General features: G+C 37.2%; 2 protein-coding genes and 1 long non-coding RNA gene across 4 annotated transcripts in view; 1 reads left to right on the forward strand and 2 right to left on the reverse strand.

The window, feature by feature from the left end:
* Window positions 1-1,846: 1,846 nt before the first annotated feature.
* Window positions 1,847-2,972, forward strand: LOC311087273. Its single transcript, XR_014607204.1, has 3 exons — window positions 1,847-2,061; window positions 2,167-2,278; window positions 2,857-2,972. It is a non-coding gene; the product is annotated as an uncharacterized lncRNA (long non-coding RNA).
* Window positions 2,973-12,949: 9,977 nt separating this feature from the next.
* On the reverse strand, window positions 12,950-38,350 carry LOC311086488 (uncharacterized protein). The gene is made up of 4 exons (XM_084119397.1): window positions 38,200-38,350; window positions 36,801-37,203; window positions 20,600-20,900; window positions 12,950-15,575 (listed from the first exon to the last, which is right to left on the reverse strand). The coding sequence occupies exons 3-4, from the start codon at window positions 20,871-20,873 to the stop codon at window positions 15,121-15,123; spliced, it is 729 nt and encodes a 242-aa protein (XP_083975523.1). The 5' UTR covers window positions 20,874-20,900; window positions 36,801-37,203; window positions 38,200-38,350; the 3' UTR covers window positions 12,950-15,120.
* A 25,159-nt stretch (window positions 38,351-63,509) lies between these two features.
* abhd8a (abhydrolase domain containing 8a) overlaps window positions 63,510-72,089 on the reverse strand; it is an 18,758-nt gene continuing 10,178 nt past the window's right edge. For both annotated transcript variants that reach the window (XM_084121039.1, XM_084121040.1), the window contains exons 4-5: window positions 70,902-71,118; window positions 63,510-66,106 (exon numbers count right to left, since the gene is read on the reverse strand). In XM_084121039.1, coding sequence (XP_083977165.1) covers window positions 65,855-66,106; window positions 70,902-71,118 — 469 coding nt within the window. In that variant the 3' untranslated portion in view covers window positions 63,510-65,854. The remainder of the gene's footprint in view (window positions 66,107-70,901; window positions 71,119-72,089) is intronic.

The following is a 72,089-nucleotide window of genomic DNA, read 5'->3' on the forward strand; positions in this document are numbered from 1 at the left end:
GCATCGGCTGAGTAGTTGGGTAGTCTAAAATTAACACTGAGTCTAAAATTAATTTTACTGGCTATTTCAAATGTTTACCAGCAGTGACGGTTAAACTCTGGGCGCTCGGCTCAGATGCGTTTACCAGTATGAAGCCGATTTCAACAGTTGCTGCAGCGAGCGTCAGCAGTCAGCACGCAAGACGTGTGCACAACTTTCTGTGAGATAAAACTCAACGCCTGACTTAAAATCATCCCTTTTCGATCATGCGTCATTACAGTGAACTTGAGGTAAGTCTTGTGTTCAATTTCCTTAAAAAGCATCAACATTTCACGCCGAGCATAGTTTCAATCGAGTTACGTCGACCTACATATTTTGAACTGTTGCTGATTAAATGTTGATTATTATCGAACCGTTTAAACCTTGTTCGTGTTCATTTGACAGTGATCCCTGGATGAAACGAAAAGAAAGAATTCAGAACTCGAATTCTATTAATTCTATTAATATGAAAGCTACTGGCGCGAACGAAGCTAACATAACGTTAGCTGCGCTGTTTTTGCGCTAGCAGCTCATATTTTCGTTCTGCTAGTTGGCAAAGAATTAGTTGCTAGGCTAGACACCATTTTTATTGAATGCAATTTACGTGAATAATATTTACGAGCACAGTCTTTGATCTGTGGAAGAAAATAAAGTGGAACAAATGTTAGCCAGCTTAAGGCCAATTCATACCGGACAAACGCCAACAAACACGTTTTGTCCTAAAGTATGTGCACATTTTGATCCTGTAAGAAAATATTTATTTGACTTGTAAATAGAGGAATGATGTGGGACTTTGGTCTGCTGAAAGCTGGGTCATGTCTGTTGCTGAGTGAGATCGGGACTCTTATTATGAAAATGAACTGAGGACTCTTATAACGGTAATTTAGAGGAGCAGCTGCGCCGGCGACCTCACAGTTGCTAGGGATTATGATGACGCTGACACGTTTGCTCCTGGTTTTACAGTATGATACAACATATGTTCATGCTGCAAATATTTTGTGTATTAATGTTCTCGGTTGTTAAGATCTATGTGCAGACCGTCCGCCATTTTGTGAACGCTGTGTATGACGTCGTGAAGTGCATTTAATGGCCTTTTGCACAGGGGCCTGTAACAGCACTCTCGTCTCGACATTTAACAAAATATAAAACGAGAAGAAAGTTGTGTCTGAAAGCTGCAATCTTTTACTTGTATTGGTTAAAATGAATGAATATCTCGTGTTTTTCCTTGGGTGCTTGAGTTTGTCGGTGTCTGTTGGGGCAGTGTGAACATGACACTTATTTTTCATAACATTCTGAATACAACGACCAACTTTTGTTGGTGACTTTTTTTTTGTTGGTGTTTGCTGGCGTTTGTCTGTGGTGTGAATTGGCCTCTAGTTGTACTTTTATGGCGCAAACTGAAATCGCACTTTATAGCTAACATCAACATTACCTTTGGCTAAATGCGGTCTGTACAGACAGGTTTGAAAAGTTTATTAGCTACCCTAGGGCTGGGCGATATGACTGAAAACTGTATCATGATGTAAGCGTTTCATATCGGTCGATAATATTGATATTTTTTATGACCTATTTAAAATAAGGACCAGGAGAAAAATATATTACATTCAACATTTTTATTTTAAACTTAACCTTCCTCTGATTATAACCCCCTCAGTTATAAAGGCAGAAATGTCAACACAACCATGGAAAGCAACACCATGGAAGACACAAAAAACAGGTCTTCTCGGGAGGCTGTGTCCACAGGTAGGAATTCTACAAAGTGATCTCTCTCGGTTTACTCTGACATATCTACGTACAATGTTTTGCTACTAATCTGTTATGCCTGCTTTTTCTTGTGTCTTACAGCAATTGCTAAGGAGATCCTCATCCAGCTTGATTCTATCAGAGAGCAGCAGTTGCTCATCCTGATGCAGCTCCTACAAATCTCCAGCAGTTCCAGACTTCACGCCAGACCCAACACATTTTGGGCTCCCACTTTCAACTATTGAGGAGCTACAATGTTTGGAGGAGACGTTAAAGAATCCAGAGGAGAAGAAGAATTTGGTGAGTTAAATTATGCATTAATCAGATCATTCCTAAAAGTCAGTCCCCACTCTCACTCATGCTATATTCCTTAAATAACTAATGAGGTACATGTCTTTGTTTCAGACTGTTCTCCTTGGAATGGTCGGAGGCATGACTCTTAAAGACACTGTGGGGCGGGTCCTGAAAAGAGCAATGAACACTTCGCTGGCGAGACTCATTAAAAGTGTGGTTCTGGGTGAGTGTCAGTGCTGGATAACTGCACTGTGGTGACATCCCAGGGCTCTACAGTGCAACCTATTTATTTATTTATTTATTTATTTATTTATTTAACTGGCTGTGACAGTGACAAAGTATTTAAGAGCACCAGTGCGACTGACCTGAGCAGGTTCTATGGGTGCACCCTCCATTGAAACTAGAGCTAAATACCAGAAGTGGCGCATTCCACAGACGAGAATCCATGAATAACATTATTACACCGTTTTCTAAGGCTACGCGATCTATTTAAAACCATTTACAATCATAATATAGCATAGTGCTATCATGAAATCACAAAGGCTGTGATTTAGTTAAGAATATGCGCTTTTAAAAAAAAAAAAAAAGCCCCGGCAAGTAATTTTATCAAATATCGCCTTTTAATGGGTAGGTTAATTTGTCATTGATCAGAAGGTGCTCCTAAATTTTTCACTGTGCTCCTAAACTTTTTAAATTAAAAAGAAATGTAAGTGTAGAGCCCTGCATCCGAATTAAGTTTTGGTGGTTGCTGAGTAACATCACGTGGTCATGCTGCCCTCTTCTATCTTGTGTTTTTCTCAGATGCAGTCCGCCGCAATGCCCTGACCAAACATTCTACAGAAGAGGAAACCGAGCTGCTCATCACCAGGTGTCTGCAGTTAGCCTCTGATAGGGATGGTGGCCGAAGCCAGAGGGCGAACAGGCAGACAACGTAGACAACTCAAACGCGGTGGGCCAGAATTAAATGTTTCAAAGTTAAAAATGTTGATATTGGAAAATGGTATTTGAACTCCTTGATTCTACATTAATCAGGGTTCGTACGGGTGCTTGAAATCCTTAAAAGTGCTTGAATTTTGATGTTGTGTTTTCAAGGTTTGAAAAGTGCTTGAATTTTGGATACAATGCTTGAAAATGCTTGAATTTGTAACTGTATTTCTTTCACAAGAAATATCTTTCTGACGAAATAGTTCTTTATTAAATGGAGAAAAAAAATGTAGACCTTCAGAATCAGATACAGATTGATTTGTGTTACGCTGGCCAGAGCAAAAGTAGGCGGAGTTTTCATTTTGATTTCCGCGGTTGTTTGGACGCACTGTTTTTATTGGCCACGCAGCAGCAACAGTTGAACTATTTTAAACTTTGACCGCGGCGTGCGCGCGAGCTCGCTGAGGTGCGCTTTGAGTTGCGCGGCGCAAGCCATTGAAATATATCGGTTTCATTTCATAGCGCAGCGCGGTCCGCGTCCTATCTGAATGGGCCATTAGTGACTGAGAGAACTTGGTGTGATAATGTAATGTAAGTATTGCATGTCCGTTATGTCACGTTCATTTGTGGAATATGCAGTGAACATTGCCAAAATTACAGAACTGTAACGTGCAAATTAACCTGCAAACGTTAGTCCAGTGCATAACAACAGTCGTTAATTGCTGAACTGAAATCAGTCAGTGTCATAAGTAGTATACTGTTACTGTAAGGTTTAGGATGGCCCTATGCAATATTTACACTGCTCTATTCCAGTAAATGTATTAGCTAATGTTATGTCTTGGCCCAAGACATCTTGGCAATGAAATACATTTATCAGGCAGGTGCCTGTGCACTCAGATATTGTTCAAACCTTGTCTATATCAAGAATGTGTCCCAAAACGGGAAGGCCTGTCAAATATTTCTAAGTCTTCATATTTGAAATTAATTCAGTTTTACAACCTATAAATCACATTATCTGGTAAGCAATATTTGGACATTAATATAATGAAAAGTACATTATTCATATGCTTTAGGCTATATACTTAGTGATACATTTTGAAGAATAAAACTTGTGATTGACTTAAATATTAGGGCTGCACAATATATCGAAATATTGCAAATGTATATATTACAATATGCATAATTGCATATCGCAACGGCTTGCAATAACTGGGGTCATGAACAAAAGACAAAGAAAATCACTCACTGCTTTTGGCTGAATAGGCTAACTTTTGTAGCTTTAATAAGAATCAGTATATTTAATTCATGCAGTGAAAACTAAGCAGTGTTTATTTTTACATTTGAATAATCAGTTTCTGTTGTTATATAAACCTAATGTAGGATAACCTGAACCCCTAAACCCCAGTGATGTTAAAATAACACTTCTTATGCTACAGAACACTGATGTTCACTGTCTTGAAGTTGTAGGGATATTTTCTTAACACAAAAAGAATGTGAAACACTTATGTGTAGGTTATATCATTTCATATTTTAAAGATAATTTAAGTTAATTTGACACACTTTAAGCATTATCGTATTGCATATTGAATATCGCATTATTTAATGAGTTATCGCATACCATGTTTCTTCAATATCGTGCAGCCCTCTGCTATTATGAAACATTTGGCTGTTTATCTCTTTTGATGTGATAAAAACACTAAATAATAATTTTAACTATGTATTGGTAATTTACGGTAGTGTAAGGTGCTGGAAAAAGCTTTAAAATGGACCTGGAAAGTGCTTGAAAAGTGCTTGAATTTGACCTTGGAAAAAGTGTACGAACCCTGATTAATGCTGTGATATTATTTTTATTCTATTCTGTTCTATTCTATTCTTTTCAATTCAAATCTGTTATTAAAAAGTGTGTGTGCGTAGACAACTCAAACGCAGTGGGCCAGAATTAAATGTTTCAAAGTTCAAAATGTTGATATTGGAAAATGGTATTTGAACTCCTTGATTCTACATTAATGCTGTGATATTATTTCTATTATATTCTTTTCTATTCAAATCTGTTATTAAAAAGTGTGTGTGCGTAGACGACTCAAAAACGCAGTGGGCCAGAATTAAATGTTTCAAAGTTAAAAATGTTGATATTGGCAAGTTGTATTTGAACTCCTTGATTCTACATTAATGCTGTGATATTATTTCTATTCTATTCAAATCTGTTATTAAAAAGTGTGTTTATCCTATTTTTGTAGTGTGGTCCAATAAAAAATGCATTAAACATGAAACCTGTCTTCCTTGTGCTGTTTTACTTTGTTTATCTTGCATAAATAACGGCTGCTAAGCAATTTTAGTATTAACCTGATATGAATGGAAATCATAGTTCAAAGTTCAAATAAGGAACGGGATTGGAGGCGAGCTAACGTCCTCTCACTCGGGGTTCCGCAATCGGGCCGCGTTAAAACTGAGCGCTCGGCCGAGTGTCTTTAGCCTTAATCGGGCCGCGTTAAAACCGAGCGCTCGCAGAGCAATCGGACCTAGATTCATGCCGAGGATTGGCCGAGTGTTTTAGCCTTAAGCGGGCCGCTTTCGGCCCGCACATTTTTTGCTAGCTGGGTGGGGAATCTCATTCAAACAAGTCCAGATTACCTTTCACCAACAAATCATTACTGTCACAAATTCTCACTGATAATTTTCATTTGGTTCACATTAGTAGTTTTTGATTGTGTTATTTTGAAATATGATCCATTAATGTTTTTGACAGGTTTCATTGGACACCCAAAGTGTTCATATGGTAAACAGCTGGAAGTGTTGGTGTTTTCTATTTAGATGCCCATATTTACAGTTTTATTTACTTGAGAAGCAGTTGAAATGCTATTAAGTGTTTTCATCTGTTGTGGAAGTGGAAAGAAACAGACTTGTTTTCTGTTTTTTTAACATAGACCAGGATTAGAGGTTCATTGGATTCATGGCCAGAAGGACAGCCACAGAATGAAGTGACCCAATCTGACAAATCACCCTTCAATGGGGTAAGTGTTTACAGCCAATAGCAACAGTGTTTGTATTTGTGGTCATGTTCAAACAGTGATTATCAAGCTGCTCTGTTGATGTTTTCTCTGCACCAGTGGCAGTATTATTAACATTAAGTGACATGACATCTGATGCACAGAAGCCAATGGCACATGCCGCTAATCTTAGTAACACATCCGTTGGCATGTGCCATTGACATAGTTGAGAAACACTGATGCTTCGTCTCAATTCACCAACTTATACTATACCCTAAATGTATGTACATACTTTTGAGTGTGTAGCAGACGAGTAGACAAGCTTTGGGACACACTATCACGTCATACAATTGCGTCTTTAACAGTTGCTCTCTGTCGCAGTAAACTGGCCTGTCAATCATCTTGTCACAGTTAAAATCCTCCACGTTTCATTTAATTTAATTTCCTACCGTATCAGAGAGAAATGCAGAAGCACGTCAGTCACGGGTCTTTAATACGGAGACTCTCCTCATATTAATGCATAATGATGCATTTAAAAGTTAATGGCCGAACAGATCTTTATAAAAGTCCACATTGTTATTGCAGATGAAATATAACACGGATAACATTAAATAAAATGTTTTTTATCAGATTAAACTTAGATTCGTCACTCAAACCTTTATGTAGGTCGCGCATTTCCGCCATGTTTTGTAATTTTTTAACACTTTTTACTCTTTATAGTGAGCGTGGATCCACACCTCAAAAATCCACCGAAAATAGTAGACCATCCGAGGACTTCTGGCATTCTCTTTTCAACGTATTATGATTGGGACACACTTATTCTAATCTCACATACTGTTAAGGTTGGATAGTATGGACACTGAGACATGTTGTGACACCTCCAGTAGTGACTGACAGATGAGTTGAGCAGCTGGCGTAATTGTGACACAAAATCCTAAATAAATAGCCTAATTTAGCGATATTTTAAATGTCAATTAAACGCATCGGTTATATTTTTTCCCAATGTGTTAGCAGTTCGTGTCACGTCTGTATTTGTGTGGCATGTGCCACTGAATGTTTTGTAATACCAGTGTATGTAGTTTATTACGCAAAGTCGCAAAAATTCACCCATTCTAGGAAAGACACCAAATAAATCTATCATGGGTCACTATGAATAACGCATTAACAGTCGCATCCGTTACTGAAAACCTTTATTTTTGCATGATGCCGCACAGAATCACACCGGTAGGTATCAGTAAGTGTAACACTGACCAGCTCAAGATTATCATCTGTGACTTTAATACTTTAATATAAGTCCTTCCAACATTTAAATTCTTGTACATCTGTTCCCACCATTGTTCTGTTTCACTCAGGCTGCATGGAGATTGTGTGTGAACAGCCTTTTTCAAGTTCGCCCATATTCTTTCTGGTGCTGTCTTACAAAAACATCTTATTGTTTAGTATGGGAATTTCTGTTAGGATCTTATTTAGAACATTTAACTTTTCAGATCTTAACTTAAAGGGATGCTTCACTGATTAGCATTAAGCTTTGTATCAGTAGAAACCCGGTAGTGTTTTTGAGAGACCGTGCTTCCCTCCCTCATGTCCCCCTGAGACGAGAGATTTCTGTATTGTGTGTCTGGAAAAAACCTCAGATGACGCAAAAATCGTCATTTATCATCATCAGAGGCTCTTTTGTCCAGAGGCGAGAGACTCCAGCCAGTAGGAGGAGCTCGTCCCGCATGTCTTCAACCCACCCATAGGGGGATCTCACGATAAAACGCCGTCTTTTCAGTTTCCAGTCGACTAGTAGCCTAGTTGTATCATTTCTCCCGATACTGCCCTCTGTAACCGGTAGGCGTGGCTTGGGAGTGTCCTCGTAGGGCAGCGAAGCAAGTGCATTCTGGGAGTTGTAGTCTTTCATCTACATGAGCCAAAAATACATTTTCTGGCTTTTCTCAGTCGAGAAGGCACCAACTTCTAAAATAATTTCACATCTACTACATAAATGACCCAATTTAAATACACATACATCTTTCCAGCGGTGAAATATCCCTTTAAGACCTAATGCCCGGTACACATTTTGGACTGTCCCAGACGAAAGATAACCAATCGTGGCGATTTCTCTGGTCGTGTCTCCTAAACGGCGTTCCTATGTCGTACAGTGAGAGAGGCTCAAGGTGATATACACAGCCTGGGCAACTTTTTGAGCAATGTTGCTGGGCAATCTTGCAGAGCGGATTTTGCTTGGGCACTTTCCCATTGAAAATGGGCAATAAATTTATATCTGGATAATTTAGATCGGTCGTGGGCCCTGTGTCTCATCTGGTTGCCCATTGATGGCAACATTGCCCAGCAACATTGCCCAAAAAGTTGCCCTGTGTATCATCACCTTCAAAGACAGCTATTGTCACGGTCTTGTGACCAAACCCAGCCTGTGATCATTTACTGACAGTGTCAGAATTCATCATGACCATCTCACAGTGTGTGTTTGCTGCCACGACCTACAGATACTGACGAGCCAATAAAAATGCGTATTGATCAATGTTACATGGCGTTAAAACTTAAAACTACTTACCCTAAGCTCCATTTACAAAATTGGTGTGCTAATTTGGCTTCTTTTTCCCAGCAATAACCACGTCATTCTCCTATTTCACTCTCTCTCCTTTTTTTCAGCACACGTAACTGATCTCAGTTTAACTATTTATGTCACCTCAAAACCCAATTGGCTACACCAGTGATGATATAGGTGTTTCATATTAAAGGGTTAGTTCACCCAAAAATGAAAATTCTGTCAGTAATTACTCACCCTCATGTTGTTCCAACCGCGTAAGACCTTCGTTCATCTTCGGAACATAAATTAAGATATTTTTGATGAAATCTGAGTGCTGGATCACTTCTCCATAGGCTGCTAGGTGACCGAAACTTGCTGGCCCAGAAAAGTTATTAAAGAGATCGTTAATATAGTCCAAGTGACTACAGTGGCTTAATCTTAAGTATATCAAGCAACGAGAATACTTTTTGTGCGCAAAAACAAACAAAAATAACGACTTTATTCCACTATTCATTTCCTTCTCTCTGGGCCTCGTAGTGTTTTTGCGCTGCGCGTCTGTGTTGCGCGTCAACACGCATCACACACATGACCAGCGTCGGCCAATTGTGAGCCTATGTGGTGACGTGTAACACAGACGCGCAGCGCAAAAACACTACGTGAACCAACTAGAGGCCCAGAGAGAAGGAAATGAATAGTGGAATAAAGTCGTTATTTTTGTTTGTTTTTGCGCACAAAAAGTATTTTCGTCGCTTGATATACTTAAGATTGAGCCACTGTAGTCACTTGGACTATATTAACGATCTCTTTAATAACTTTTCTGGGCCAGCAAGTTTCGGTCACCTAGCAGCCTATGGAGAAGTGATCCAGCACTCAGATTTCATCAAAAATATCTTAATTTGTGTTCCGAAGATGAACAAAGGTCTTACGCGGTTGGAACAACATGAGGGTGAGTAATTACTGACAGAATTTTAATTTTTGGGTGAACTAACCCTTTAAGTTTATAAAGCAACGAGAATACTTTTTGTGCGCAAAAACAAACAAAAATAACGACTTTATTCCACTATTAATTTCCTTCTCTCTGGGCCTTGAGTTAGTTCACGTAGTGTAACTGCGTAGCGCGTCTGTGTTGTACGTCACACGCATCACACACATGACCAGCGTCGGCCAATAGTGAGCCTACGTGTGACGTACAACACAGATGCGCTACGCAGTTATACTACTCAGTTATACTATTCATTTTTGGGTGAACTAACCCTTTAAAGGTGGTGAATGCTTATGAAATGAGTTTTACATTCTGTTTATTTTAGGGCACTTTGTAGAATCTGTTTTCGCTTTGATGTTAATGAGTCATCTACTTATTTCTGTTATTGGTTTAATTCTTATTGTTTTTTTTTTATCGTCCTTACGTCACCCCAATAGCTTAAACATCAAAGCTTCGTAAACAAGATCTCTCATTAATGCATAATGATGCATTTAAAAGTTATGGCCGAATGGCCGAACAGATCTTTATAAAAGTCCACATTAGTATTGCAGATGAAATATATAGCCTATATATATATATATATATATATATATATATATATATATATAAACACGGATAACATTAAATAAAATGTTTTTATTATCAGGTTAAACTTTGATTAGTCATTCAAACCTTTATGTAGGTTGTGCATATCCGCCATGTTTTGTAGTTTTTTAACACTTTTTACTCCGTGTTTGTAGTTCACCTTTAAAGCGCAATGGGTTGTGAGCAATATTAGTCTTTATAGTGAGCGCGGATCCACACCTCAAAAATCCAAAAAACTCTTCTATGCTAACTTGCGTCATAGCCTATGATTCAATAGGTGTCATCCTCGTAGAAGTCTACATAGCCTACGTGTCGTACCCAAGTTTATTAGATCCATGTCGTACAGTGAGATTTGTAATGATCTTATAATGATTGAAGGTTTCATCAACCTTCTGATTCCAGGACACTGGTTTCTTGGTGGCCTCCCTTGAATTTACAGCTTCTTGCATTTCTTAATTATTGATATAACTAACTGCACTTCAGTGGCTATTCAGAACCTTGAAAATCTTCTGGTGTCCGTTTTCCTTCTTTATGCTTTTTAATTAGTTGCTTGGACTGACTCACCAGAAAGCAGGAACTTCCAGATTGAGGTGTTATTAGACTAGACTACACAAGTGATCTCAATTTAACTATTTATGTCACCTCAAAACCCAATTGGCTACACCAGTGATGATATAGGTGTTTCATATTAAAGGTGGTGAATGCTTATGAATTGGATTTTACATTGTTTATTTTAGGGCACTTTGTAGAATCTGTTTCCGCTTTGATGTTAATGAGTCATCTACTTATTTCTGTTATTGGTTTAATTCTTATAGTTTTTTTTAATCGTCCTTACGTCACCCCAATAGCTTAAACATCAAAGCTTCGTAAACAAGATCTCTCCCACCAGAATTGAATTCTTCTGTTTGTGCCCTGAAGTTGCGGCATTGTAAATATTCTGTCTACACATGTTTGCATGAGCATAAACAGGAAAGTGAATTTAGAAATTCGAGACAAATAAGCAACTTTGTTGTTGTAAGCTGGGTATGTTTATTCAGCCGACTTTAGAAATTCCATTTGGCACAAGTGTACAATAATAAATAAGTTTCTGTCTCCCTCCTGAAATATCTAAATATAAATGTAAAGCATTTTGCAATAAATACGGTTTATCCACAATACAGATGCACTGCATCGACATTTCTGCTGTTGGTGTGAAAAATCCAACACTCCCAAATGCTGATCATGATTAGTTGACATGGGAAATCTAACCACACACACACACACACACACACACACACACACACACACACACACACACACACACACACACTCATTTGCATTCCTGTAATACTGCCGCAGTACTTTCGACTCATTTTTACACACAAATACAGACACTGAAGTACTCCACTCCAATATAAATGGACAGAAGTAGAGTCACTGAACTCCTTGTCCAATTTGCATTATCTTTTTTTTCTCAGAGGAGGACAAAAACTTTGGATCTATTTCCGTACATGCTGGGTGACATTACATAGTTACATTTGTTTTGTGTGTGCATATTTTCGAAATAAGAATTTTATTTGCATAGACAACACTGACACTGCCTGGTCGAAGCATCCAATTAGCAAGCTTAGACACAGTTTAATCGCTTACTAGGGTTCCATTGGCAAGATGCCATAAATTTCGATAAAACAAATTAATGACATATTTTTCTCGTCTACCGTTGATATTTCCACAGGGCAGGGTGTACTTATTGTTTAAAATTGATTCATTCCTTGCGCAATGATTGACAGTGTGTTTCAAGATTCTAGAAATGCTAGAAAAGATTTGTTTTAATTTGCAATTAAAATACATTTAATGACCAAAAAATGTTCCACCTGAATTGAAATAGAATTGATCCATGTAAAATGACTGCATGCTCTATTTGCTGTTACCTTGTTTTTACAGTAATTGCATTAGCTTTGAAGGAAAGACGTGTTTAGGACTTGACGGATCCCGGCGTGACTCCAAATCTCATTTGTAGTTTTGTCCTTAATTACTTCAGAGTTATTCAATTAGACCAGTCTTTTTCGGTGAGAAAGAACAACAAGGATAAAAAGTCATCTGAAGAAATATCAAGAAATGTTTTTGAGGGATTGTGCCTCATTTGACTCAGACCAAATTCAACTATATCAGATTGTTCAGCGCACTTTTGTATATATAAACCTTTCTGACTGAGGTCGAAGCTTGGAATACGGTGTAATATATACAGGGATTTAATTGGAATGTAGCTTTAAGAAGACTGGCTGCACTTTTACAATATGTTTCTGAAAGGACAAGGCTAAACTTAAAGCTTAATCCTGTATGTCTGAACAGCTTAGACCTGTCAACTCCACCATCAGTCTTTTCAGCAGTTCATCTTCACACATGCAATTATCAGTTAACCGTGTTTATGACAGATTTCGTACTCCGTGATTAGTCCAGTACCTAGAATAACATAAAGAACGTTTTCCTAATGAAAGGGTGAAACATGTATACTCTTAAAAATATTAAGGTTCAAAGGGGTTTTCAGCCTGATGTCATAAAATAACCCTTTTGGGTAACTTGGGTAGCTCTTTAGAAAAACATATATGGGTGAATCTCATTAAAAAATGTGTCCAGGTCACATCTCACCCAAAAATCAAAGGTAAATATGAATTTTTATTAAGATAATTATGCTTATATTTAGAAGAAAAAAAAATGCAGAACAATTTGCCAGCAAATTCTCATTACCGTAATTACCGTAAAATTACTGATTATTACTGACTGATTTTCATTATTCTTGTTACTGCAATATAATATTTTTTTATTTAAATCTGCATAAATTAAAGGTGGTACAAATCATGCACAATGTATAAATAGTTGAAAATATTTTTTTTTTTTGCCTTACTGTAATGCAAATGAGTGCAATGAAAAAAAAAAAACCCTCTTATTTGTTTTAAAAAAAACATCACTTCATGTAAAATATATATATTTTTTATGTCTTTCATTTGATTGAGTCTCAATGACCCAGACATGTTCTTGACTGGTTTTGTGAAATTTAACATTACGTACTGGTGCTTTATAAGCCAGAAACCAATACGTTGATCTGAAGAATTTTATTGAAGAACCATTTAGCTACTGAAGAAGTACAGCAGAAAATGGTTCTTAAAGGGACAGTTCACCTAAAAAATGTAAATTCTGTCATTAATTACTCACCCTCATGTCGTTCCAAACCTGTAAGATTTTCGTTCATCTTCGAAACACAAATGAAGATCTTTTTGATGAAATCTGAGGATTTCTGTCCCTCCATTGACAGCTACGCAACTACCACTTTGACGCTTTAAAAAGTTCATAAAGAGATCGTAAAACTAATCCATATGAATTGAGCGGTCTGAAGAGACTTGATCGCTTTATATGATGAACAGACTGAATTTAGGCTGTTATTCACATATAAACATTGATCAGCGAACATAAACTGAAGCCCAAACGTGATGCGTAACATGAGAATGAACCTCATTGGTTCTCACACGTCAAGCGAACATGCTTGAGCTTGTTGATGCTTCCGTTGATGAATGTTTATATGTGAATAAAAGCCTAAATTAAATCTTTTCATCATATAAAGCGATTGTGTCTCATCAGAAAATTTGGACTAAACCGCTCAATTCATTAGTTTTACGATCTCTTTATGAACTTTTTGAAGTGTTAAAGTGGTAGTTGCGTATCTGTCAATGGAGGGACAGAAAGCTCTCAGATTTCATCAAAAAGATCTTAATTTGTGTTCTGAAGATGAACGAAAACGGGTTTGGAACGACATGAAGGGTGAGTAATTAATTTTAATTTCATTTTTGGGTGAACTGTCCCTTTAAGAGGACAGATCCTTGTTTAATGTAAAGTGCTACAAAGAATCATTGAAGAACCTTTTTTTTTAAGAGTTAAATGTTCCATCTGTATAAATAAAGCTTACAATTACTTCAAGGATAATACATGTATACGTTTGCTGTTGAAAAGGTCTAAATCTGGAATTACTTTCCAAAAGACAATGTATCCCGAGTTGATCATTGTCTAGAAGAATGTAAACATGAACATGTTCATGAGAAATTTTTTACTTTTACGGTCTTTGAAGGGCAACACCTTTGGGAAAGCAATTGAAGCTGTACTTTTCCCTACTGGTTTTTGTAAATGGGTGGCCTATTCCTACTTTAAATCTAAATATTTGGGTATAAATTGTCTCAAAGACGAGGGAAAGTGGGATATGATCAGACATGCTTTGGCAAGGCGTTAAGCTCAAATTTGAGGGCTTGACGTATAGTGTGCATATACGTTTCAAGTGACAATGTTGTTTTAGGTAATAACTTTTGGTAGAGATTGGTATTTTTCCACATGTATGCCTCTGATTCATATTTCTGACTAATGTAATCCCAGGAAGTGGGTGCGGTAGAACAAGGTTCATTGCATGTACATTTCTTCTAAGAAAAAACAGAAAAAAAAAAAAGAAACGAAGAAAGAAATGAGGTAGTTTTCACAGCTGTGTTGCACTTCATACTTCAGTATTCAGATTCGTAACAAAAGCGAGCAGCGTACAGTTGTCGCTGTAGCCCTCTACCATTTATATATATATATCTTCGGATAAATACTATTATATCTGTACTTGTTCTTCTGCAGAAGTTTCCAGTGGAAGGCAAAATGAGTCTCCCGCCAGCTTTCGGTCCCATTGATTAAACCAACGATCCGCCTTTGGTTGAAGTCCAGTGCCCTGCACTAATCATAAGTGCCAGTATCCACTGAAAAAAGGCAGAAACAAAACTTATTCCCGTGACAAACTTTCCACAGTTGGCTTTAGACAATTCAGGCCTTGTCTTTTGTGTTTTGTGCATCACTTTTCTGTAGCTTTCATTCTTTCCATGGTGGCGTACCGGAGCATCTTTTTGTTTCTCGTTCTCGAATCGTTTCTTTTGCGTGTTGCACACGGTCGCCCTTTCCAAAGCTCCTGTAGCTACCATTGAATTCTGAAACATTTTCTGGTATTTCTTTGGTGATGTATAGACACACTCCCCGAAGTTTCCACAGTTCCCTGAACGTCATACGCAACCGCACGCTCTCGCAGACACGTTCTGGATTGTGTAGAATCTGTCCTTGTTGTCAAAGAAAGACATTTTCTTCTCGAACTTCGTAGGCCGACAACAAGGAGTGTAGCGCGCCTTGTCTTTTTTTCCATTTTCCCGTCCACGCCGGCCTTTCTCACTGGACCCGTTATTTAACTGCATGTGCTCCATTACAAAGTCATAGTTGCGTCTCTCATGGATGCACTTCCCACTGCAGTATCTGAAGCGCACGGTCTCGTCGCTTTCGTACCCGAGCCCAAGCTCGCTCACCGTGAGCTCGACCTCATGTAGAGAGCACGGTTTTGGGCCTTTCCGTGCTCGTTTGGTTCTCCGTCCCGTCTCGGTTCTCATCCTCCTTTCCTTTCGGTCCACCAGAGTCGCAATCACCTTCTTCAACTCGCCCTCGGTGAAGCTTTGGAAGAGGTACGAGACTAGAGGAGGAAAAACACCCAGAGGAGAATGTTAATGTTTGCTCTTCCATAATTCAAGAGACTTAATTGAGTTCTTAGGCCAGAAACATACTTTACATCAATGTATGCTTTTCCCAGATTTTTGCCAATGAGCCATGCGTTTGTGATTCTGTGGCGGAAACAAACCTCAGTTCTCAAGGGGCGATTGAGTTACCTTTGAATGTCTGTGTCATTAAACCAGAGCTAGGATAATTTACCATCAGTTCCCTCTGGAGTATATTATGTTTTTTTAGAATAGCAGTTTTGGATTTATGAGTAAATTAATGTTCATTACTTTCACATTTTTTGTTCTACAACATAAATTATACACTATTAGGTTTCAAATGTGAATTTTGAAGCCACTCTTTGTCTGTTTTTTTGCTAACAAGTTGCCGCAAAAAAAAAAAAAAGGTTCAATGGGGTTCTGTACAGAACTAGGGTTCTTGACTCTAATTTAAAGAACCATTTATGCCAGAAAGGTTCTATGTAAGAATAAATGTCTTACTGTGATGTTTAATGGGTTATTTCAAATTATTTCTGATAATAAAGTATGTTATTGAGCTGCTTAACTCATACAATTGTATTAATTAAAACTAAATGAATTCAAACTAAATTCATAAAATGATGGGAATCCCTAAAAGGTTCTATATATATATGAAGTGCCTGACGGAACCCTTTAATGTTCTATTTAGAATGTTTTCTTTTAAGAGTTTTTAACTGTTTTAACTACAACAGTAAATGGATATGTAGCAAGTTTTTTTTTTTTTTTTTAAATACAGCAAATTAAAAAATTCATGTTTGAGTCTGACTGTGTAATTTACAGTGTATTGTTGTGGAACAAAAAGTGAAAGTCTCTTTTTGTTAGCCTCAGAATTTATTTTACTCAAATGAAAACACAGGAAAGTCTTGAGGGAACTCATTAAAGTGCCAATTCCCTTCTGGGTTTTGCCTACAAACTCAACAGCTCTATATGGGGTATAAATATGCTAACAATAACTATCAAGATTCTCTTCAAATTGTTTTACCTGCACGAAAAAGCTCACTGTAGAAGTATGTGCTAATTCCCTCTATAGTGAATCTTGTGTCAACTTGTGCTTGCATAAAGTGTGTTTCAGACCTTAGTAATGTTTGCATTAAGTATCAACTTTGTCTTAGATGTTTTTACTAAAATTCCTTAGAGGTAAATGTAGACACAGTTGTTGAAATACTGTAAGAATATAGACCTTTTTGAGGACGGAGAGCATATTTAATTTGACACAAATGAAAACAAGGCTGAAGGCTGTTGGGTTTAAACATGTTGTTCATTCAATAGGTTGCAATAGGATCATTAGTAGGTCAGCGTGAAAGTGTGTTTCGAATCAGTTCTGCATTGCTGTTGAAAATTGTATATTATATATTAGATTTTACATCAATTTTTATTGCAAACTCAAACATTCTAGCTGGCTTATAAAGCAGTTAAAATGACTGGAAAAAGCATCATTAAGAATGTGTTAAACTACAAACCAAAACGTAATGTTTCACATTATATATCATTGTTTTCAAGTGTGTTTTTGAATTTATGGTTTTCTGGCCAGAAACAAAATCCTTATTGTTGAGCCCTGGACTTAATATATATGACTTTGTATACCTTTTGGACTTTATTTTTATTTTCATCTGTGTCTAATTACATTTTTATGGTCTCTAGAACTATAAAATGAATGTAAATGGGCAGAAAGTTTGGCCTTAATAGTTAAGAATTTGAAATGTTCAGTATGACTCTAAAGGAGATGTGTGAGATTATACTCGAGTCTTAATTTCAGGAGACACATCTGTTAAAGTACAGCCGGTAACTTCAGCTTCAGCTCTCCATTTAAACTCATTACTGTCTAGGATAGGGCTGTGCAACTAATCACAATTGCAATAAAATTACAGTTCGATAGAAGCTTGAGTAATTTCTAAATTGCTAAAAGCTGCCATATAAAGTCATAATTTAAGCTCATCTGTATGCAAAAGATGTTTGCCAATCAGAATGCAGCATGCTAAAAAAGGTACAGGTTGTTGCACCTTTATTAGAGAATCTGTCAATACAAGCTGTTAAATTGATTTCCTTCTGGTTAATTTACAGTTTTAACAATATTTTGAAACTAATGCATTTGCTAAAATTGCATTTAAAATCACAATCAGTGTCCATATATTTTCTTCTTCTCTACAGCATTTCTCTGTCTGTCTTCCAGGGCTCTTAAAACAATCATAATATTGGTTGTGTTACACTTAAGAACTCAAAGGGCTTGACCTGCACACTTTGTCTCGGATTTACCAGCTTTAAATCTCTATAATGATCAAGGTTGTAAAGTAGGATTACGTCCATCTTTAAGATGGGTTTAGAGCATTTTTGCACTGACCTTTTGATGCACCATGTCAGTAGTTCCTAGCCCTGATCCTAACACTACACATTTGTGTATGTCTCCCTAATTAAACACACCTGATTTTAACTCATTATGTCTTTAGAGGCACCAAGATGGGTGTGTCAGATAAGAGAGAGATGCAAAATGTGTACCAGGTTGAGAAAAACTGTCCTATATGTAAGATAAGAATAGGTCTGCTTTTCTTTGCAGTCTTTACAAGTCGGATGTGTTTTAGGAAAATTGTTTTCACGTGTAATTGCACACTGTTCATGCAGCCGTTTCAACATACAGTGTCTGAATGCGCTAAAGAAAAGGGGCAAAAAATATTCTTGACAATAATAAACTAAATTTAATTTAGGGTGTTTTGGCCAACAACTAGAAATGTTCCTTGAATTATCTTTATGAGATTAAATATTTGCCAGTTTCTACACTTTTGATTAGCATAACTTCAGCATGTCACTATATGCACTGGTCAGTTTTTTTGGCTATTTGGCTTTTTATTACATGTTATTTCAGATTAGTGGAAAGAAAACCTCCAAAATACACTTTTAAGTGAATGTGATGTATTTGCAACTGTAGATTTCAATTACAAATCATATATATATATATATATATATATATATATATATATATATATACATATATATATTTAAGGGACGTTTTCCCAAAACGAGTTTTCTCTCCTGCACTGATCCAGAAATCTCCACTTCAGCAGCTTTACAGTTTTATTCCCATCTATATTCTGAAGTTTTTTTTTTTTTTTACAAAGGGTTTGGTTTATATATAGAATTCATAAAAATATGTTGAAAATTTATTTTATTTTTGGCTGTTGACAGTATTTTCCGATTTATGAAGTGATAAAAAGAGACATCCAAAATCCACTCTGTAAAAACATTTAACTATATCAACAGAATTGTGAATCTGGCTTTATTCAATGTTTAGATTTCTGTCCTGGAAATTAGTTCATATTTAATAGATCATGCATTTGCATATCTAAACAACATTTAAGGAAACTTCGTCCTCTTAATCTTAATATTTGGCCACTTCTTTGTTATAGAAATGCTACAGCCACTGTAATTTCTTGAACAAGAACATGTGGACATCAAAACTTGCCATTTTGAAATTGCAATTAACAACAGTTTGCATATTAAGAATCACATTGATGTATTCTCCTGTGTTGGCTTAGATTTATAAATGATTAACATTACAAATCTGGTGAAATGGCACTCATTGCGAACCCATATGAACGTTATAAGCAAGCAACCCAAACAAATGCAGAGATGGAGTTTGTTAGCCGAGCTGCTGAGATGCACTCCTCATATTTAAATCATAAAAGTGCAATGAAAAACACAACTAGCATCAGATTTTATTCATTACCATATCATATGCACATTATTAGAAACTCAAACAAACAGCACATGCAGAGACTAAGTTCATGTGGAGCAGAATTTACTGTGAACGGAGACGCTCTGAGACAGAAGAAACTTTAAACCTTCACGCATGTAAATAATTAAAGCGTCGCGCTTCACCCTGAAACCCACAGGGCATATATTTATTTAACTGAATATTTCACAGTAGCACTATGCTATATTATGATTTTTAAAATGTTTTTAATGTATCATACAGCCTTTGAAATGCTCTAATAATGCATGGAATTCGCCACTTCCGGTATTTTTAGTCGACATGGGAAAATTGTAATCGAGGATTTTTTATAATCAAGTACTCGAATTTAATCAAGGAATTGTGACAGCCCTAATGCTGATATCTACTAGTTAAGGTGCTCTAAGCGATGTTGGGTGACGTCACTTCTTGTTGACGTTCGAAGTATTGTCAAACAAAACGGAGGCTAGCTCGACCCTCCCTCCTCCTCATCATCCCGTCCCCTCCCTCCTCGCGACCTTTCGAAGGCTTTTCCGATGTAAATTCGGGACTTTGCGCGTTCCTTCTCCTTTTCCCTCTTCTTTGCTATTTGTTCATTGGAACGTCGTCTCTTTGGTCGTGTGTCGGCCATATCAAAATTCTCAAGAATAGAATTCTAACATTAGTCGTTGTCTAGGACATCTCTCCTCTAGCTAACTTCCCTCTTCATGCTTCCCCCCCCCCCCCCCCTTCATGTGCATGCGCACTAACCCCCCACCCCCAAATCATTCTTGTCGGTTATTGGCTGGAACACTGTTTGTTATGATTCGTGGTCCAGGCTGGGCCAGTTTGTTTTTGTTGTCGTTTGTGGAGCCTGGGCTGTCTAAAGAGACTGCGTTATTTTACAGTGTGTTCAGGGGACAGGCGGCTAGCGGATAGTGAGGAGATGTTTGCTGTATGTGACAAAAAATGTTTCGGCCTAAAAACGCGTCATATTGCTTAGAGCACCTTTAACATTTTTACCCTATTCACCTGCGCTCTTGCCTTAAATATCAAGTGAGCTGACAGATGCTGTGTGTGTGTGGTAACTGTGAACTGTTGATATACAAGGTTTTGTGTGACTGAGCGGTGTTGGCGTGTAGTATAAACACAACGCCGACTGAAGAATGACATTAAATCCTTCCCGTCATGTCTACGTCAACGGCACCTAATCCACACTAGCGCTGTCGCTACATAAGGAAAACCAAAAAAGGTTTCTCTTACATTCGGAGAGATAGGAGCCCATGTCCTCCGTGGCTCTGACCGCTCGTCGCGGCGCTGGCTTCCTCGCTGAGGTTGATGATAGTGAAGATGAGGATGATGATGATGATGATGATGGGGATTCAAGTGCTGAGGCTGGTGGATGTGAGGAAGGGCCTGAAGAGATCTCTAAGGCCTTTGGGTAGGAGGGCCCAACAGGTAACGTGGTTCTCATAAGCAGGAGGAAAAACGAGGCACCAAACAGGATGAAGGCGATGACCTCTTTCCATACCCTCATCTTAGAGCAGCGTGGAGCATTGAAACTCTGAAAAACAGATGTTAAAACAGGCTCGTCAGGTAATTCATCTCACTCGTGGTGTTTAAGTATCATTGAGATCTTTGAGATGTTTTGGATTTTATATATACAGTAGTTAACATTTGAAGTTGATCAAAACCTTTCATCAAAGTTATACATGAATTTTGAACAATACCTGTTCTTGTGTTAGGACAACTTTGAGGAACTTTTTTTGATCCACTTCAAATGTTGACTACTATATATATATATGTATATGTATGTTTAAATATTTAATTTTTTGTCATTTTGTTGTGTTTTTTTCTTTTTTTTCCTTTTTATAACTATAATAGCCTTGGCTCAGACAGGCTTTTTATCCGTCTTTGAAATATGTGGCTTCCTTCACATTTATTGAAAGCTTTCAATGAACTGTAAAAGTGTTCCTGAACACAATGTACAAAAAAATGCATGGTATTAAAGGAATAGTTCGCTCGAATTACACAGTTTGTCATCTTGTCATTTTGTCTTATAATGTCGAAGCCTTTGCATGCAACAAAAGTGGATGGTGATTTATTCTTCTAAAAACAACATAAAAACACTGTAAGAGTAGTTTGTATGACTTTTGTGCTATATATATCCACACTGATATTTAACTATGGCAGAATGCATATGTATATGGATTGGTATTGGATATTTAATAGTGCATGCTCATTTTCCTTGTTTTTATATTTAGATTACCTTTGCTGTCATCTAACGCTCATTTAAATGTAATTTTTAAAATTACTACATTTAATAAGTGTTAAATGTTATCTTTAGCAAATCTTAAAATTAATATGTAGTGATTTCTAAATTTGCTTGTACCATTTAAAAAAATGCTATTAGATTTTTTTTGTGTGTGTTTCATTTATATATATATATGGAATATCAAGTCATTATTAACTTATAATCTTCTTGTTCTCAGTATTGCTGAAATCTATTTTGCTTTGTTTTGTTCGGGTTGCATCACTATCGGTCATGTGACCCAAAAACAAAGGGCGTTTGGCAACAAACTTAGGACTACTATCCATCTGAAGGACTATTTTTATACTGCTTTTTATTTTTATTTTCAGAACATGGCAATATGAATAACACTCCATGTTTCTTTTGTGCGTTACAGGAAAAAAAAAAAAGGGTTAGAATGACAGCTGATGATAACACAATTTTTTGGGTGAACTATTCCTTTTAGGGACTTAACCTTTTGTATATTGTACTTTCTTAAGCTTCAACCGCATACGTGGCGCAGAGAGTGTTTTTAATAACCCTTAATTATATGATAATAATACAATTTAAAGAGTTACTGTCTGTTTTGAATTGGTTTGAGATCTTATTTGTGCGGTGAATAGATGTTCTCTCTTTCAAGTCATGATCTTTTCTATGCATTGTGTCCTTTTCCCAATTGATTCTTCATCTTTATGAAGGCGTGTCCCTTATAACATCCACCTGGGTGGAGAATGAAATCCGACATCATTGTACACAAGCAAGTCCAAACTATTAGTCTTACGTTTCCTGAGGGGGAATCTTTGTTTGTCGAGATGATCCAGTCAATGCAGGCAGATTTATGATGGTAAACAGACCTTCAGTAGTTGTTGAAATTAGACATGGTGAGATGGATCTAGTTGTTATTCTAGATAACAACGGTTCAAAGTTTTGCATGTGGGTCTGCTGGTAGAACGTTCTCCACCAGATCAATCTGTTGGGTTTTGTTTGTTTAGCTATAAACATATCTATGGAGCAATCATGTATCTAGGCATGTGTGCACATACTTTTCTTTTACTCTCTTAAGTAAAGGCTGCATTCTTTTCCTGCTGGGAATCTCTTTCAAACACTGTTGTTTTTGCAGTTGAACATACTGGTTGAAGTCTTTTTTTTCTTTTTTTTCTTTGTTATTACTAGTTACCGTTTTCTCCAGAGTAGGAGGAAGCGGGAAAACTCTTCCCCAGATCAGGAAATGGCAGATGAGTAACATTTAAGGACAAATCCAGACACTATATGCTGGAAGTGTTTTGCCAGATTGACAGTATGGTGGTCTTATTGGGTTAATGGGGGTTTGGCCGTCAAGTCTAAGGTTAATGTGTGTGTCTGAGGTATAGAAATGGTGTAATTGTTTTATTTTTGATATTGAGCACAAATATTTTCATGAGTGATTCATGTCTGTCTCATACTTTACACTAAATTCAAAAGAAGGAAATAGGTATAATCCTAATTATGCTGCGCAAGATGAAGCTATGATGAAATTAATTATCTAATATGAATATAAACTAGATGAAGCATTGACATTTTTTGCATTGACTGTTTTTTTTTATTCCCCCTCCCCCAAATTTTATATAATTCTATAAAACACAATCACATTATTGTGATGCAGAATGCAGTATTTATATATTATAAACATTTTTGAAAATGTAATGAGAATCATCATTAAAAAATAGAATTGAAAATGAAATGAGAATTTGGTATAATAACAAAAATATAATGTCATAAGGCAAAAAATATCCTATTAATAGGTTTCAAGTTCTTTGTCATTTGTGACCCTGGACCACAAAACCAGTCACATGGGTAAATTTTTCGGAAATTGAGCTTTATATATCATCTGAAAGCTGAATAAATAAGCTTTCCATTGATGTATGATTTGTTATGATAGGACAATATTTGGCCGAGATACAACTATTGAAAACCTGGAATCTGAGGTTGCAAAAAAAATCGAAACATTGAGAAAATCTCCTTTAAAGTTGTTCGTTTATGTTCGCGATTGTGCAGCATTCACTCACAAAAATACATGTTTTATATATTTACGGTAGGAAATTTACAAAATATCTTCATGGAACATGATCTTTACTTAATATCCTAATGATTTTTGGCATAAAAGAAAATTTGATAATTTTGAGCCATACAATGTATTGTTGGCTATTGCCATAAATATACCCGTGCGACATGTGACTGGTGACGTGATCCAGGGTCACATTTTTTGATTAAATGGATAGACTTTGTGTTCCATGTCTCTGTGTGGCCAAAAAACCCCGTCTAAACGAGTAAACGCAAGCTATTATCATTTTTAATAGGAAAATGAATGCCTTTTTTAATAAGTCTGGAATTCAGTTTCTTTTCTGGAAAGGATGCTGTGATTTTTGATGTGTTCTGGTGTCTTTATCTCGACCGCTGTGTGTTTTGGAAACGGCATTATCACTCTGGTCAACTTCTTCGCTTGACCAAATGTAGATCTGGCACGTCTGAACGCTTAAAACTTCCAACAAATGATGGTAAATAAATCATTATTTAAGTGAATGTCATGAAAACATGCCTAGCTAGTTTCCACCCAAACTCTCATGAAACCAATGTTACTTGACTCATTATGATCCTCAGAATAGGCTTCATTTACTTCAAGTAAAGTGTAAATTGTTTTTCCTTCTCGATTTTGGGGAGAAATATGACCTTCTTGATGGGTTTCATGAGATTTGTGTATTTTGAAATCCAGGTTAATCCAAAATGTGTCAAGATATACAAAAGAACACTGATGAACCAATAAACTTTCTCTAGATTCATACGGCATGTGTTATTCCCACTAATGGTTATTCGCCTTTCTGCTTTAATCGTCCTTTAGTTTCAGTACAAATAATCAAACCACAGTTTGAGTTTTCAGAGATGGGTGTTTGATTAATTGGCCTGTTGAAGCGAATCGTTTCCATCAGGGGTGTTCTGCTAATTAACTTTATTTACACAGACCGTTATGATGAACGCAATGGACAATTACATTTGAGACATACTTCATGCTGATTATTGAGTCTGACATTAACTGCAGTGTGTTTGATGAATTATGTTATGATGTAATTGTTGTGTATTAAGTGTTACCTCATCATATATTTTAAATGGCTGTGATCTGATTGATTATGAGTAAAACTTTAGTGATGTAATAGTCCTTATTTCAGAGACTGTTACGCTCTTCAAAAAGGGCTTCAGTAGTTGCACATTCAACAAGTTTTTTAGTTGTGTTCTAAATTTGAAGTTGATATCACAAAAATTGAAGTTCCCATGAGATTTTGTTTAGGCGTAATACCAAAAATAGCCACCGGGTGCCATTGAACTCTATTGAATTTAATTGTATGCATTCTGCCATAACAAATTAATAAATTTCTGTCCAAATAACACTTCTGTCACAAAATATGTAACCTTGAGACTCAGACCTTTCTGTCAATATGTGTTTTGTCAAGATTAGAAAAGATTTTGATCATAAATTATGAAACATAATGATGCCCAAAAGGGGAGGAGCCTGATAACATAATTTAAAGTACCGTTTCTATGGTAACGTAATGTCCAATTTCAAAACGGTTTTCACAGGATGAATTCTGAGATCGTAAGCTTTCAAATGATACCTAATTTATGATAACTACTAAAATATGTAATGTAAGAAAAAAAAGCGATAAAAAAGATATGTTTTAGAGAATAATATATATATTATAATTTTTAGAGGATAATATTATTTTCTAATTTTTTATTGACATATACTAGATTATATGTTCTATTATGAACTTTTAGCATGAAAACCAACGTTTCAATTATTAAAAGTGTGTGTGTCAACTTTTTGTGACAAAGGTCAAAACTGTAGATTTTTTGAGGTGCACTGTTGTCATAAATTCATCTATTTCTGTTCCTACATAATTTGTAACAAAAAACAGTCCTAACATATCCATTTAGGAGTCTTAGACCTTTCCAACAATATATAGTTTGTTATGATTAGATAAGGATTTTTTTCTTTTTTTTTCTTCTAAATGTCGACAAAAAACTATTGCGAAATGACGGCGTTTCCATTAACCGATGTTATGTGACTAAAACTTCATTTTTTCCTCTCGCGATAAGTCATGCCAAAAATCATAGCAACGAACATTGGTAGGTTTATGTATATCTCAGCCACTGCACTGGACATTATTATTAATTGAAGGAAACGTGTGTTATCCAATCATTAATGGTAAGGAACGACCTTTATTATACCTGTGAGCGGCACATATGAGGAGTTTCTGGGTGTTTCTCCCTCATTTCTGCTTCGAGGTCTCGATTGTGGCGTTTATTTGAGGTTTAGAATCCATTATTCCTGTAATTATTTTGTCTTTTATGAGTTTAATAAAGAACTCTGTCTCGTATTCTGTCCAAACACACCGCGTCATCACGTCAGCTGACCTGTAAATGCGCAAAAACTGTTTCCATTGCAGTTTTGTGAAATATTTATTTTTCGAATTGCCTGAAAAACCACCTCATGCGAGCGTAAAAACTTTTTTGCGATAAATGGGAGTTTTGGCGAAAATTACGTGTTTCCATTGGGCGTATTTTCAATTCGCAATTTCAATTTGCGCAATTTGAAGGGTAGTTGAAAAAACGCGGCTATTGGCTTTTAGGCCCTTCTGAAATAGTAAGTTCTTGTAAAACATACTCCAATTGTTTTATTTACAAAAATATTACATATATATACATATTTTTGTCCAGATGCCGCAAATGACTAGCATGTAGTGAATCATGTTTGATGGCTGTGATGTAAAGTCTATGTCAGAAGAGGCTGTAGGGTCTTCATGAGAAAGCAAAACAAACATTTTCCCTGGAAAGAGAGTGAATGTCTGTTTCTTTTCATCCGTCACAACATTGGTCACCTCACATCTTATCTCATCTTATCTCTACTTGGCAAAGACAGATTGTTTTACAGGAAATCGCATGTTGACATGTCAGTACACAGTTTCTAAGAGACGTGTCTGTGTAATCTGATGAATTGTCTTTGCAATAGTCTGATATTATCAGTTGATGATTGAAGTATGACAGGGTGCAACATTCTCTAGAATAAACAAATGTTTGTGTTGTGGAGATCACAGCTGATATTGATCATAATCATAAACCTCGTGCTGTTTCTACATAAAGGCTCCTGTGGTGTGTGTGTGTGTGTATAGGTGTATAATGAGATGTGTCAACTGCTAGAAATGTAAATGTGAGAGCCACAAAGGAACTGCACATCGTATTGCATGTCTACATACAAAAGTCTGGTGTCTGTATTTATTTATTTTTTTATGTTTATGAAAGTTAAAATGGTCGTGGGCTTATTATTATTATTATTATTATTATTATTATTATTATTATTATTATTATTATTTGCACTAAAATTAATTTTGTTGCACAGGCTGCAATGCTTACTTACACTAAGTTTTTATATTTGCTATCTATCTATATATATATATATATATATATATATATATATATATATATATATATATTATAAGAAATTAAGAATAATTATAAAATATTATAATTATTATTATTTTTTTATTTTTTTTGGAACTCTGATACTTTTTTTAACATGATTTTTTGATTAATAGACATTTCTAAAGAACATAATTTATTTGAAATAGAAATCGTTTGTAACATTATAAATGTCTTTACTGTCACGTGATCAATTTAATGCATCTTTGCTGAAAAAAAGTATTAATTTAATTTAAAAACAAAAATTCATACTGACTAACCCCAAACTTTCAAATGGTAGTATAACTTATGTTTGTCAGACAACTTAATGCATTAATATAGAATTCAAGTCATGCACGTTATAGGTGTGTGTATATCTGCTATTTCACAGCGACTTTGGCTCATGACTGTTTTGAATCTTTGTGTTTTTGTAATGTGAACCTATTTTGCACTGATGTCAGACTTATTGTTCATAATGTGTGAATGATCTGATCTTTCGGTTTGTGTCCATCAAGTTCCAAATTAAATTGGTAATATATTTAACTCACTGTATTACACAAACATTGTCACATGGTTTATTTTATACATAAACCATTTTGTGTAGTGTGTAGTAGTGCCAAAACCAACTATGTTGTGATTTTATACTGTTACCATGATGTGTTATTATTCATACGTGATACGTGAAGTTTTGCACATTCAGTTCCGCCCACCCATAAAGTCACATTTGCTGTTGTCGACTTCAACACGCCCAGCTGTAATTTATATGACTGTGTGTGAGCAAAGTTTTCTACTGGCAATTGCAAATGATTTGAAAACATAAAGTGTGACAAACTACCTGTTTCCTGAGCAAGTCTCTATCAGCTCTGGACAGGATCACACTTTCCCACCGTTTGAATTGAAGTTACAAACTTTCCACTGATGGAGAAAAGTCAGGAAACCGTAGTTAGTCACTCTATACTTTCTGCTAATGTGCAATTTCCAGGAAATGTACTGAAACTTTTTGACTTTTCCACATTAAAAAAACAACAACTTCCAGTTTTTTCTGGAAGCATTTCACTTTCCATAGAGATTTCACTCACAAAGAGGATCTTTATGTCCGAAACCTTGTTAAATGCTGATCATAACTAGACTGTACTGTAGTAGTGTTAGAACACTCTTATTAATTTTACAGCAATCAAATCTTTCTCGTTTTCTGTCCTGTCATTCACACACCGTTTGTCAAATACTATAAAACACATCAGCTTTGTGTCAGAGCCATCAGCCACACGGTGAAAGGTGAAGCCACTTAATGCGTAATAAATTCTGATGAAGCGTGACACCTACTTTACGCTCTTCATTGAACAGAACAGGCGCGTAAGGCTTTGGGCACTTCAGCGGTTTGGGTGAAGGCCTGGCACCGGTCGGGTCCACCATGGGGCAGATAGTTGGCAGGAGGGGGGCAGGAACACACTCCAAAGATCAGGCTGGGATTAGCACTAATGCGGCCTGCTTTATCTAGCGTCACGTGGGCTAACACCTGGGATTGGCTCGCGGGGTGTGGAAGCAGCCGGCCAGGCTAATCTCACTGTCGCCTCATCCGTTGGACACACACACACACACACATACACACTAACCCTACCCCTAAACCTAGCCATCACACACACACACACACACACACACACTAACCCGACCACTAAACCAACCCATCACACACACACACACACACACACACACACACACACACTAACCCGACCCCTAAACCAACCCATCACACACACACACACACACACACACACACACACACACACTAACCCGACCCCTAAACCAACCATCACACACACACACACACACACACACACACACACACACACACACACACACACACACACACACACACACACACACACACTAACCCTACCCCTAAACCTACCCATCACACACACACACACACACTTACCCTACCCCTAAACCTACCCAACACACACACACACGCACGCACGCACACACACACACACACACACTAACTAACCCGACCCCTAAACCAACCCATCACACACACACACACACACACACACACAAGTCCCCATGAGTCTGTGTGCATTCAGGTTGTGCATTCAAGTCCCCACCGAGATAGAAAAACATGTACATGTGTATACACACACACACACACACACACATTCTTAAGTTAAGATATACTGAAAAAGTACTTGTCTTTATGCCACTGTTTAACTTAAATGTGTGTTACTTTGTTATTGTTTTGAATTTTAGAATGTTTGTTGGTTGTTATATTTCTTAGGTCTGCACTAATATTAATATATATATATATAGCATATAGAGCATCTGCTGCTTAACACTGTACAATAATGTTACTCTAAATTGTCCCTGTCAAATAAACAATAAAATTTTTAAATAAAATCTTTGATTTATATATATATATATATATACACACAATAAAATTAATTTACTAATTATTATAGAAATATAATTTAAGTAAATAAACAAATAACAAACACAAATTTAGACAAATATAAATCTGTGTTTTCATTGACGTTGGCAGAGAAAGGCTGGACCTTGTCATTGATACTTTTACGTTTTAAGGTGTTTCCTATTTGGCTTTGGTTAAGTTTACTTTATGCACTGTTGTGTAGTTTTATTTATTTTTATTTTTGGGTGAGCAAACGCTGTGTAGTTTGTGTGTTTTCTATGTGTAAGCTGTGGTTTATTTAAAGACAATCCACAGTTTTGTTGCAGGCTATTTAAAGTTTTGGTATTAGTAGCTCATCTATATATAACAAATCTGAGTACGACTTCTCAGAATCTCTGGATTGTAGACAGAACATTCTTGGTCATATCGGGTCTAAAGATCCCAATCAAATGTAAATTAATCTGCTAAAATCTTATATTTCAGCGGTGACCCAAAACACTAAAATTCCATGTTTACTAATATTTTAATCTTTGATCTTTACGCTGTCATACAAGACGTGTATTCGGACACTTAATTTCTGAATGAATTGCATTAGATAAAATATCAAAGCAAGTGTCATTTATTATTTTGCATTTTACAAAAATGATAGATGCACTGTTGAAAAGAGTATTTATAGTGAATTATGTTAATGTGATACGCCTGTGGTTCGTCTGCTTGAGAACTAACTTCATAAATCCACTAAAAACCACCAAAACACGTTAAAAAAAATTAAGAAAAGTGAAGTTAGTGAATAGAAATGATCCTGCCACATTTAAGACACTTGCTTTGATATTTTGTTCTCTATTGTAATGACATTAAGACATTTTTAAGTGCGATTTGTGTGTTCAAAAGTGTCCAAATACTTTTAGGGGCTGCTGTGTATGAAATGCTTGCAACAGTTGTAGTGGGTCACTCACAAATCTGCCAGTGGTTACATAACTTAACTACATAATCAACTATTTCAACATCTATTGTTGAAACGTTTTGCTAGTCTCTGTATTTAATTTCTGAATGCACATTTAAACACAGGAGCAGTTAGCATGCAAAGTTATCAGATATTATGCCAGTGTGTCCTTTCATCTGATGACCCTAAATTGCATATAAGCTAAACATGTCGTCACATTTGGGCTCATTTTCAAAATAAGCTATAAACATTGACAAAGTCTCTGAGCATCTGCTCACAGAAATCGCATGTTTACTGGAAGTGTTAGTCGACAGCTGTGAAAGACACCATTTAGCATTTAGTTTGTGTGTTTGGAGGTTAGCCAGTCCATGTGCGGATGCTATGTCTGAAATACAACAGCTGTCACGTACTGAACCTGTGAATGAGTGTAAAATCTGAGTATAACCCTGGAACTAACACACCTTATTATTACTCTACGCTGAACGACACATGTCTGTATGAAGAGGTCGAAACAGTGTGTTGGTCACATGCTTTTATTTCAAGGTAAAAATGTACTTTATAGATGCCAGAGTTGTGTGCCATTCAGAACTGAATTGAGAATGCCCTTTAAATTCCAACTAAATACATTTTTTTACAATGCAATTTGAATGCAAGTAGAATTCAAATCCATTGAAGTTTAAAGATATTCATATGATTCTAATTGAACTAGAACAGCAAAGTTTGTTTATCATGATACATTTTAAATGTTAGCTTGACAGATGGATGGATGGATGGAAATATATAGATGGATGGAGGGATGGATGGATGGATGGAGGGATGGATGGAAATATATGGATGGATGGATGGATGGAGGGATGGATGGATGGAGGGATGGAGGGATGGAGGGATGGAAATATATAGATGGATGGATGGATGGATGGATGGATGGAGGGATAGATGGAAATATATAGATGGATGGATGGATGGATGGAAATACATAGATGGATGGATGGATGGATGGAAATATATAGATGGATGGATGGATGGATGGATGGATGGAGGGATAGATGGAAATATATAGATGGATGGATGGATGGATGGAAATACATAGATGGATGGATGGATGGATGGATGGAAATATATAGATGGATGGATGGAGGGAGGGATAGATGGAAATATATAGATGGATGGATGGATGGAGGGATGGATGGATGGATGGAGGGATGGATGGAAATATATGGATGGATGGATGGATGGAGGGATGGAGGGATGGAAATATATAGATGGATGGATGGATGGATGGATGGAGGGATAGATGGAAATATATAGATGGATGGATGGATGGATGGAAATACATAGATGGATGGATGGATGGAAATATATAGATGGATGGATGGATGGAGGGATAGATGGAAATATATAGATGGATGGATGGATGAATGGATGGAAATACATAGATGGATGGATGGATGGAAATATATAGATGGATGGATGGATGGATGGATGGATGGATGGATGGATGGATGGATGGAGGGATAGATGGATGGAGGGAAAGATATATGGATGGATGGAGGGAAAGATATATGGATGGATGGAGGGAAAGATATATAGATGGATGGAGGGAAAGAGATGGATGGATGGAGGGAAAGATAGATAGACAGATGGATGGATGGATGGAGGGAAAGATATATGGATGGATGGAGGGAAAGAGATAGATGGATGGAGGGAAATATAGATAGATAGATAGACAGACAGACAGACAGACAGAAGGATAGATAGATAGATAGATAGATAGATAGATAGATAGATAGATAGATAGATAGATAGATAGATAGATAGATAGATAGATAGATAGAGATTAACTTCAGTGTGGAAGAGCACTTTATTTCACAGAATGCATTACCTGTGTTGAATTTCTTTGAATTCCAATTCAGTGAAATCCTCTTCCTATCATCCGAATTCAAATTGAAATTCAATTTCCTGTTTGTTGTGGCTAATTCAAATTCACAAAATTTTGCACAACCCTGACAGATGCTTCAGCGGTAAAAGTGCACAATGCTGCTGGTTTGTTACTCAGTTAATACACATGCTCCAGAACATTACACCAATGTTCTTAATATGCAGGTGATGCAAATTTGAATTTAAATGAAACCACATAAATAAATTTTACTCCTCCCAAAATGTTAAAAAATAAATGTTTGAGAGCATTATAGGCTATATGACGTTACAGCCGTATATAACGCTACTGCAACATGCATTGCCGCTGATGAGTATAGCTGAGTATCTCTTCAGCAAGCCATCGCACAAACTAATGCAAACGAATTTATATTCGGATTCATATTCGTTTTGTGTATTTGGCCAAGTGTAAATGGAACCGTTTTAACAAATCAGGTTGGTATCTGATTATTAGAAATGCATGAAGTGACCAGGTGTAAACGGGCCCTGAGAATTTCTGTGATACATGCATGCTAACATCTCCTTGAAATCTGATTCAGAGTCCTCAATGTTTTGCTAGTTTTTACGTCATTTTGCCTGTCCTGTATCTTTAAGAACTTTTAGCATTTTCTGTACAGATTTTGGGAGAAAAGTCAGCAGACTTCATTGGGATGGAATGGCTTTATAGAATGAAAAATGTGTTAAAATGTGGGACAGTTCATCCAAAAATGTAATTTACTCACTCTCTTGTTGCTCCAAACATTTATGAACACAAGATATTTCACAAAAAAAATATCCTTTTCTGTTCAGCAGAAAAAAAGTACGTCAAACTAGTTTGGAATGGCATGATGGTTTTATTGTTTGGTGAACTTGTCATTTTAAGACGGCTAAGAATACCACACTCCTATTGGTATCTGTCCTGTATCTTTAAGGTATTTTTGACATTTTTCATGCAGATTTTGTGAGGAAAGTCAGAAGAATTCAGTGGAGTGAAATCACACAATGTAAAATTTGTTAAAATGTGTGATGTTTCATCCAAAGATGTCATTATATACTAACCCTCATGTCCCAAATCTATATGGACATAAAAAATATGTTCCAATATTGTTTTTACACCACCTTCCAAATATATTCTTTTCTATTCAGCAGAGGAAAACTCACACAAGTTTGGAACGACATGAGAGTGAATATTTATTATTGTTTTGTTTTTTTGGGGTAAACTTTCCATTTTGAGACCTGAGAATGCAACACTCCTATTGGCATCTGAAAGCATATTCAATTTTCACATTTTGTATATGAAGTAGTTTGTGAATGACAGGCATCTCAGTCCTAGCTCTGTGGACCCAGTTTCCATGTGGGCTCAGCCATGAAGTCAACAGTTTGATTCGGAGGCTTGATTTGTGTTTCCACTGAGGATTTACAGCGGCAGGAATTTGATATCATCATATAACCGAACTTCCCAAGGTTGGAGGGGTCATTTCACCCGCTCTGTGTGAACGCAGGAGAGGGTATTTCCTGCCATCTTTCACCCCAGTTATTATTTGTGGCTGGTTGTAAAAATGTACCTCATTTAGGGAAAGTCTGGAACATCTGACAGGAATAAAAAGCCCAGATGCACGATGGAGAAGACATGCACATGTGCGTCGCTCCAGTGATCAATAGCCGGAAAAGGACGTGACCTTTACATATCACATCCTGATTAATGCACACTAAACCGCAATGTATTCAACATTGTTTTAATCACGTATGCATGATTTAGAACTTCCAGAGTTGTTTTATTTTTTGTTTGACAACAGCTGTGTTATCAGATATTACAAATGGATAGTCAAATCTGTAAACCGTAAATCAGTTGCATCGTGGAATTTTACGGTCTGGATGCAATGCCACGAATGTTTGCTTTCGCAAGCCAAAGCCGAGGTTAGCCTCAATCCAGACAGTTCTGCGTGCCGAAGAGCAGATCGTACTTAAATAAAACCCTGGTGCTATTGTGCGTGATGGCGTTTTAAAAGTCCTGATGATTAGCGACTGGCACACTTCAATGCAGCTTACTCTGAGCGTGTCGGAGCAGGACAGGCAGAAAAAACAAACGCACCCATTCAAGAGCTTCTATCTGGAAAAATGTGCAGGGATCAAAACGAGATGTCAAAAAGCTCAGGTTCGTGTTTTGAATGCATAGCACTGCACCTGCAAAGCGGATTTGGAGAGTTCCCCCTGAGGTCGAGGGAAAGAGTGTGGGCGAAAGCATCGATTTTTACAGCGTGTTCCTTCATCAGGCTTGCAAAATAAGCCCGGTTGAATCCCAGGTTATAGGAGTTGAAAGGCTCAAGTGAATATAAGCTTAACCTGCCATGACATTGCCACCTCAAAATGCACCAGATCCCACTGACGATTATGATCAGGTCATTGTTACGGGTCAACTGCCATATATCAGCCTTGCTAAATTAACAATCACAATGTTTAATTTTTTTTTTTTAATTTAAAATTTGTGATATTACAACCATTTTCAGATCATTTTTGTTCACTATGGCAGTGGTGCAGTAGATTTTGTCGAGTCAAATTACATTTATCTATACAATACACTCTATACAATATAATACTACAGTCCAGGCATAATACTAAGATCATCTAACAAGTTTCTTCTAACTATTCCCCGTGCGCGTCTCAAATTGAAGGGTGATCATGCTTTCTCTGTCGCTGGTCCAAGATTGTGGAATAATCTGCCATTGGATGTTAGATCTTCAAATGTTTTTAAGGGCCGCTTAAAATCGTATTTGTTTTCTTTGGCGTTTTAGTGCATTAGTACATGGATGTTTTTCTGTTTTCTCTTGTTGTTTTTGCTTTTTATTGTAATGGACAGCACTTTGGAACTACTGTGGTAGCCTGTAACGTGCTATATAAATAAATGAACGGATGAATACAGATTGTTTCAAAGCAGCTTCACAGTAATAAACAGGGACATAACAGCTTCAATGATGCAAACTAGAGCAGCACGATTAAATTGTTAAAAGATCACAATCTCGATTCAAACACCCACGCAATCTCATTCCTAAATGACAACGATTTGTCTATGTCTAGTAAACCTTTGATAAAATCACACCGGAGCATCAAATCTGTGTTCGCGCTGCCGCTGACCCAGAGAGAAGTTATCATTTATGAAACAGCTTCACAAACAGTCTTTTCAATCACACTGTATCGTTATTTCTGTGTTACAAATATTAAATTTATCATAGAAGTACTGAGATAAAAGTGTATAGCTTGTATATCACTGATGTCTACGATAGTGATCAAAATAGAGCAAATCCTTTTGAAAGTAACTTGGCGCTTCAAACAAAGATTGTATCGATTACATCGTTACACCAGTAGGTGGTGACAAGTGACTTAAAAATGTATGTCATTAAATCATTCATTAAAGAGATTTGATCAAAAACGTTGATTCATCCAGTAATGAAACAAGTTAAGTGCTTATTATTGAGTCATTGAATCATTCAGTCAAACTGTTTAAAAATAAATAATGTGATACTCAATTTATGCAGAATCGTGCGGCTCCAATGCAAACTTCATCAGAGACTAAACAACAGTGGTGGCATTAGTAGCTCAAGTCAGTTCAGTATTGATTCAGTTTACTGTGTAAAGTTAATTAATCACGAAGCAAGTTTAGTTCAGTTATAAGAAGCTTTACAGAAGACAATAGAGTCGCTATTCAGCTCGAGTCGGTTCAGTGTTGATTCAATTCAGTTCAATAACTGTGTAAAGTTCAATTCAGCTATATATCCGCTCTACTGAAGGCAATAGTCAATCTTCTCATCCAAAAGCGTATTACTGAATATTAAATGTCTTGGTTTCCAGCACAAGACTAAATGCTGATTAACCCAATGGGAGACCCTGAATACTCAACAGATACTCTTTGAAAACGTCTAACCTGGTTTACATCAAACTACCCGTAAATACCTCTATATCTGCCCCTAAAGAGATCCACTGTGTAAAAGTATGGGTTAAAAAAAACAAACACTGTGTCAAGCTTGTTGAACTCAATGGACTGTAAGTGATGTATGGTGGCCTGAAGGTCTAGGAACAGGAATCAAAGGTTCTCCTAGGGGACTCCTAGGGTTTTTTTTGTGGTCTAATGTAAAAAAAACACCAAACAAGGATTTCCTTTCACTATCTATTGCATCTGATAAAACACTGTACGATTTCCAGCCCCTATCAAGAGACACATGCAGATGTCTCTGTAATCTTCGAGAGAATATAACTTCCACAAGTATGGAAAACTTCAGCATCTTGATTCGATTAATGAAACAACCTGTTTACTAATCTTGATGTATGTGCTCTGGCACAGTTGTGCTCTCTGAATCTGTGGCGATCTGCAGTGTTTAACACCCCGCCTGTAAGTGGCAGCTTATGCTAACAAAAGAAGATGTGTCCTTACCAAGTGGCCAGCTAAGCCAGACTTATCAGGGTGGCGTTGCGTTGGCTTGACCTCAGGCAACAGGTGGGGAGGGCAAATCCCTCATGGAGGCAGGATTGGAGATGCTAGTGTGTGTTTTCCATCCACGCTGTACATCCATGTAATCAGTCGATCGCGGGTTGGTTTGTGTGGATATTAAGTACTATACCAGCGTCTTAGAGATTCCTTCTCATGATGACTTCTCCCCCGGGATATATGTTTACACTAACATTTCTTCCGGCCACTCTGGAGGTGGGCTCGGAATTTCCTCATCCTTTGACATAGTCGGTTACGCAAGTCTGAGACTAGTTGATCGTGACTTTGCGATTTAAATCAGTTTTGGAAATTGATTCAGGAGTCCTGTCCGGTTTTTAGGATTCCAGATCTGAAACACAATTCCACATTGGCAAAGTCAACACTGTGCACTTGGTACAGACAAAGAAAGCAGCAGAAATTAGCATTGTTTTTATTTATTTATTTATTTTTGGTTTAGTTTTATTTAGAGTTTGACAAGGCAGGATATTGTAGAACAAAATCCGGAAATTTATCAAAACAACCTCATGTGCCTAATAAAAAAAAATAAAAAAAATAAAAAACAGGTGGAGTAAAACAGATACACAAAAAACCCTGAAATACATCAGGCTTCATACAATCAAACCTGTAAGTTATTTATAAAACAATGTAAGAGCACGTGGAATAAAAAAAAGTTCATGTCTTTTTGTTTTACTCCAGCGAACAACAAAATCCCAAGCCAGGTAAGCAGGTGTAATGCAAAACCTTGCATATTAAGGCTTCTCTTATATCAATGAAAGTATTAGTTAAAGTAGTCCAATCTATTAAAAAAGGACCATTTCACCAAACATTTGTGTGTTCTATGTCCATTACACTTAGTAGAGTATCGTAGTGTTTGCTTAGCAACATGCAAACTATCAAAGTCAATCGTGAGTCAAGTCTCCCATGCAGAGGGCTATTTGTAAAGTGCACAGAGTTTGTCCCTATGTAGAGCGTTTCAAATCAATCCCTTATGATGTTCCTCTCGGTTACGATGCCTATGTAGACAACACGGCAGCCAAGGTTTTGCAGCAGAGCTGTTAAGTGAAGCCAGGAAATTTAAGTAAACCTTTAAAGGTCTCTCACCGTCCGTTATATATGGTTTAGACCAAGCATTTGACTTGTTTTTTGACTTGTTTTTTTTTAATTAAGTTCTCAGAATTTATTTAGCCTGAAATTAATTGTCAAAATTGAATGTTTTTCTCACTTTTCCGCTTTCCTCAACATTCCTGTTTAAAAGTGACTGCAAATTCAAATTAAATATGATCACAGTGAGGTTTGTCTTAAAATTGTAAGGTACTTAAACTAAGCTTATTCCTTCCAGACTTACCATGTGCCATATGAAGCTTACAGGCTGTCCAAATCCTGGTTTGGATGTCCTCTCATACGGAGCCTTTCGTGCGTAAGATCCCTCCGTGCGTGTGTGTGAGAGCAGGAGTTTGCGTGTGTATGTTTTTTAGGGGTGTGCGCATGGCAAACTCTCCTCGGTCCCTGTCAGTCTTTCTCCTCCCTGTGTGTGAGACTCCTCCTCTACCAACACACTGATCACTGGATGGGTCGGATTACCGTAGACTTTAATCGCTTCTTGGATCTCCCCCTCTCTCGCTGGACGGGGCCTGAGGATGCTCACAACCAGGGCACGATGAACAAGGGCTGTAAACACCTAGTGCACACCACATGCTTGACACCTGTGATGTGAGACAATCATATAATTCACACTTAACCTGCCAGACAGGCTTCAGAAAGTGTCACTTACTCTTGTAACTCACTAACTCTTCTAATCTTTAATTAATGCCATTTAATTATTGTTTTGTCTCTTGTGGATGCATTGCAAGAGATACAAAGAATGCAAGCTGCTCTGTGAAGGCAATTAAATCAAGTTGCTATAAAAAATGTATATATATAATGACCAGGAGGATGCTAAGATGCAAATTATAAGAAGTGCAAATAGTCAAACTTGTTTCAGTAACTGCCCACTATTGCTCAGATATTTTACCTTTAGTTCAAATAGCAAATAGCATATAACTCCATTGCATCTATCAGTATTTGCACGTAGCCTAAACAAGATGCTATTTATACTTGGTGCAAACAGAATCTACCACTATTTGTACTCAGTGTAATTAGCTACTGTCCAAATTGTCATCATAGCAGTTAATTTCTGTGAGTTGACGAAAACTATACCACCGTTTCAAGCTGATATCAGCAGATTTTGTAGATTTTATTACAAGTAAAATATCAATGAAATCAATGAAAATGTAAAAATATTATTATATAATAACAATATAATTTATTAAGATTTACAATTAACATTTAATTTATTTACTATATAGTGTGTGAATTGAAGGTTATATCAATAATTGCCATCCATTGTTGATCATATATTTAATAATATAAAATTATTTGATCAAATATATTTGATAAGTTTATTATTTGTGTATTTAATGTACCTGTAATACAGTAAAGGCTGATGCAGACATGCAAATTCAGATGCGAGTCCACATTCATCTTTTTATCACCTTGTCGCTGAATTTATTGTTTTTTTTATAGTCTTTGTCTTGTGATGTTTTCTTTCGTTGTTCTTCAAAATGCCAAATTTCATCTTTCAGGTCAATGGAAGCGCGACACTTTTCTACACTTTTTTTGAGCGTTTAGCTTCCCCTACAGCTCATAACCGAATTGAACACTGCATGACGCTGAAGGATTACTGCGATATGTAGTTGGCATGCGTTTGTGAATGACTTCAGTTCTAAAATAAATAAAATCACTAGGCCTTCATGTAATCTCTTTTTTTACTTGTGTGCCATTGGTGCGTGTCAATGCAAGCACACATAGCTGTTTGTCAAGTTTTTCTTGCTCTGTGATCTTTGACTTAGGGTATTCAGGCTATATTTTCTGTTAATAAAGACCACATTGCTTGAACTGCCCGGTCCTGCAGATTTGCCTTGTATAGAGGATCAGGCCCTTCCTATCAGAGTATGCTACACAACTCCTTGTCCAAGCGCTTGTTCTATCCAGACTGGACTATTGTAATGCTCTCCAGCTTGCTCTGTCAAACCTCTGCAGCTAATCCAGATGCTGCAGCAAGAGTGTCTTAAACAAGCCGAAGAGAGCACATGTCACACTTCTCCTCACTAAATTGCACTGGTTGCCAGTTGCCGCTCACATCAAATTAAAGTCGCTGACGTTTGCCTACAGAACAACCCCTGGCTCTGCTCCCTCATTACTCATTAACTCATATAAACTCATTCAATTATTGTGTTTCATCATCTCAAAGAGGCACAAAATCACTTTCTCGGACCTTTACCATGACTGTTCCCTGCCTAACTCAACCTGTTGAAGACGCATCTTTTTCGGCAGCACTTGATCCAGTAATACTAACTCTTTCTCTTCTTTTATATTTATAAAACAAAAAACAAAAACAATACAATTTTCTTTTTACATGTACTGCGTTAGATTAAACTGAGAAAGGTCATACAGGGTTCCCACGGGTCCTTGAAAGTTTGTGAATCTGAAAAAAAAAAAGTTTCAGAATCTCAACGTTTGTTGTTCGACACAACAAATGTGTTCCCACATTAAGTCCTTGAATTTGAGGGTTATTGGACCTGGAAAGTCCTTGAAAGGTCCTTGAATTTTAAGGGCGTTTTCACACCTGAAAGTCCGCATCAAGGTCCGAACCAGAGTTTATGTTTTGATACATTGTATACATTCGGTTTTGGTTTGGTTTCACATTGCAATTATGTGAGCGCACTAAAGAACTTTACATGACGTACTTGCGTCCTGTCGTCATCATCTATATGGGCTGCATCTTGACATTGATTGGTTTGTAAACGGACGTGCGTCTGACGTCAGCGTGTTGTAAATTCGGCGGGTAACTTTGATAAGAATGAATGAACAGACGCATATCGTTGCCACTATACTTCTATTATTATGGCATTACTCCCCCGTAGCACCAACTATACTCAAGGCTAGTCCAAATGAATGTCCTCGTTGTGCGAACATTTTATCGTCGCCGGCAGGACGTGTGTGTGTGTGTGTGTGTGTGTGTGTGTGTGTGTGAATCAGCTGGAAGAAACGCTGTGGGACAGATCTGCACATAAATATTCTTCTTCAGTTCTTTAGGCCACGCGGGAACCACCAGAACTTCCTGTAAATGTTCTGAAAGTCCGAACCATACAGAAAATGCTTTCACACTAGAAACGAACCAAACCTTTGTTCAGTTTGGTCCGGACCGAGACTACCTCTTTTCGTCTGTTCGGTCCGGACCATGGTCCGGGGGAGGTTTCACACCTGTAATTTTGATTCAGACCAAACTGAAAAGTCCGAAAATCCGGACCAAACAAGGTAGGTGTGAAGGGGCCCTAATGGCTCGTTTCCACTGAGCAGTACGGTACGGTACGGGACAGTACGGTACGGTTCGGGTCTGTTAACCATGATCTGGCTAGCGTTTCCACTGCCAACAGTACCCTTACTTGATAGGCGTGGTGTTTCGATCGACGTCATTTTCGCGCGAAGAAGAACATAGTAAATTACAATGGATGACATGCAGCAGATCTTGTTCTTGCTCCTCGACATGTTTGTCACAAGAAGACAAGCGCCGACATTAGGCTTTTCTCAATATCAAGTACGCAAAGTTTGTACTTGCCATGTGCGACTCCTACATGCAAATGGTACAGCGCGTTCTTAAAAGCGTCACTCAGCTCGCTCTGCTACTCCGGTTATCTCTGTTACTCTGTATGTACATTTTAAGCAACAATAAAACGAAATATGTTATAAAACACCACTCTGCCTCTTCTCGTTTTCATTTAAATAAATTAAACATTATAGGGACACAAATGTGGTTCATGCGCAACGCATATTGATTATTCACTGCACGTTATACGTTATTCTATTTATAACAAAACGAAATTTAAAACACAACTGTTACCTCTTTTCATTTAAATAAAAAATAAATAAAACATATTCCAGACAAATGTTGCAATAAACATCAGTGATAATCTTGTAATAAAAAAATGACAAGAAACCATATTTCTTTTTGTAAAATTTCAGTTTTATCAATAATAGCCAATATAAAAGTTTAAGTAAAAGGTACAAGAAGCTATACAATAAGAAATAAAGCAAACAATTCAGTCAAATATCCAAATGCAGCGCTCTAGTCTAACATTACAACAGTAAAGTTAAATACAAATAGCCTATAATATGAAACTAAACTTAGCCCTCAGCCAAAACGATTGACAGGGAACGAATTATATATTCACAAGACCAAAGATCGCCCGTTAGGTCTACACAAGACGAATTATATCTCATATCTCATGTTTAACCACTACCGTCGGAGTCAGCGGCGAACGTCAGAACAACTAGCCGAGGAAAGGCTCATCCAGCCGGGAAACATGAGCGCCGAGCGCCCGCTGATCCCATGGATCACAACCGGGGAAAAAAAAATATCATCTTTATAAATAAACCACAGATTTGAGCTTTTAACAACTACATTCTCGCCTGAAAAACTCTTAAAATTACATTTCGTGACACAGTAACAGTATTATATTAAACTCTATATTAAAAAATGGCGCTTCTTATGTTGTCATTCCCCTTGTAGCACGCGCAAGTGACGATTCTCTGTCAACCAATCAACGTCCTGCAGTGAGTCTAGCTCCACCTTTTAGTACCGTACCACTGTGCTAGGAACCCCAATGGAAGGGTACCTAAAAAGTGGTACGGTACGGTTCGGCATTTTGGTACCATTCACAACTTTTGATAGTGGAAACGCAAATAAATGCGTACCGTTCCATACCGTACCGTACCGCTCAGTGGAAACGAGCCATAAGTTAACCCTTGTGTGGTGTTCATATTTTTGTTACTCAGCCAGTGTTCGTGGGTCTGGTGGACCTGCTGCATTTTTGGGTTTTTAATTCAATGTAATCAAACAATTTATGTTAAAATACTCAACAGATGTTTACTTCATCCCAATTACAAGCAATATAAACAGCATATATGGTTAATATTTCCTCTTTAGCTTTGTTAGATCACATTTAAGAATTGCAACCTTGTGCGGGAATGGCAGGGGTAGAAACAAAACTCACTTTTGGACTCACACTCTTTCACACTTACACACAATCTCTCTCTCACATGCATGCACACACTCACACACGCGCGCACACACACACACACTCACATACACACACACAATAACAGCAAGCCCTGACAGGAGGAGGACAGAGTAAAGGTAAACAGGACCTAAAATTTCCACACTTTTATTAGCCCCGGGTCCAGTGGACCCGAACATCCTTTGTGTAATATAAATGTGTAGGGGGGGTGTACAGTGTGTGGTCATTGAAAATGTGTTCTGATATATGTTCTTCACAGAAAATGAGCCAAGGCCAATGAGTCTGAGGTTGAAAAAATAATTAATCGTATCATTTTTCTTTTGATAAAAAATGAAAACGGATCCTACAGACCCGAACACCATACAAGGGTTAACCAAGGTGTGGGAACCTTGGTCATAGCACTTATATATTGTTGTCCTACTGTTAGTTTAACTGCTTCTATTGTTCTCATTTGTAAGTCGCTTTGGATAAAAGCGTCTGCTACATGAATAAATGTAATCTGCTTTGAAATGAGTGTGATTTGTGCTATAGAAAAAAAACTGACTTGACTTGAGATTTGTTTTGACGTGACATGCATTGCACTTGGTTTGTAGTCGTGGAAAGCAGCATGTTGCCCCCTCACCTCACAAGTCCTTCCACAGCAAAATAGCTTGAACCTTATGGCCGTTAACCAAAGATGCAGTCCTCCGGGACGAGAAAGTGTGAGACTCTGCAGGGCTCCTGAGAAGGTCCATGCAAGGTTATTGACTCGTACACTCCCTGAAACGCATCAGCTCTCAGCATAAAGAGTGTTAAGAGTCAGTTAATGCAAAGCAGATGGAAGACCTTCACGAAACATGAATGTCTGATTGTACGGCGAACGCTCGTTCTGCAACCTGTCCGAAGTCTCGAGCAACTCCTGACTCAGAGAGATCTGACTCTCGTAACATTCCAACCGCGTGATTCAGCACCTGGACGGAGAAAGAAAAGTGTGTTTGACAATGAAGCATGTCTTTGCTGAGAGGATAGAAGGATAGTTTATTTAACCTGTATGATGTTAAACTTGGAAAGAAGAAACTATTTTAACATGCAAAGACAACTATGAGTCATTTGTAGCTTGATTCTCTTGAACACTAAGGATGTGTTCACACTAGTTCGGTTTGCTTGGTTCGTTTGGTCCTGAAAAAGAAAAAAAAACATAAAACATTTAGTCCTGGTCCGCTTAGCGTTCACGTTGGCATTTTAAAGGGATAGTTCACTTTGAAATAAAATTTTGGTATGTTTTAGCTTACCTCAAGGGCATCCAAGATGTCTTTTTTCTGCAGTAGTTTCAATTTTGATATTTTTAGGTCAAACCGTTCTTGTCTGTCAGTCATATAATGCAGGTCTGTGGTCACCACCTCAAAGAGCATGCACAGAGTCCAAATTAAAACAATTCCCCATCGTAAGTACACATTGATGGCCTAAGACACGAAACGAGCGGTTTGTGTGAGAAAACGAACAGTATTTATATCGTTTTTACCTCTTATACACAGCCACGTCCAAGTGATCTGATCTGACGTGTACGCAGACTGGTGCATAGATATATACACTAGATGTCGCCTTGTCTACGGCAGTTCATTGGAACGAATGTCTTTAAGGCGACATCTAGTGTATATATCTCTGCACCAGTCTGCGTACACGTCAGATCAGATCACTTGGACGTGGCTGTGTATAAGTGGTAAAAACGATATAAATACTGTTCGTTTTCTCACACAAACTACTCGTTTCGTGTCTTAGGCCATCAATGTGTACTTACGACGGGGAATTGTTTTAATTTGGACGACGGGGAATTGTTTTAATTTGGACTCTGTGCATGCTCTTTGAGGTGGTGACCATAGACCTGCATTCAGTGACTGACAGACAAGAACGATTTGACCTAAAAATATCAAAATTGAAACTACTGCGGAAAAAAAGACACCTACATCTTGGATGCCCTTGAGGTAAGCTAAAACATACCAAAATTTAATTTCAAAGTGAACTATCCCTTTAACACTGAACCTAAAGATACTGAACTTTACTGATACGTTCACAACCTGATTGTTCGGATTTTATTATGTATATTTAGCAACGGAACTTGCTGAACATCTAAAACGATGCTGTGTTCTGGGATAGATGCGCTCGTTGTGTGTGTGTCGCTACATATGATGGTATTCTGATCAGCTGAGAACTCGTGAAGAGCTTATGAATGTGTAAAGGAGTCAAAACAGCGTCAGGAATCCCTCCGTCACACAAACCAAGATCTGCTGTGAGGAGACGCGGTTCTGATGCCTGAACTGAACTGTGATGAGCAACATCTCGACTATGATGAGAAAAATATGCTTGAGCATTCTGTGATTTTTAGGGTCGCATCTTGTGACATCATGTCCTGTTTTTGGTTCGTTTACATGTCTTTGGTCCGTGTTGTGTTCATATTTCATTCATTTCATTGTATGGGTCAAAATTATCGAATTTTCTTTTATGCCAAAAATCATTCGGATATTAAGTAAAGCTCATGTTCCATGAAGATATTTTGTCAATTTCCTATCGTAAATATATAAAATATTTATTTTTGTGAGTGAATGCTGCACAATCGCGAACATAAATGAACAACTTTAAAGGAGATTTTCTCAATGTTTTGATTTTTTTGCACCCTCAGATTCCAGATTTTCAAATCTCTGCCAAATATTGTCCTATCATAACAAACCACACATCAATGGAAAGCTTATTTATTCTGCTTTCAAGTGATGTATAAACCGATCGGCCCACCGGGAAAAGTTCAAGTGTTTCCGATGGCCAGTCAATCTACTCCACAGCCAATCACGGGCCTCATCCATTTGATGTTTTCCAAAGTACCGACTTCGATACCAAGTCGGTACTGAAATGTAAAAAATGTGACACTTTGAGCGCTCGTACCGAGCCTACGTTCTGACGTACAACCCAGAAGCGCTGCGCTGTTACACTACGTGAACTCACTCAGAGGCCCACACAGAAGGAAATGAAGAGTTGATCAGGATCATCCGTGGAAAAAACTCAAGAAATACTTTTGAAAACAGTTTTGTAATTCTGTTTGGTGACTCTATTGTTGCAGAAATAACATACCTCACCTTTTAACTGGAAATGTGCAGGTGTTGATGGCTGTGATTATAGAATACTCAATATTTCCAGTGTATTTAGGTGTCATAACATGCCATTTATTTGTGATGGTTGTATACTGAATCACAATGGCCACGTACACAAATGTGCAAGTGAGTAAATGATCATTCTGTGTGTTTATGGAATACAGGAGTCACTCCTGAGCTTGAACTCTTTGGCATCTCATGCATGTAAACATAAAGCATGAATGTTTAATCGGATTGGTTCAGCTGCTTTTGACCAAAATGACGTTAGCAACAGGAGACTTATTATCACCCAATTATTAGTGAACAGATAAATTCTGTTGTGCCAAAAATATTGTAATGTTTGCTTGTATTGTTTGCAGGGTTATAGTTAACTAGATTAAAAAGTTCGTCGAGACAAACTTTAAGTTGGCTTGAGAAAGCTGGACCAGAAAGTTTGAAGAAGTTAAAAGTAGTTTGGAGTTTAAAGTAGTTTCAAGTTTAAATTAGTTTAAAGTTTAAATTAGTTAGAAGTTTAAAATAGTTTAAAGTTAAAATTAGTTTGAAGCTTAAATTAGTTTAAAGTTTAAATTAGTCTAAAGTTTAAATTAGTTTGAAGCTTAAATTAGTTTAAAGTTTAAATTAGTCTAAAGTTTAAATTAGTTTGAAGTTTAAATTAGTTTAAAGTTTAAATTAGTTTAAAGTTTAAATTAGTTTAATGTTTAAATTAGTTTAAAGTTTAAAGTATTTTAAAGTTAAAAAGTTGTTGGGGGTTTTCTAGTGGGTTGCTAAGGTGTTCTGGGTGGTTGCTAGGCAGTTGCTAGGGTGTTCTGGGTGGTTGCTAGGCGGTTGCTAGGGTGTTTTTGGTGGTTGCTAGGGTGTTCTGGGTGGTTGCTATGGTGTTGCTAGGTTGTTGCTAGGGTATTCTGTTTGGTTGCTAGGGTGTTCTGGGTGGTTGCTAGGTGGTTGCTAGGGTGTTCTGGGTGGTTGCTAGGGTGTTGCTAAGCGGTTGCTAGGGTATTTTGGGTGGTTGCTAGGGTGTTGCTAGGCGGTTGCTAAGGTATTTTGGGTGGTTGCTAGGCGGTTACTAGGGTGTTCTGGGTGGTTGCTAGGCGGTTGCTAGGGTGTTTTAGCGGTTGCTATGGTGTTGCTAGGCGGTTGCTAGGGTGTTCTGGGTGGTTGCTAGGGTGTTGCTAGGCGGTTGCTAGGGTATTCTGGGTGGTTGCTAGGCGGTTACTAGGGTGTTTTGGTGGTTGCTATGGTGTTGCTAGGCGGTTGCTAGGGTATTATGGGTGGTTGCTATGGTGTTGCTAGGGTATTCCAGGTGGTTGCTAGGATGTTGCTAGGTGGTTGCTAGGGTGTTTTGGTGGTTGCTATGGTGTTGCTAGGTGGTTGCTAGGGTGTTCTGGGTGGTTGCTATGATGTTGCTAGGTGGTTGCTAGGGTGTTTTGGTAGTTGCTATGGTGTTGCTAGGGTATTCTGGGTGGTTGCTAGGGTGTTGCTAGGGTGTTCTGGGTGGTTGCTATGGTGTTACTTGGTGGTTGGTAGTTGTCACAGATGGTTACTATGGAGTTTGTATAGTTCTTAGCATGATCTTGGTATGATTTAGCACTTAACTAATCGCTATTAGCATGTAGCTATTCACTGCTAGCATGTGTAGCATGTTGGAAGTGCTGTTTGCTAGCATGAGTCAAAAGAGCCAAACCTCATCTCTATACAATGTTCTGATACAGAGATATAGGTCTTGCAAAATGGTTGCTAGGGTACTCAAGTTTGGTTGCTATGGAGTTGCTTGGGAGCTGGGAGCTTTATACGTACGAAGTTTAAAGTGGTTTGAAGTTTAAATTAGTTTACAAGTTTTTGAGTTTTGAGTTTATAAGTTTAAATGAGTTTAGAGTTTAAGTTTAAATGAGTTTAGAGAGTGTGTGTGTGTATGTGGGTTCACACACACACACACACACACACACTCAGCGTTTATGAGTTTAGAGTTTATAAGTGTATAAATGGATGAGTTTATAAGTGTACACGTTTTTGAATTTGGTTTGTAAGTTTAAATGAGTTTTGAGTTTATAAGTTTAAATGAGTTTACAGTTTATAAGTTTAAATGAGTTAAAGCTTAAGTTTGAAGTTTAAAGAAGTTTAAAGTTTATATTAGTTTGAAGTTTAATTTAGTTTGAAGTTTAAAGTAGTTTAAAGTTTAAAATAGTTTGAAGTAGATAGATAGATGAGTTGATTAGTTTAATTGAGTCTCAATGGCTTATATATTATATAGAATGGCAGTTTGAATTAGTCTTCAAGGTATTTTGATTTGAATTTTCGTCGGTTGGCCAGTTTGAATCTAGATTTGAATTTTTTAGAACTCCCCAATGTAAGTCAATGGGAGTTTTTCCGAGTTTTGATCGGCAATATTAGGAAAACCGTAAGTCCGATCAGTCTGAAAAGATATAGCAACTCAAGTCAGAATAGTCTGAAGGTCTGAGCCGAGTTTGGAGTATGTAGAGTTAAAGCTCTAGGAGGAGATAGGGGATAAATTTTTAGTAAGAAGAATAATAATAATAACTAGATGCGAAAGTTCGTCGAGACAAACTTTAAGTTGGCTTGAGAAAGTTTGGACCAGAAAGTTTTTTGCTAGGCGGTTGCTAGGGTATTCTGAGTGGTTGCTAGGCGGTTGCTAGGATATTTCTGGTGGTTGCTAGGGTCTTTTGGGTGGTTGCTAGGCGGTTGCTAGGGTGTTTTGGGTGGTTGCTAGGGTGTTCTGGGTGGTTGCTAGGCGGTTGCTAGGGTGTTCTGGGTGGTTACTAGGGTGTTCTGGGTGGTTGCTAGGCGGTTGCTAGGATATTTTGGGTGGTTGCTAGGGTCTTTTGGGTGGTTTATAGGCGGTTGCTAGGGTATTTTAGGTGGTTGCTAGGGTATTTTAGGTGGTTGCTAGGGTATTCTGGGTGGTTGCTAGGCGGTTGTTAGGGTATTTTGGGTGGTTGCTAGGGTCTTTTGGGTAGTTGCTAGGCGGTTTCTAAGATATTTTCGGTGGTTGCTAGGGTCTTTTGGGTGGTTGCTAGGCGGTTGCTAGGGTATTTTGGGTGGTTGCTAGGGTGTTCTGGGTGGTTGCTAGGCGGTTGCTAGGGTGTTCTGGGTGGTTACTAGGGTGTTCTGGGTGGTTGCTAGGCGGTTGCTAGGATATTTTGGGTGGTTGCTAGGGTCTTTTGGGTGGTTGATAGGCGGTTGCTAGGGTATTTTAGGTGGTTGCTAGGGTATTTTAGGTGGTTGATAGGGTATTCTGGGTGGTTGCTAGGCGGTTGCTAGGGCATTTTGGGTGGTTGCTAGGGTCTTTTGGGTAGTTGCTAGGCGGTTTCTAAGATATTTTCGGTGGTTGCTAGGGTCTTTTGGGTGGTTGCTAGGCGGTTGCTAGGGTATTTTGGGTGGTTGCTAGGGTGTTCTGGGTGGTTGCTAGGCGGTTGTAGGGTGTTCTGGGTGGTTGCTAGGCGGTTGCTAGGATATTTTGGGTGGTTGCTAGGGTGTTCTGGGTGGTTGTTAGGCAGTTGCTAGGGTGTTCTGAGTGGTTGCTATGGTGTTGCTAGGCGGTTGCTAAGGTATTCTGGGTGGTTGCTAGGCGGTTGCTAGGGTGTTCTGGGTGGTTGCTATGGTGTTGCTAGGCGGTTGCTAGGGTATTTTGGGTGGTTGCTAGGCGGTTGCTAGGGTGTTCTGGGTGGTTGCTATGGTGTTGCTAGGCGGTTGCTAAGGTATTCTGGGTGGTTGCTAGGCGGTTGCTAGGGTGTTCTGGGTGGTTGCTATGGTGTTGCTAGGCGGTTGCTAGGGTGTTCTGGGTTGTTGCTAGGCAGTTGCTAGGTGTTCTGGGTGGTTGCTAGGCAGTTGCTAGGGTGTTCTGGCTGTTTGCTAGTTGCTAGGCAGTTGCTAGGTGTTCTGGGGGGTTGCTAGGCAGTTGCTAGGGTGTTCTGGGTGGTTGCTAGGGTATATTTGGTGGTTACTAGAGCATTTCTAGATGTTGCTAGGGTGTTCAAGATGGTTGCTAAGGTATTTTTGGTAGTTGCTATGGTGTTACTAGGTGGTTGGTAGTTGTCAAAGATGGTTACTATGGAGTTTTTATAGAGTTCTTAAAATCTTTAATAACGAGTGCCTTCAGTACGGCACTCGGCCTGCGGCCTCGTGCCTATGGCCGAATAGGCACAAGCATGGAGCAATATCGCAAGGCCACGAGTGTAATATTGCGTTAAAAAATACAAAAAAATGTAAAAAAAAAAATTTTTTGGTTTAGGGTGGTTGCTAGGGAGCTCTTAGTGGTTGCTAGGGTGCTGAAACTGGTTGCTATGGTGTGGCTATGAAGATTTTAGGCCATTACTTATTGGTTGCTTGATAATATAAATCCTCTGAGGGAGAGAGAGAGGGAGAGACGCAGGGCTGTCAGGCCCTTTGGAGTCTGTGTGTGTGAAAACGGCAGTTTGGATTCAAATGTTTTTAGAACTCCCCAATGTAAGTCAATGGGAGTTTTTCCGAGTTTTGATCGTCATTTTTAGGAAAACCGTAAGTCCGATCAGTCTGAAAAGATATAGCAACTAACTTCAGATCAGTTTGAGTGTCTGAGCCGAGTTTGGAGTATGTAGAGTTAAAGCTCTAGGACGAGTTTGAGTCAACAGTTTTTAACAGAAGAATAATAATAATAACTAGATGCGAAAGTTCGTCGAGACAAACTTTAAGTTGGCTTGAGAAAGTTTGGACCAGAAAGTTTTTTGCTAGGCGGTTGCTAGGGTATTCTGAGTGGTTGCTAGGCGGTTGCTAGGATATTTCTGGTGGTTGCTAGGGTCTTTTGGGTGGTTGCTAGGCGGTTGCTAGGGTGTTTTGGGTGGTTGCTAGGGTGTTCTGGGTGGTTGCTAGGCGGTTGCTAGGGTGTTCTGGGTGGTTACTAGGGTGTTCTGGGTGGTTGCTAGGCGGTTGCTAGGATATTTTGGGTGGTTGCTAGGGTCTTTTGGGTGGTTTATAGGCGGTTGCTAGGGTATTTTAGGTGGTTGCTAGGGTATTTTAGGTGGTTGCTAGGGTATTCTGGGTGGTTGCTAGGCGGTTGCTAGGGTATTTTGGGTGGTTGCTAGGGTCTTTTGGGTAGTTGCTAGGCGGTTTCTAAGATATTTTCGGTGGTTGCTAGGGTCTTTTGGGTGGTTGCTAGGCGGTTGCTAGGGTATTTTGGGTGGTTGCTAGGGTGTTCTGGGTGGTTGCTAGGCGGTTGCTAGGGTGTTCTGGGTGGTTACTAGGGTGTTCTGGGTGGTTGCTAGGCGGTTGCTAGGATATTTTGGGTGGTTGCTAGGGTCTTTTGGGTGGTTGATATGCGGTTGCTAGGGTATTTTAGGTGGTTGCTAGGGTATTTTAGGTGGTTGATAGGGTATTCTGGGTGGTTGCTAGGCGGTTGCTAGGGCATTTTGGGTGGTTGCTAGGGTCTTTTGGGTAGTTGCTAGGCGGTTTCTAAGATATTTTCGGTGGTTGCTAGGGTCTTTTGGGTGGTTGCTAGGCGGTTGCTAGGGTATTTTGGGTGGTTGCTAGGGTGTTCTGGGTGGTTACTAGGGTGTTCTGGGTGGTTGCTAGGCGGTTGCTAGGATATTTTGGGTGGTTGCTAGGGTCTTTTGGGTGGTTGATAGGCGGTTGCTAGGGTATTTTAGGTGGTTGCTAGGGTATTTTAGGTGGTTGATAGGGTATTCTGGGTGGTTGCTAGGCGGTTGCTAGGGTGTTCTGGGTGGTTGCTATGGTGTTGCTAGGCGGTTGCTAGGGTATTTTGGGTGGTTGTTAGGCGGTTGCTAGGGTGTTCTGGGTGGTTGCTATGGTGTTGCTAGGCGGTTGCTAAGGTATTCTGGGTGGTTGCTAGGCGGTTGCTAGGGTGTTCTGGGTGGTTGCTATGGTGTTGCTAGGCGGTTGCTAGGGTGTTCTGGGTTGTTGCTAGGCAGTTGCTAGGTGTTCTGGGTGGTTGCTAGGCAGTTGCTAGGGTGTTCTGGCTGTTTGCTAGGTGTTCTGGGTGGTTGCTAGGCAGTTGCTAGGTGTTCTGGGGGGTTGCTAGGCAGTTGCTAGGGTGTTCTGGGTGGTTGCTAGGGTATATTTGGTGGTTACTAGAGCATTTCTAGATGTTGCTAGGGTGTTCAAGATGGTTGCTAAGGTATTTTTGGTAGTTGCTATGGTGTTACTAGGTGGTTGGTAGTTGTCAAAGATGGTTACTATGGAGTTTTTATAGAGTTCTTAAAATCTTTAATAACGAGTGCCTTCAGTACGGCACTCGGCCTGCGGCCTCGTGCCTATGGCCGAATAGGCACAAGCATGGAGCAATATCGCAAGGCCACGAGTGTAATATTGCGTTAAAAAATACAAAAAAATGTAAAAAAAAATTTTTTTTGGTTTAGGGTGGTTGCTAGGGAGCTCTTAGTGGTTGCTAGGGTGCTGAAACTGGTTGCTATGGTGTGGCTATGAAGATTTTAGGCCATTACTTATTGGTTGCTTGATAATATAAATCCTCTGAGGGAGAGAGAGAGGGAGAGACGCAGGGCTGTCAGGCCCTTTGGAGTCTGTGTGTGTGAAAACGGCAGTTTGGATTCAAATGTTTTTAGAACTCCCCAATGTAAGTCAATGGGAGTTTTTCCGAGTTTTGATCGTCATTTTTAGGAAAACCGTAAGTCCGATCAGTCTGAAAAGATATAGCAACTAACTTCAGATCAGTTTGAGTGTCTGAGCCGAGTTTGGAGTATGTAGAGTTAAAGCTCTAGGACGAGTTTGAGTCAACAGTTTTTAACAGAAGAATAATAATAATAATAAGTTTAAATAGGATTTCAATATGTTGGCTCTCTCAAGCCAACTTAATAATAAGTTTAAATAGGATTTCAATATGTTGGCTCTCTCAAGCCAACTTAATAATAATAAGTTTAAGTACAATATCAGAAAGTTGGCTCTCTCAAGCCAACTTAATTAAAACTGAACTCATTTTTGTTTAAATTGAGACAGACACATGAAAAAATGACAAAAACACATCAATTAAAAAACTTTAATATGAAAATGGAAAACACTCAATGCTAATCAAATAACAGTTTGTTTGTTACAAAAAAAAAAAAAAACTTTTCAAATGTATGCTTTCTTTAATTTCATTAAATTATCTCCGTTCCCACGATTAGTTACTAAGTGGAACATTATGTATCTGACCAGAACCCATTTTTTATTTCACTTTCTCTTTTTCAGATAAACGCACACCCATTATTATGTGTAAGTTCAAACACTTGCGCATTGTTGTATAGTTCTGTGGAAGCAGTTAAACCCTATCTTATGCTTTTGTGTTAAACAAAGCTGTTCATTGAAGCCTTTATCTGCATGGCAGCCTGTCTCACTAAACCCTTATGGTGAATTACTAAACAGACGAACTGAACCAAAACCATGGGATGCATTTCAGACTGAAGAGCTCTTCACTGGAACCCCAAAACAGGGTGATGTTGAGATGACAGATTTTCTTATGTAATGATAGCGGGAAATCCTCAGCAAATGGTATTCAGGCCAGCGATTACATTCTTTTTTTTCTGTTTACTTAACAAACTATAGCTAAGTCTTTGAAAACACTTTTGGTGTTTTGCTGATTTTTAGTCGATGTATGAAGTCAGTTTTCCTGAAGTTCACAGGTGTAGAGAATCACTTTAAAGGGATATTTCACCGCTGGAAAGATGAATGCATATTTAAATTGGGTCATTTATGTAGTAGAAATGTGAAATTATTTTAGAAGTTGGTGCCTTCTAGACTGAGAAAAGCCAGAAAATGTATTTTTGGCTCATGTGGATGAAAGACTACAACTCCCAGAATGCACTTGCTTCGCTGCCCTACGAGGACACTCCCAAGCCACGCCTACCGGTTACAGAGGGCAGTATCGGGAGAAATGACACAGCTAGGCTACTAGTCGACTGGAAACTGAAAAGACGGCGTTTTATCGTGAGATCCCCCTATGGGCGGGTTGAACACATGCGGGACGAGCTCCTCCTACTGGCTGGAGTCTCTCGCCTCTGGACAAAAGAGCCTCTGATGATGATAAATGACGATTTTTGCGTCATCTGAGGTTTTTTTCCAGACACACAATACAGAAATCTCTCGTCTCAGGGGGACATGAGGGAGGGAAGCACGGTCACTCGAAAATACTACCGGGTTTCTACTGATACAAAGCTTAATGCTAATCGGTGAAGTATCCCTTTAATTAACAATGTCCACTAACCACAATCACACACAATACTGACTGTCTTTATCTTCAACACTACATCTATTGGTTTAGCATTTACAATCAGACACACTTCTTTTCATGAAATCTTTTGTTGAAAAGGGTTTCTTTATTTACAATAAATGATGCACGTTGATGTTTTATCTAATGTAATGACATTTGTATACTTTTTTTGCGTTGCTTAATAAATTGTCTAAGTATTTTAATTTTTTTAATGTGGCTTAAGTGTTTAAATATTTACATTTGCTCACTGTTTATTTGATGAAAAATACAGTAAAAACTGTCATATTGTTAAGCATCATTGCTATTTAAAATAACTGTTCTCTGTTTAAATATATGTTTTAATGTAGTTTATTTCTGTGATTTTTAGCTGAATTTTGTCACATCCACATTTTGTGCTGCTTCATATTTTTGTGGAAACCCTGATATATTTTTTCAGGGTTTTTTTTACAAACAAAGTTTACTAATTTATTGTAGTATTATAAACGTCTTTACTGTCACTTTTGATCAAGTTAATGCATCCTTGCTGAATAAAAGTATTCATTTATTTAAGAACAACCTTGGCCCTGAAACGCCCATTACCGGGAAGACGTCTGTCAGCTGTAGCTCAAGTATCTCCGACAGTTTACATTGATTTCATCAGCCGTTCTGAGGAAAACTAGTTAACTCCAACTCAGATGAGGCAAAATTAGTGCTCTTTCTAAATCTGCAAGGCTGGCCGAGCTTAATCTGTTATAATTAGCTGGCAAACTTCTCATTAGAGCTTTATCAGGTAATGCGGGTGAGATCAGGAGCAAACGCTGCTATTAACACACATTGATTACACAAGACGCCTAGTTAACTTTATGCTGTAACTAAACTATTCGACAGACAAACAGCTTCTTTCTTCAATGACCATCATTCAAAAAGTTGTGCATTTTGAGAAAATTAACATTTTGTAAGCCAATCGAAATATTTTTAGTCTATGAAATGTTTTGTTGAAAAGAGCATTTGTGCATCTTTACAGTAAATGGCACTTGATTTAATATTGTATATTGTATTTGAAGTGTTCAGATGCAAAAGCCATCTGAAATTTTCTTCTAGAATGATCATTTTTATAAAGCTTGTATATTTAAGTTCAGTAATTTCACTTAAATGACAATTAATAGGTCATTTGCATTGCCATTTAAGTGAAATTATTGAACTTAAATATACAAGCTTGATAAAAATGATCATTCTAGAAGAAAATTTCAGATGGCACTTAGAGGCTTTTGCATCTGAACTCTTCATACAGTATATATACTTTTTAGTGTGGCTTGAGTGTCTAAATATTTATACTTTCTCACCATCAATCAATTCAATAAAATTCAATAAAAAAAAATTCAATTCAATAAAATGAACATGAATCTCACCAAATCGACCATGGATTTGATATCCGATCAAAATACAGTAAAAATATTGTGAAATATTAATAGCGGTTTTATATTATGTAAATATATATTTAAAATGTAATTTATTCCTGTGATGCAAAGCTGTATTTTCAGCATCATTACTCACAGTCTTCAGTGTCACATGATCTTTCGCTGTTTAAATGGAAATTAATATTTTTTGATTATATTTGACGTCACAGATCAGGATAATCGCTAGTGAAGGTTTGGAGACACTACTAATAACTATGATGTAATTTTCCTGTGATGAGTTTTTTCTGTTTCTCACATACTTTTCTGTTTTTGCTCCAATTTACAGTTTATCGTGTTGTGATTCATCCTGGCTCAGAACTCATTATTGACGATTGTTTTTGAAATCCCTATGGAGAAAATGACTTCTGGTTGCAAAGTCACTGAAAAAGTGGCCACTCACTGTCGCGCTCTGTTTCACACACCACAAGTTTATCATCGCAATGGATTGGAAAAGCGAGGTATTCTTCTAAGCATGTTTGATTTCATGAAGATTCCCTCCGGATTCTGCCCCTGTTGTTTGGATTTGATCAATGATTATAGCTGTCCTGAAATGAACCAGTGATTTAAAACAAAGTATGTGCATTAGAGTTGTGGTTTTTCGTTCCAGCACCAGATTTTGAGTGCATTGTTTATTTGTTTGGTCGTATACAATCAGACGTTTGAATCGACTCCCTCTGCGCTGGCTCCCTTCCTGGCTGTTTCCCGGTGATATGCGAGATCTTTGAGTTTTGTTAGTGTAATGGGGTACTTCATATGTTGGACACATGTGATCACAAAACCAGTCACATGTCGCACGGGTATATTTGTGGCAATAGCCAACAATACATTGCATGGGTCAAAATTATCGATTTTTCTTTTATGCCAAAAATTATTAGGATATTAAGTAAAGATCATGTTCCATGAAGATATTTAGTAAATTTCCAACCGTAAATATATAAAACATTTATTTTTGTGAGTGAATGCAACACAATCGTGAACATAAATGCACAACTTTAAAGGAGATTTTCTCAATGTTTAGATTTTTTTTTGCACCCTCAGATTCCAGATTTTCAAATAGTTGTATCTCGACCAAATATTGTCCTATCATAACAAACCATACATCAATGGAAATCTTATTTATTCAGCTTTCAGGTGGTGTATAAATCTCAATTTCTTAAAATTGACCAATGTGACTGGTTTTGTGGTCCAGACCTGTTGCCGTGTCTTTCTCGTTAGTGTTAGTGTGAAGGTGATGTAAACATTAAATTTTCCTTTTTGTTTTGCACAGAAGAAGAAGAAGGGAAAAAACACCATATAGTTTTGTAATGAAATTATAGCAGTTCCATGACAAAATGTATTTTATTTTTTTTATTTTTTTTTTAAACGTTGATATTTTAAAGCGGTAGAAAATAGGTGGTCATAATGAATTAATAGTTAATATAATTATTTAATAATACTTGTAACTTGAAGAAAACTGGTTTAACTGCCCCTATTATGCTTTTTTAAATATTGCTTTTCATGCAGTGTGTAATAAAGTTTGTGAATGTAAAAGGTCTGCAAAGTTTTAAAAAAAAGTGCACAACAAATAAAGTTAATGTCTTCTAAAAGAAAGAATTGATTCTGAACTGCTGAAACGAGTCATCAGCAACTCCATTCTCATTTTCTGTTACATACAGTACCTATGTAACACATTTGCATAATGCCAGCCTATGTATCTGAGACTGGAAGAGTTTGGTTCGTGTTGTTCATGTCTGGAAGAAGCTGTTTTCAGCACTGCAAATCCACTTCTAAAGGCACTGAGAAAGACCTGAAATTCTGATATGGTAATGGGCGTTTAGTTTCCGATACGCGCTGCAAGTGGTCGACTAATCACAACAGACTGTGCAGTCTGACCAATCAAAATAGAGTAGACCAATCACAACGAGAGGCTGCTCAATGCATGACAAATGGGTGGGGTTTACATCTAGCTCCTCCTCTCTAGACATCCAGCAAGGAGGAGCCAATCAGAGCAGAGTAGACCAATCACAACAGACTGGGCCATCTGACCAATCAGAGCAGAGTAGACCAATCACAACAGGCTAGGCCATCTGACCAATCAGAGCAGAGTAGACCAATCACAACAGACTGGGCATGTAAACCTACTGTAGAAGACTTTAAATCAAAATTAGTAAACTTTAAAATATCACAATAAGGGCATTTAATTTTTTTAAAAATGTATTTACTTTTTCTTTCTCTCTTTTTGTGAAAAAAGCCAAGTTAAAATTGGTTTAGTGTGGGAACAAATTAATCCCAGTTAATTTGTTTCGACGGGTTCAATTAAGATAAGTTTACAATAGATTTGCTTTTAATTAGGGGGGAAACTTCCCTGAAAGTTATTATGGGTTTCCAACACTTCAAATAAAGCAAAAGAAAATCTCAGATCGGATTTTTCTTTTTATCACCCGCCAGTTTAATAAAACAATAGGACATTAATGGACACAAGCCATTCAGAGAATGATATGAAGAAACGCCAGTGGAATCACATCCAGATGTGTGTGTTTGCAGAAGATTTTATTTAGCAGATTTTATTATGGGTGAAATCAGTCATTTCATCTGATGGGATTGCTCTTCCACACACTAAACTGTTGCCCAAGTATTTCTGAAGTGTTGCAGACTGGATCTAATGTGCAGAGACACAATGCTGGATCATGACAGCTTACAGACCTGGATAGAGTTTATAAACTTGTCAGACAGCGAGGGCTTGATGAGATCCGCATATTTAACTACTGTATATTCATGTTTTGGACTCTATCCTGTCAATGATTATATCATCAGAATGAATTATAATTGTTATTCAAAAATGAAATGGAGACACATTAGATTTGGTACTGCACATTTTGAAGTGGCTTCTGATATGATTAGAAATACCTTATACAATTGTTTATGTGTGTGTGTGTGTGTGTGTGTGTGTGTGTATAAATACAAAATAAAAAAATAATATATATTTTTTTTTTAAACTTTTTTTATTTATTTTTTACCCTATAAAAATAATTTCTTACAGAATTCCAAAATGTAAGGTCAAAACAAGACCCCAATTTTACTATTATTTAGTGTGTGTGTGTGTAATATAATAAAATGCATAACATATTTATATAAAATACTATATATATACAGTATATGTGTGTGTTTGTGTATATGCATTTATGTACATTTACTTATGTATATATACATATATATCTGTATGTGTGCATATGAAATACAAAAATATTTTTTATTATTTAAAATGTAAAAATAGAGCAGTTTATGTATGTAAAAAATTATATATATATATATATAATAACAATATAGATATTTTTTATAATTTTTGTTTAAAAAAACGGTTTAATCTATCGTAATCTATCGTAATATTGATCAAATGATTTTTATTTTATTTTTAAACTATAAATATTTCAACTTATTTCCATATCATAATCCTGCGCTGATTGTTTAAAATATTTACAATACTCACAAGCATAGGTTTGTTTTTCACTGTCCTTATTTTTCCGTCGGTTCTGGTGGTTTGCATGATCTTTACATGATGGACTCTCTACTGTCAGTATGTATTTTTAATTGTCAGAAGTATTTTCAAAAATAACCAGATGTTATAAACATGTCTTGTCAAATCATGCAACCAATTACGGTGATTCAAACCACAACCTCATGGAGAAAATGATTCCTCAACATGCTGTATTTACTTTTGTGAATTACGTCGAGAGCGCAGGGCTTTTCTCGAAAACCTCAGTCCATGTCGTTTCAACCACCAGATGCTTTTGAGCGAACTATGAAGATGAATCTCTTGTGCCATATGTTCACATCATAATTAGTGCCTCAGACAGACAGACTGCACAGCAATTTGACGACTTAGTGAAGGTTTTATGAAAATATACATGCAGGGTGGGACTGTCATGTGACCCACGAGTCACATGATATTATGAAAGCTTTCTGAACTGGTTTCCATGGCAGTGGAGTTTGTGAAGAAGTGCAGTGTAAATATTTGGCCATTTTCTTTGATTCAAGACTTCCTGACCACTGCTCAGAAATGTGCGTTTGTGTTTATAACAAAACACCAAGAGTCAGCTAGTATTTATGAACCTGACTGTAACCAAAGATTGTGGGGAAATATACTTTAAAACCAATGCATTTAAAATAATACTGTATTATTTAATATCCTGTCAACAAGCAAAGTGTTCAGGAACAAACGTATCTTTATCTCCATCTAGTGGTTGTTTGGTGAGATTGCAACTGTCATGAAGAATCAAATCAATCCTTGATGTTTTGGAGGAAAGAAACAAGTGAAGACGATTGTTGTTATTTTTTTATTTTTTCATATTTTTATATACTTTTCATGACATTTTATATGCACATATTTTCAGGCAGTGCATGATTATAGTACTTTCCCATAGATATACTGTATGCAACACACACATTTGACACGAACTTGACCACAATGACATCAGTACACGACCAGAGGAAGAGGAATTCTTCTTCATCACTATCAGTCTGTAGTGTCATTCAGTGTCTGTATATAATATTCATCTCCCACAAACTCACTTCAGTCCAAAAATATCAGTCCATTTGACTTATTTTCGCTCCTGACCCATGAGAGGAACCTTTGGCAGTTTTTAACAGTATTGGCCAGTGTTTTATAGTTTCTCATCTCTCCAGAAAACACACTCCCAGGCACTCAGAGGAAAGCCAGAACTACCATTAGCATAGAAAAGCATTATTGCTCCCGTCTGTGAATTAGAAACAAGGGATTTAAAATGTCACATTCTTTCTTTGTGTCTTCAGAAACACTTATGATGTTACGCAACTGTTCCATCATGTGACATGAGAATTTTAGAATGTTGCTACATGGTTGCTAGGGTGTTTTGCATGGTTGTTAGGGGATTACATACTGGCCTTGCGAAGTCTCTGTGGTATTTGTTTTTGCCAATCCTAAATATGAGCAAAAGTGATGCTTGCTTGTCTTAGCAAACTTATGAAATCTTTGGAATATATTTTCCTCATGATGTTAGAACTATGTGGCTACAAACCCTCTTAAAATTGTCAGCCTGAGGGCAGGATATATGACCAATATCCAAAAGTGAATCATTCAGATGAGTCATAATATGGTATTTTATCTACAAGATGTAAAGCCCATTCACACCAAGAATGATAACTATAACATAACGATAAAGATATTATCATTTTTTGAAAATGGTTCTAAAAGAATGGCAGAGTCCTACGTAAGCTTGTTTCCGCCATGGAATAAAACGATTTAAAATACTTTTTTTCTCAGAATTGCATGATATAAAGGCGCAATTGAGTTATAAATGTATATTTTTTCATGCAATTGTTTACATCTCCCAATTTGACAATTGTGATTTTTTTTTCCTCGTAATTTTATCTCGTAATTCTGACTTTTTTCTTACAATTGCGACTATTTATCTCTCAATTCAGACTTTTTTTCTTGCAGTTGCGACTTTTTATCTCACAATTATGACTTTTTTATCTTGCAATTGCGACTTTTTATCTCTCAATTCTGACTTTATCTCACAATTCTGACTTTATCTCTCAATTCTGACTTTTTATCTCACAATTGCGACTTTTTATCTCACAATTCTGACTTTTTATCTTACAATTGCGACTTTTTATCTCTCAATTCTGACTTTTTATCTTACAATTGCGACTTTTTATCTCGCAATTCTGACCTTTTTTCTTGCAATTGCGACTTTTTATCTCGCAATTCTGACCTTTTTTCTTGCAATTGCGACTTTTTATCTCGCAATTCTGACCTTTTTTCTTGCAATTGCGACTTTTTATCTCGCAATTCTGACTTTTTCTTGCAATTGCGACTTTTTATCTCGCAATTCTGACTTTTTCTTGCAATTGCGACTTTTTATCTCGCAATTATGACTTTTTTCTTGCAATTACGACTTTTTATCTCACAATTCTGACCTTTTTTCTTGCTATTGCGACTTCTTATCTTGCAATTCTGTCCTTTTTTCTCGCAATTGCAACATTTTATCTCGCAATTCTGACTTTTTTCTCGCAATTCTGACTTTTTTATCGAAATCCTGACTTTTTTTTGCAATTGCGACTCCATAGCGAATCCTGCGTTTAAGAGTTTGAGCATTTAAAGCGCCAGACGACAAAATTGCAGCGTGCGCTTATAATAAACATCGTTCTTGGTGTGAACAGACCTTTAGGTAGTACAGCCACAGCAAATGCATAGGCAAGTTTTTGTCAAAAGCACACAATAGTTTTTGTTTTCTAATTCACAGGAGTGGCTGCAATAAAATGTATATCCTCTGCTCTGCATTACAATGTAATTGTATATGCAAGTCACATTTGAATAAATATTCTGGATTTGGTGCAACTTAAGCTGTATGAACAACATCTGTCAGAACAAATAATTTTTGCATGTACAGTAATGCACTTTCAATGGAAGTCAATGGGACACTGCACTGGGATAAATGGGTAAAATATACACCATTTTGAATGTATAGCCAAGAGACTTCAACATCACACGGTACATTTTAATTACTGTTATTTCCATTATTTTGTCCTATTATGATCATGTAAAATCCAGTAACACTCCACAGGCTTGGACCGTACAGTAAGTGCATCACTGTAAATGTAATTTAAGGAAAAGTGAAAATGATTGTCTATGCTAAACGACAGCTGGCTACAGATAGAAGTCTTCAGTAGAATATACTTTGTAATCAGATGCTAGAACTTTCTCTCTGGTAACACTGAAATTGAGCAGATGTTAAACACTGGCATCCAGCTGTGATCACAATCTCATTCACCTGTAATTCAGTTTATAATATCTCCAATTCTTCTATCAATCACACAGCAATCATTTAGCAAACTATGTTTCTATGTTTCTTCTCAGCACATCAAAAAAAAGGTGTAGACTCCCTTCACTTCAGTTGAATTAGAGTTAAGTCAGAGTAATGTAATGTTTTAATGTGTAGACGTGTTGTTAAAGTGGGAATTTACAGTTATACTACTTTTCAAAAGTTTGGGAAATAGTCTCTTCTGCTCATAAAGGCTGCATTTATTTGATCAAAAATACAGTGATATTGTGAAATATTATTAGAATTCAAAAGGACTGTTTTCTATGTGAATATATTTTCAAATGCAACTTATTTTTGTGATGCAAAGCTGAATTTTCAGCATCATTACTCCAGTCTTCAGTGTCACATGACCCTTCAGAAATCATTCTAATATGATGATTTGCTGCTCAAGAAACATTTCTGATTATTATCGATGTTGAAAACAGTTTTGCTGCTTCGTATTTTTTGTGGAAACCATGATGCAGTTTTTAAGGATTCTTTCATGAATAGAAAGTTAAAAAAAGAACAGCATTTATTTGAAATAGAAATATTTTGTAACATTTCACATCCTCACTGTTAATTTTGATCCATTTAATGCATCCTTGCTGAAAAGTATTAATAATAATAATAAAAAAACGGTAACACTTTATTTTACAGTGTCCTATGTTACATGTACGTACCATAGTAATAACTACTGTATAAATTATGCATAATTACATGCAACTAACCCTCAACCAAACCCTAATCCTACCCTAACCCTATAGTAGGTACATGTAGTTAATTATTATTACTCAGTACTTAAATATAGAATTACACTGTAACAATTCCACCTTAAAATAAAGGGTTACACTTTATTTTAAGGTTTCTTTGTTACACTGTAATTATATATTTAAGTACCGAGTAAAATTAAGCAACTACATGTACTTACTATAGGGTTAGGAATAGGGTTTTGTTTGGTTAAGGGGTTAGTTGCATGTAATTATGCATAATTAATAGTTATTACTATAGTAACTACATGTAACACGTGTAACAATGACACTGTAAAATAAAGTATAAAATAAAACCTTATTGACACCAAACCTTTGAACAATAGTGCATTCTTTTAAATTGCCCAAGTTTTCATTTTTATTTTTAACGCAGCACATCAGCTCATTATCTGTGTCCAATTATTATTAATATAATAAATATCTAAAAGTGTGGATGATAAGTGGACATTTGTTAATTACATAAATACCTGAAAATGTGTCCACCAGTCCATCCGCTCTGACACAGGGATGTTCGACTGCTCTGGTTGCATAAACGTTCAATGAGATCTCACGATGTCTCAGTCATCTCTCAATGATCGCAGGGTCACACGGACCAAACCTGCTGTTCTTAATCCAGTTTGCTCTCGACTACTGTTGCCATGGTAACCGACCGGAGGCGTTATTCTTTGCATAGACAGACGGTCTGTCCTATTTAGCAAATGCGTTGTCATCACATTGCACATGATTGAATCAACCTGATGATCAGATTCTAGACTTTCGTGCGGTTCTGTATATGAATGCACTGTGATACTATAGCTTATATCCTGTTTTTCCTCAGCACCATCATGTCATATTGTGGCCGGCAGCATCATTATAACTCTCTCTCTCTCTCTCACCGTGCTTCTGCTCTAATGCCCGACTTTCTAGTTGCTAAGAGACGAACAAGTGCCAACTGGCATGAAATCTCCCATTGCGACAGTCGATTTCCATGTGATGTTTTTGCTTGTCCTTCATGTGAACCAACATCTGTTGCTTTGTTGTTAAATTCATACAGTTTTGTTTCAAGTGAAATAATGTGTAGCTAGCATGAGTTCGTTTACAGTATGTAATCTTTCAAGGAGTGTTTTAACAGAATTCAGTATTTTATACGTCTGCGCTCGCTCTTAAACTCCAAGCGATGGATTTGCTTTATAAGGGAAGACGTGTTAAAATGTGTTGATTTCAATATATTAGTACTTGTATATCGCATAATATAAACACGGACTCTGTACAAACGTCCGTTAAAGTCAACATGAAAGCGACCCTTTTATTACAACACATTGTGCACAAAGTAAAATCTGGTCTTTGTAATCGTACTGGTACTGTATACAACACGCAATATGTCTTATTATTGAAGTGAAATGGGTTGAAAACAGGGCTTGACATTAACTTTTTCACCTAGTGCCTTTCCAAAGTTACTAGACACAATTTTGACTTTGATACCATAGGGAAAAACTCCCATAAAGATATTTTTAATATTTGACTGCAGGAATATTAGGCTGCTGTCCCTTTAAGACCTGACGCACAGATCCATTACACATGTTTTCTTTCTGAACTGTTACATTCACTTAAACATAACTGACTGTGTTCACGTGAAAACTCGCCAAGACTGGCATTTTGGCATTATTTTGTGTGTATTTGACTAATTAAGTGCAATAAGCAACGAAACAGAACTCAGTTTAGTACTGAGAGGCGGCTTTATGTGGGTGTTTGAGCACAAAATCGGCGAGAATTAGTAAAATTATGCGCAATCCCACGGGGAAATTCAAGCTCTGTAACGGCAACAATATTCATCCGGAGCAAATGAATCGAGTGAGTGAGTGGAGGCGGGTTTGTGTGTCACTCGCTGGTATTGTGTATCTATTCTGCGGAAAATTAGTATTGGAAGCGTTTCACATATTTCAGTATCGATCTGTATAGAAAAATCGATATGTTTGACAACACTACATTGCACTTAGTTTATCATTTCAAATGCCTTTTTATTAGACTACTGAAATTGATAAATGTATATATTATAATATTCAACCCGCCAAAGTGTCTAATAGAAGTGACTGATCCAAACAACCGCATTTGTTAATGTCAAGCCCAGGTTGCAAACATTTCATGTTGACTTTAAACACTCTCTTGGTTTGGATTGCAATAGTTTTTTTTTCCTCATATCTTTCTCATAGTTCAGTCCCGCCTGGACACCAACGCTTGAACACACTTTGATTTCGGACATCCAGTCCTTTTGTTTAGACAGCACAAGAAGGAAAGATATTGTCCAAAGGTAGCAGAGAGATACAAAGGCATTGTGATGTCTTAAACCACCATCATTGGTTTAAAATCAGCTGCTTCTTTTCCCCTCGTCGCTAGTTCTCACCGAGAGTCTCTTTGAACGCGATTCTTTCTCACCCCCGCCTCGACACCCGCTAGGACCATCTGACCAAAAATCAGCTCTCAGCCAAGGTGACGGTTTCAGCCTGCCATCAACAGCCTTCTGATTGCTTTACCCCAAAAACGTCAATCATCAGGTTACTTGTTAAGGGGCTTGTTGACCTTGGGAGTCCCTGTGATGTTGCCGTTGGCGACAGTGAGCGTCTGGACGGGTGTGACGTTGTTGACTGTTGTCTGGTCGGCTGTTACCTTGGTAACCGTGTTCTTTTTGGAATCGTCAGGTTCCCAGAGGAAGAACTCGTGCAGGAGCGTGTTGACCGTTTCGGGGCATTCCATCATCACCATGTGACTGCCTTCCTCGATTACTTTCAGGAATGCAAACAAGAGGATCTGAAATAAAGACAGTTAAAAAGTATTACATTATATCTTTATTATATTGTAGAATATTATATAACAATGTATCTATAGCATTTATATATACATTTTTTAAACCTTTACATATATATATTTTTATAATGTATTTATATAGATCAGGGGTCGGCAACCTTTTTGTCATAAAGTGCCATTTTTAAGTTTCCGAGTTCATCACTGTGCCACAACACACATTTAGCATATATATATATATATATATATATATATATATATATATATATATATATATACACACACACACACACACACACACACACACACACACACACACACACACACACACATTTTACATTTTCATAATGGCTAACACAGAAATAGTACGAAAAATTTAAATATTCTCTTGAAATTTGTTTTAGATTTAGATAGACAATTTTTAGTATTTATAACTCCTAACTAGAGATACACCAATTACAATTTTCTAGGCCGATTCCCGATTTCCGATTTTTCATTGAGTTTGACCTGCCGATACCAATTTTAGCCGATTCCTATTTCATTTTACACTTTACAGCACACACAAATATTTATTTTCTATATAGCCTATATATTTTTTTTTTTATAAAATACCATATCCTTAACTGAATAATAAAAACAAGTTTAAATGGGTAAATTTTTTATAAATATTTTTGAGTCTTCATTTTCTTTTCTGACATAACCTAATCCAGTTCATGTTAAAACACACTAGACATGCACATTCTGTGCATTTTGGGATCTTTTGTTTGAAATCAAATTTATTTTGTCCATCAAAAGTGTGCTTTCACTTTCATTGAGCGTGAGCAGCGCAGACAAAATAGACTTGGCGGCGAAACCCGCGCTTCACTGCTGCTCACGCGCTGCTCCTGCTCCCGTTTGAATGCACTCATTGATTAACATGAACGCCGAAAAAAATATGCGTGAAACGGCCGTAATTCACGAGGTTTCCTACATGTGCGTTCCGTGTTTTTTTACTATGAGGAATTATTACATCAAAATGTAGATCTGTGTGCAGGTAGACTACTTTATCTGAATGAAATACATACACTTCTCTCGCATTTGCGCGCGTGCCAGCGATTAACCCTCCGCGTGCCAGTGTTGGCACGCGTGCCTTAGGTTGCCTACCCCTGATATAGATATTGTAATATAATAAAGAAATAAAAAAATCTATATTTATTATATTTAAAAAATAAATAAACACACACGCGCACAAACAAATAAATATTTTTAGAATTTAATCTAATTTGTAATAATGAATAAATAATAAAATAACAATAACAATAAAAGTATAAAATATAATTATATATCATTATAATAAAAAGAAATTAATCTAATTTATAAAAATGACAATTTAAATAATATATAAATAATACATCACCTTCATATATATATATATATATATATATATATATATATATATATATATATATATATATATATATATATATATATATATATACACTCACCTAAAGGATTATTAGGAACACCATACTAATACTGTGTTTGACCCCCTTTCGCCTTCAGAACTGCCTTAATTCTATGTGGCATTGATTCAACAAGGTGCTGAAAGCATTCTTTATAAAAATTTGTCCCTTATTGATAGGATAGCATCTTGCAGTTGATGGAGATTTGTGGGATGCACATCCAGGGCACGAAGCTCCCGTTTCACCACATCCCAAAGATGCTCTATTGGGTTGAGATCTGGTGACTGTGGGGGCCATTTTAGTACAGTGAACTCATTGTCATGTTCAAGAAACCAATTTGAAATGATTCGAGCTTTGTGACATGGTGCATTATCCTGCTGGAAGTAGCCATCAGAGGATGGGTACATGGTGGTCATAAAGGGATGGACATGGTCAGAAACAATGCTCAGGTAGGCCGTGGCATTTAAACGACGCCCAATTGGCACTAAGGGGCCTAAAGTGTGCCAAGTAAACATCCCCCACACCATTACACCACCACCACCAGCCTGCACAGTGGTAACAAGGCATGATGGATCCATGTTCTTATTCTGTTTACGCCAAATTCTGACTCTACCATCTGAATGTCTCAACAGAAATCGAGACTCATCAGACCAGGCAACATTTTTCCAGTCTTCAACTGTCCAATTTTGGTGAGCTCGTGCAAATTGTAGCCTCTTTTTCCTATTTGTAGTGGAGATGAGTGGTACCCGGTGGGGTCTTCTGCTGTTGTAGCCCATCGGCCTCAAGGTTGTGCGTGTTGTGGCTTCACAAATGCTTTGCTGCATACCTCGGTTGTAACGAGTGGTTATTTCAGTCAAAGTTGCTCTTCTATCAGCTTGAATCAGTCGGCCCATTCTCCTCTGACCTCTAGCATCAACAAGGCATTTTCGCCCACAGGACTGCCGCATACTGGATGTTTTTCCCTTTTCACACCATTCTTTGTAAACCCTAGAAATGGTTGTGCGTGAAAATCCCAGTAACTGAGCAGATTGTGAAATACTTAGACCGGCCCGTCTGGCACCAACAACCATGCCACGCTCAAAATTGCTTAAATCACCTTTCTTTCCCATTCTGACATTCAGTTTGGAGTTCAGGAGATTGTCTTGACCAGGACCACACCCATAAATGCATTGAAGCAACTGCCATGTGATTGGTTGATTAAATAATTGCATTAATGAGAAATTGAACAGGTGTTCCTAATAATCCTTTAGGTGAGTGTATATATATATATATATATATATATATATATATATATATATTTTTTTTTTTTTTTTTATTCTATATAAAGTATCAAAAATATTTAAATTATATATAATATCAATTATAAAACTAATGTTAAACTTTTTGATTTTTTTGTATGTATATCAGTGATGATCAGACAATCAGTCTTATGGTTTGAGCTAAACGTTATTTTCTTTTCTTTCTTTCTTTCTTTCTTTCTTTCTTTCTTTCTTTCTTTTTTACATTTGTGGCCCACAGGAAGTCCTAACTGACGTCAGCAAGAGTTCAATGAGCAGTACAATGAGACGCCATTGTTTGATTCAGAGCACATCTGCATGAGGACATGTGTAACGCTCCTCTACTCATGAACAGCCCAGTACAGCACAGAGACACTCTTGTGTTGAAGAGTCATGATGAGTGAGCCAACATCACACACACACACACACACACTGACTGCAAGCAAAGGCTGCATCCAAATTCACATACTATTCATCCTGCATAGAATACAAGATTATATTTTTGTGAGTCTCACAAAAAGATGTTACGCTAACCTTTTACCACAAAATCAAAAACATTAGTGTTCAGCTTGAATGATGCGAAAACACATCTAAAATGGGGAAAAGCTGTGCGATTGACTGTACAAATAGAAATCAGGGGGAAGTTGCATAAACATAGCCATTATGTTAAGAAATAGAGTGTAACTGGATCCGGAAATATATATTTTTTTCATTCATTTTTCCCATAGGGATTTTAAAATAGATTGTTATAAGTTATAAGCCATGAAACAAGCCAATCAGCAACAGGGTGAATCACAACAATACAAACTTTGATTTGAAGCAAAGTTTTTTTTTAATCAGACAAAGGTACAAGACTGTGTACTTTAACAGCTTAGTGAGAAAGAACTACAATCCCATGAAGCTTTGCGAACAGCATAATCAAATTAAAAATGGAGAAATATAAAACTACTCATTTACAAATGTTGATTATATAAATATAAAAACAATATATTTTACGTTTATTGCAAAATATGAATATAACATTTTAGTATTTTGAGATCGTAGAGAGATTACTTTAAGTCATTCGCAGTGCTTCATGGGAGTGGGCGGAGCTAAAGAGCTCTTTTGGAGCGTGTTGCTTTTTCCGACTCTCTGATTGGTGGAATTTTCTGTACAGCATCATGGGTAATGTAGTTTTTCACCAGGAATTCCACTGTTAAACACAATTATTTTAAAACTAAGCTGAAATAATGTGGGCTGACGGCTTCAACACAAGCAAATACCATTGATTAACAACCTCGTAGCTCACGGTATTGAAAGTTAAACCTTTAAAACCTTATTATTAAAATAAATTTCCCTATGGAGAAAAGTAATGGAGTTTTTACTTCCAGAACCCGAATGTTGCGCCCTATTAAGATGTGAAGTGAAAAAAAAAAAGATTAACTTGTAAGACTAGTCTAGGAAGTTTGTGCAACCGGCCATAGAGCTTTCTTTTTACAGACTGACAAAAGCGGATCACAGCAATTTGCAGAAACAACTGGAATCCAGGCAGCAAAAAATGTATTTGCATTTACCAATTTTTGTTGAATTTTGGGGTAAAATCATACCCTTAGGTTAAATATTGTACTGACAACTCATCAATTAAATATTTACCATCTTACATTTTGCATAACTGCACAAGTTTGCTAGCATTTATTAAAAAATATATATATATTAATAAGTAATAATATATTATAAGCCAAAAGGGGATGATTAGATAATGTTAGACAAACACAGTTTTCCTCACAAAGCAAGTTTAGTTAGAGAGGTAATCTACATTAAATACTGCTATGATATATAAATACTTTGTAAAAAATAAATAAATAAATAAAAAAACTAAAAAATAGGCTTAATTTTTTAATGCAAATTCTAATTTTACATTTCTTTCTTTTGTTTTTGAGTTGAATTATGACCTGAACATGTTCTTAACTGCTGAAACCACCAGCAAAAATCATGCATTTCATGCACAGTAGAAGTATGTGAATTGTGACGCAGCCCAAAAAAAAAAAAACTCTCACAAGAAACAACCGCAGCACACTGAAAATAGATCTGATGTGCACGAACCTCTGCCATCCGCTGATCCTCATCAATTGGTACAAACTTGTCATACATGCCGTGCACCAGCAGTATGGGTACGGTCAGCTCCGCGTGGTAGACTTCATCCCCCTCGGGCCAGTACTGACCGCTCATCATCGCTCGCAGGACGAACGGAGAGACGTTAAACGCGTTTCCCTCTTTCAAAAGCTGCTTCTCTTTCGCACCCTGCCTGGCGAAGCCAGCTCTGTGTGGAGAACACAACAACACACATGCTTACTAACAACGACCGTGGACTTTTTGCAGAAGTCATTACAGAAAACATGACATGCCGGAAAGTGGTGATGTTTTTTCTTTTTTTTTCCCTTTCTCTTGTTTTTCTTTTTCCTTATTACATCTTTGAATATTACTACTGCTATATATGTATATTGTATATATAATGAGCATTGTTCTACATATATATTAGGAAACTTATAATAGAGATGTACAAATACTCAACACAATTTTACACACATGCTTCACATAATTACACATACATCCTATATTCTGTTTGATGTGTTTTGTTTTGATGGTATCGTCTCTAAAAACATCAAAACAAAAAACATTAAAAAAACATCTCCACTTTCTTTTTTTTCTTTTTTTCTTAAAGCAGAACATGAGACAAAACACAGTCTTATGTTCTGCTTTAAGAAAAAAAGAAAAAAAATTAAGTGGTGATGGTTTTTTTCTTTTTCTTCTCCCTTTCTCTTGTTTTTCTTATTCCTTATTACATCTTTGAATATTACTACTGCTATATACAGGGTTCCCACACCTTGGTTAACTTCAAATTCAAGGACCTTTCAAGGACTTTCCAGGTCCAATACCCTCAAATTGACCCTTCGCTAAGCCCCGCCCTCCTTAGTTACTGTTGCTACGCCTGTCAAGCTTTTGCGCCTGGCACGTCTATTACAGTATGTATGCAGAAAATATGAGAGTGCAAGACTGCAGTATGCATTCGAGGGCTATATCCACGACATAATATGCAAACGATTAGAGAATAATTTCATCAAAATTGAAGCTAAAGTCTATAACGTTAGGTCCCCAGTGCAAGCAGCAACCGCCTCATACGCTGACCATTCAAATGGGAAACACACAAATTGAGGAACAGCTTTGTGCATGCCCAGCAGGGTAAGTGAAATGTGAAAATATTCTAATATTTATAAATCAAACAGCTTATCC

This window comes from Abramis brama, assembly GCF_963993115.1.
Source record: "Abramis brama genome assembly, chromosome: 7".
Classification (NCBI taxonomy): Eukaryota; Metazoa; Chordata; class Actinopteri; order Cypriniformes; family Leuciscidae; genus Abramis; species Abramis brama.

Excerpts from the sequence above, each read along its gene's own strand:
- LOC311086488 (XM_084119397.1), bottom strand. The coding sequence starts at position 20,873 with ATGAGGGTATGGAAAGAGGTCATCGCCTTCATCCTGTTTGGTGCCTCG. Across the intron at positions 15,576-20,599 it reads GGGCTCCTATCTCTCCGAAT|TCTCGTACCTCTTCCAAAGC; the intron begins GTAAGAGAAACC and ends TTCCTCCTCTAG.